Below are 60,948 nucleotides of genomic sequence, written 5' to 3' on the forward strand. Positions count from 1 at the left end.
ACACAGGAACATGAAGATGCTCACTCTCTCCACTTCTGATCCCTCTATGAGGATTGGTTTGTGTTTCCTCATTTTACCCTTTCTGAAATCCTGAATCAGCAGCTCTTTGGTCTCACTGATGTACTGACACGAGATTAATGAGATTACTCAAATATTATTGAAATATTAACTATGCAACAACATGAATGACAGTAAAACTAATTTGAATGAGAGGGTAGATTGAATTTAAGAGTAGGTTAAAAGGTCAGTACAATATCATAGGGTTGACAAGCGTGTACTGTGCTATAGTGTTCTATGAATCTGAATCTAAATTATAACATGCATGTTAGCCACAACATCTCTGAACACAGGATACTGGAGATGCTGGAATCTGGAACAACAAGCAAGCTGCTGAAAGCTCTCTACATCTGTGTGGGGAAATGAATTGGTGACATTTTGGGTCAAATTTGACCATAAATTTTGACTCTGGTTTTCTCTTCAAAGATGCTGTCTGATCTTCTGAATATTTCTCACCCATCTCAGTTTTATTTCATGATCATGAAAATGATTCTAGGATTGAAAGGCTTATGAAATGAGGAGCGTTTGATGGCTCTGGGCCCCTACTCACTGGAATTCAGAAGAATGAGGGGAGGATCTCATGGAAAAGTATCAAATGCTGAAAGATCTCCATAGAGTGGATGTGGAGAGGATGTTTCCTATTGTGGGGGAGTTTCAGACAAGGGGACACAACCTCAGAATATAGGAACATTGTTTTAGATAGATGAGAAGGAATTTCTTTAGTCAGTGAGGTCAATCTGAAATTCCTTGCCACAGGTGGTTGTGGAGTCCAAGTCATTGGAAATACTTAAGGCAGAGTTCAATAGATTCTTGATCGGTCAGGGCATGAGGGGATACGGGGATAAGACAGAAGTTTGGGCTGAGAGAGAAAATGGATCAACCACAATGAAATGGTGGAGCAGGCACAATGGTCCTAAAGGCCTAATTCTGCTCCTATCTCTTATAGTCTTATTACATCATCATCATCATTATGTGCCGTATCATATGACATGGGCGATCATGGTCTTTTCCTGACCATGATTGTTCTTGGCAAATTTTTCTACAGAAGTGGTTTGCCATTGCTTTCTTCTGGACAATGTCTTTACAAGATGGATGACTGCAGCCATTATCAATACTCTTCAGAGATTGTCTGCCTGGCGTCATTGGTCGCATAAGCAGGACTTGTGATATGCATCAGTTGCTCAGACGACCATCCATCACCTGCTCCCATGGCTTCATGTGACCCTGACTGGGGGGACCTAAGCAGGTGTTACACCTTGCCCAAGGGTGACCTGTAGGCTCGCAGAGAGAAGGAGTGCCTTACACCTGCTTTGGTGGAGATGTAGCTCCAACACGCCACACACTCATGATTACAGGGTGTGCAAATCTTTTCATTTTCATTTTTGATTTTGACCTCTGGAATGGGGTTTAAAGCAGGAGTTTATACTTCCAGTTTAAGATGGCGCTACTGAAAATGGGTGGCAACTTGCTGGTGGCTTATAAAGCAAGAAGTACAACTAAATCATTTAAAAAACACTTTTTCTATGGAAAATTGTGGTAAACGATCACCGCAAACAATGAAGAAGTGAGTGAAAGTGAGGCTGACTTGAGGGCCGAGACGTGCAGGTGCGATGCAAGGTCAGAGCGAGGTAGAGGCATGTTTGAGGAGAAGTGGTCAGAGCAGGGTCAAGGCATGGTTGAGACGGAGTCTGGGAGTGCGAAGTGGATAAAAGTCGGAGCGGAGGAGATTGAAGCCCATCCACCTAAACCATGGATGAGTTCTGATCAATCCAAACAGCGGGCTGATTTTGAAAGGTCAAGTACGGGCCAGAATTGGGTGGTGGGGTCCAGGCCCAGAGTGCATCGATCCAGCAGGGCCTGGGTCCTAGAGTAAGGGACAACCCGGTGTTTGGACAAGCTAAATGCCAGGCTGAATGGATTGAAAAGACCAAGTGTCAGGACTGGAGGAGAGAGATGGGCCAGTTCTGTTTGCTCTGCTCTTCATTGCACTGTGGCTGAGGCTGTGGCCTGCTCCAGGCTGTGGTCTGCTGTTCTAAATGCTGTTTATTATCAAAGAATATATAATTCTACAACTTTGAGATTTGTTTGCTTAACAGGCGGTCACAAAGCAAGGAACCCAAAAGAACTGAATTGGAAAAAAAGTAAAACCAATCCCCAGTGCCCACGGAGACAGAAAGAGAAAAAAATTCAAAACAAATCGTGTGATCAATATAAGTGAGCAACAAGACAGCATTCCAAACTGAACGGAGTCCTTAGATCCAAATCCCTGAGCAGCCCAAAGCCTGGGTATTCAGTTCATCATATTAGTGGGGCAAGACACTGCAAAGTTGGCAGACAGGAAGCACAGCAGCCAGGGGCAGTCTCACAGCCTTCGCATTGTGGAGAGAGGAGCCCCCAGACTCTGGGCTGGATTTTAAATTGTCCGAACCTCGCACGAGCACCCGGGCATCATTGTGGCAAATTGCTCTAGGCCTAGGATGTGCATTCCAGCGATTCGCTTTGGACCTAGATTTCTGTGGTTGGAGAAGCCACTCTCAAACTCTGCAAATTGGCATGGTGCTTAGCGTGATCCAAACTCGCCTGACTCTTGACACCCGGCTTTTCTAGTCTATCTTGGCAGGCGTTTAGACTACTTGAATGGCATATTGTACCTCGCATTAGGACCCGGGCCTTGCTGCAGCGAATCACACTGGGCCTAGAACATGCCACCCAGCTTCAAACCTGGATTTTGCTGCTGAAGAAGCCGTTCTTAACCTTTTCGTCTCAGCTTGGTGCTTAGAGCAATCCACCCTCACATCCAGGTGAGTTGGCTGGCATGGGAACTCTTCCATTTCATCTTCTCCCCTCCAAATCATCCGCTACAACCATCATGGCTCCAACTCCAAGTGCGTTGATTTTGCAGCACATAGGCAGGGCAAGTCCTTTGAGTTTTCTTTGCCCTCCCTCACCTCTTCATTGTTTGTAGTGATAGTTTACCACAACTTACTTCAAAAGAAGCATTATTATTAATGTTTTTAATTGCATTCCTTTGCTTTTCAACCAGCAGTAAGTTGTCGCACATCTTCAGTAGCATCAACTTAAACCAAAAACTAAGCTGCTGCTTGCTGTTATTGTTTATAGTGTTACGGATTCAGGCAACAATAAATATATGAGTTAGGCAAGGGTTTTTATAACAAATAACACGTTTATTAAACACTGAAAACAAACCCCCCCAAAAGTAAACAAATCACTAACGTAACCGGAAATCAGCTGCTGCGCGGCAGCTTAAACAGTTCTTAAAGCAATGAAGCTTACAGTCCTTAAAGCGATGTTGCAAGAAAAGTTCTTTAAAGTAGTATTGCCAAAAGTTCAAAATGCTCACAGTCCATTTAAAAGGAGAGACTTTTTTAAGACGATTTAAATTCTCTTTCACGTCATTTTGCTTCAGTTCCCAAAGTCGAACTTTTCCCACGAAGAATTTACGAAACGAAACGGCTTAAAGGCACTGACCTTTCCTTTACCACACTGTCCTCAATCTTTTCTGCTATTTCGCAGAGATTAACATGAGAACAGTCAACGAATTCCTTCCGAATAAGGATCAAATAAGGTCGAACCTGTTTCACCGTCGAAATCGATTCTCCTCGATCTTTAACTCCCAAACTCCTATCTTCACTCTCCACTGATTCTTAACTAGCAGTATTGTAAAGAAACTGCTGGCAATGACCTTTTAAACTTTAGGCATTAGATAAAACTTCATCTTTCAACTAAACTGCATCACCACATTAAATCACGCAGTGGCATGAAGTCAACATGGCAAATCCAGTCACGAACTGCCCCTCCTCACAGGGAGGGGTCCTCCTTTTATACTCTGTAAAAAAAACCTGTCATATGATCTCTACTGGCGGCAAAATGACGTCACTCCACCATCACAAGACCATTACCTCAAGTCCAGTATAACTTCAACCCCAATCACGTGACAAGGGTACCACTGTCACGTGTCACGAGTACGTAACAATAGATTTGTGTTTTGTGTTCTGCACATTGGGTGTTTGCTAGTCTTTTTTTAATGGGTTCTTTTGGGTTTCTTGCTCTGTGGCTACCTATAAGGAGATGAATCTTAGGTGTTTATAATGTATTCATACTTTTATAATAAATCCATTTTGATCTTTGAGAACTTATGTGGAGCAGCATGACACATCAAGAGCAAAAGAAAGCATAAAATATGCATTACCTGGCTAAAAGAGAGAGTGCAAAAAAAACAGGAAAAAACAGTGGTAGTACCTTTCTAACAAACTGTGAATATCACATTGTTTTGTAGATAAATACATCCATTAGAGGACACATGGAAAAGACCAACTCTGTATTAGGATGATTTGGCAGATAAATGCATGGCTGAGAAGCTGGTGTAGGGAGCAGGGCTTCAGGTTCTTGGATCATTAGGATTTCTTCTGGAGGAGGTATGACCTGTTCACAAGTGATGGTTTGCACCTGAACCCATGGGGGGGCCAATGTTCTCGCAGTCAGGTTTGTTAGACCTGTTGAGGAAGGTTAAAACTAATTTGGCAGGGGGGTGGGAACCAGAGTGAAGGGACTCAGGATAGGACAGATGGTAAAAAAAATCAGAGACAGAGTGCAGTCAGACTGTCAGGAAGGACAGGCAGGTGACAGGACAAAATTGCAGCCAGCAGGGTGAGTATCAGTGCATTAGGGATGCAGAATCAAAAAGGATAGCAAATACAGTACTCAGTGTTATATCTCAATGCATGGAGTATAAGATGATCTTGTTGCACTATTGCAGATTGTCAGGTATGATGTTGTGGTCATCTCTGAACGTGGCTGATGGATGGTTTTAGTTGGGAACTGAATGTCCAAGAAAACACTTTGAATCAGTGGGCTAGGAAGGTAGGCAGAGAGGGTGACGTGGTTCTGCTAGAAAGAATGGCATCAAATCAGTAGAAAGAGGTGACGTAGGATTGGAAGATGTTGAATCCTTGTGGGTTGAGTTAAGAAACCACAAAGGACTCTGACGGCAACTATGTACAGGCCTCCCAACAGGCCACCCTTGGGCAAGGTGTAGCACCTGCTTAGTCCCCTGATCAGGGTCACATGAAGCCATGGGAGCAGGTGGTGGATGGTCATATGAGCAGCTGGTGCATATCACAAGTCGTGGTTATGCGACCACTGACACCAGTCTGACAATCTCTGAAGAGGATTGATAATGAAAGGAGTCACCCAACTCCCTTTGTAAAGACACTGCCCAGAAGCAGGCAATGGCAAACTATTTCAGTAGAGAATTTTGCCAAGAACAATCAGGGTCATGAGACCATGTTCACCTATATCATACGACATGGTACATAAGGAGAAAAAACAAACCGATGTATAAGCAATTGTTCAGGGTGTTTTGTAATGATCATAGTTGCTTTTGTAACAGCTTGGTTGCAGTTGTAAGTATTGCTGTACTCGAATGGGGCAACCTTATTGATTAATTCAAACAGCAGAACTTGGATGGAATTATCAAACACCTTGGCTCTTCCTCCTTTTTCTTTGTTTTGTTTCATCACCTTCTCTCACTGCTAAGCTCTGCTTTCGCAACTCTCCTTTCCCAACCTCTCTGTTCTCTTAGCGCTTAATAAACTATCATAAGCAACAAGTTTTATGCCTCGTTCCTGTCTTCCGAGGAACATCGGATCAAAAATGTCAGCATCCAACAGCAGGTAGACAGCAACATGCAAGGTCACAATGGGAGAGATTGTGAGGTCAAAAGTCCACTTTATCAAACAAGGGAACCATTCAAGAGTAGGATTGAAGCTGTCCTTGAGCCTGATAGAACATGCTTTCAGACTTCTGTAGTTTCTATCCATTCAGAGAAGGGACAAGAAAGAATGCTCAAAGCTCATAGTTCGAAGTACTGCACATATATGTAAACATATGTAACGCTAAGATTCATTTCATTGTGGCATGCTCAATAAAACTTTGTAATAGCATCAATGAAAGACTGCACCAAATTCAGTGTTCAACCAATGTGCAAAAGACAAAAAAAATGTGGAAATACAAATAGAAAGAAATAATAATCAATAAATAAGCAAGAAAATGAATGTCAGGGTTGGGAGGAACAAAAAGATATGGTCAGGAGAGGCAGAGGGACTCTTACAGGACTGTTTTGAGCCAGTGAGCTGCACAATATTCAGGGATCCATCTTCAAGTCCGATTGAGTACACCACAGTTGTCATCGACTTCATCAAAACCTGTATGGATGCCTTCAAAAACATATTGTACATGCACAAATCAAAAGCCATGGATAAATGAGGAATATCATCATCTGCTGAGGGCTAGATCTGTGGCATTTAAGGCTGGTAATCCAGAGTTATACAAGAAATCCAGATTTGACCCATAGAAGGCCATTTTAAGAGCAATACAAAAAATCAGTTCTGATTGAGGTTAGAGACGGAAATGGATGTATATCAGCTCTGGCAGTGTTTGCTTCCTACAACGTGCAAGATGAGTTCAATGCCTTTTACACACACTCGCATGGCTTCAAGTCCTGAAAGTATTCCTGGTAGGCATTGAAAACTGACTGGCAGGACTGTTCAAGAACATCTTCAATCTCTCACTTGATACAACTATTGTTGGAAGAAGTTCAGATGGTGATGAGGAGGCATACAGGAGTCAGATAGATCAGCTGGTTGAGTGGTGTCACAACAATAACCTTGCACTCAACATCAGTAAGACTAATGAATTGATTGTGGACTTCAGGAAGGAAAAGGAGATGTCGAGGGAACACTCACCAGTCCTCGCTCACTGATCAGCAGTGGAAATAGTGAGCAGTTTCATCTTTCTAGCGTAAACATCTCTGAACATCTATCTCAGTCCAACATATTGATGCAATTACAAAGAATACGTGGCAGGGAATTTGAGAAGACTTGGTGTGTCACCAAAGACGCTCTCAGATTTCTACTGGTATGTTACAGAGAGCATTGCCACACACTCTCATATGGAGGGGCCACTGTGCAGGATCAGAAAAAGCTGCAGGATGTCGTAAACTCAGCCAGCTCCATTATGGGCACTAGCCACATTGAAAGGTGATGCCTCAAAAAGTGGCATTCACTATTAAAAGTCCCCATCATCCAGAACATTACTTCTTCTTATTACTACCATGAAGGGGGAGGTATAGGAGCCTATAGACACACACTCAACACTTCAGGAGCAGCTTCTTCCCTTCTGCCATCAAATTTTTGAATGGACAATGAACCCACGAATGCTATTTCAGTATGCTTTCCCCTCTTATTGCACTACTTATTTAATTATATATATATATATATATTTATAATTTATAGTTTTTATTATTTTGTATTGCAATGTACTGCTGCCTCAAAACAACAAATTTCATGACATGTGCCAGTGAATTAAATCTGATTCTATTGATTTAATCCACAGGAGGAATTCAGGTTCTAGTGCAGCATTTCAAACTAAAACATTCACAATTCCTTTCCTCCACAGATGGTTCTCAACCCACTAAGGTCCTCCAAGAGATTGTTTGTTTCTTCAGATTCCTGCAACTGCAGTCTCTTGTGTCTTCAGGGTCAGAAACTGCTGGAGGAACTTTGTGAGGTAAGTATCATCCATGGAGACAGAGTAATGGTCACCTTTTTCGGAAATAGTCCTGTATTTGGAGATGGTGATTGTGGAGACGTTGTTGCCAATCATTCTGATTTGTCTGCAACAGGGAGCTATTGAGACCTTGGTCTTGGTGCTTTGTGATGAGTTTCAAGGGGGTGATAGCATTGAATGCTAAGCTGTAGTTAATGAAGAGTGTCTTAATGTAATCATCCTTGTTGTTAAGATGTTTTAGAGCTGAGTGAAGAGCCAATGAAATTGCATCTGCTGTTGAACTGTTGTGACGGGAAAATTGGAATGGATCCATGTCACTCTTCAGGCAGAAGTTGATATACTTTATGAGCAACTTCCCAAAGCACTTCATCACAGTGTCTGCAGAAAGACAGATTAGGAGAATGGACAAAGAAGTGGTAGATAGAATACTGTACAGAGAAGAGTATGCTCAAGCACTTTGGTAGAAGGCATAAACGGGTAGATTATTTTCTAAATGGGGAAAAAATTCAGAAATCAGAAGTGCAACAGAGCTTGGCATACCTCATGCAGGATTCTATTATGAGCAACTTTGGGCCCCTTATCTAATGAAGGATGTGCTGGCATTGAAGAGAGTTCAGAGAAGGTTCACAACAATGATTTTGGGAATGAAAGGGTTAACCTATGAGGAGTGTTGAATTGCTTTGGGCCTTTGCTTGCAGGAGTTTCGAAGAATGAGGAGGGATTTCACTGAAATCTATCAAATATTGAAAGGCCTAGATAGTGTGGACATGGAGAGGATGCTTTCGTTGGTGGGGAGGTCTAGCACTAGATGGCACAGCCTCAGAAAAGGACATCCATTTAGAAAAGAGATAAGAAGCAATATACTTAGCCAGTGGGTAATGAATCTGTTTGCATTCATTTCTACAACTAGGTATACCTAAAGTGGAGGTTGATAGATTCTTGATTAGTGAACACACCAAAGGTTATGGGGAGAAGGCAGGAGAATGGGCTTGAGAAGGATAATAATCATCCATGTCAGCACAGATTTGACAGGGGAAATGGCCTAATTCTGCTCCTGTGTGTTGCGGTCTTATGATCAGTGATGTAAGTGCTACTGGATGAGAACAGGTTTGAACTTTGAACTTTGACAGTGTTACCATATGAAACGTCAGCCATTTCTTTCCACCCCCATAGATGCTGCTCAACCTGAAGACTTCCTACAACAGTTCAGGTTTGCTCCGGTTTCCACCCCCTGCACTCTCTGTAAGCCTCCAAGCTGTTTTAGAAATATGCTTTAAACTTCAATTCCACAGCAGCCCCCTTGAGTACAGAGGAAAGTAAAGCAATGTCAAATCTTAAATGAGCACAATGAAAATGTACTGCTGATTGGATGTCACATTTCAAGCTGTTTCGGTTTAATTTTCTATTAAAAGACGTTGAGCACTTAAGTTAATTTTGAATACTAAGCTTCTAAACTACATAACATTAGAAGAGACACTGAAATTCCTGACAGCTGCAATGATAACAAGCCAACTCTGATGTTGATTGCCGTTGGACCATAAATATCAGGCAAATTGTTAGTCTGTGTAACGGGGGATTATTAGTGCACACACACTGCGTCAGCTCTCTGAAGCAAGCAGAAGAGGAGAAAACGAAAATAGAAATTAAAAAAAATACTGCAGATGCTGCAAGTCTGAAACAAAAACAAGATACGGGAACCACACAGCAATTTAGATAACGACTCTGGAAAGAGAAATAGAATTTGGATTGGAGACCTTTAATCAGAAATCGAACTGAGCTAGATGCAGCAGGATAGAATGGAATGGAAGGAAAATGATGTAGTCAGAGGTTTTCTGCAAGGGATTAAAGCAAAATGATTATGGCCTCAGAATCAAGAAATTTCAACAGCGCCTCTATTTCCTCAAGAGGCTAAAACATTCGACATAGCAGACTGCCATGGTAGCGTAGCGGTTAGCGTGACTGCATGATATCATTACTGTAATGTATGGATCCATTCCTTTTAGAGAAATGACTCCCCATTAGCACTACATATTGATCTGTTGTCTATGCATGTGTATTGATATGCCGTCTACACATGCACATTGATTTGTTGTCTATGCATGCGCATTGCTCTCTCATTGTAATGTGTGTATACCAATTAAAGCCATCGCCCACGTGCGTACCTTTATTTAATTGATACGTAGTTGTGCACAGACACAACAAATTGGTGACAAGTACGAATCTGAATGTCAGAAAATATCATTAACTACGTCAACGGCAAGGTAGTTCATGACATTTTCAATGAGAGGAAAGAGTTAAACAGTATGGGGCTAACAAACAGACGGGTGAGTAACAATGCATAGGACACAGTGAAAGATGCAACTAGCAGATTTAAAGTGAAAATAATGTGGCAATAGCTTTTATAGGGAAAGCTGATGAATCTCATAGTGCTAATGAAGGCTGGCAGTCATATATCAAAAGGGTAACGTGGACAACATGGAGGAGCAAAAGACAGTCCTTACACTTCTTAGCTTAATGGGTCCTAGGACATATAATCTCTTTCACAACCTAGTAACTCCTGAAATACCAGCAAGCAAAATGTTCAACAAATTTGTTATAATTTGGCAAAATCACCTGAACCCTAAACCTTTGGTAATAGCTGAGACATGTAGATTTTACAAAAGGAACCAGTAAAAAGATGAAAGCATTTTTGAAGACATTGCAGAATTGTGCAAACTTTTCCAGGACTGTGATTTTAGAGATACATTCTGATGCATTAAGGAACAGGCTTGTATCTAGCATGCATAATCAAAACACTCAGAAGAACCTACTGTCAGAAAGAGACCTAACCTTAGAACAGGCATTGACCATTGACCATCACTAGAGACTGCAGCAATGGATGCAGCAGAACTACAGGAAAGGGGGTCAGAATATGAAGTATACAAAATATCCCTGAATTGTACAAAAAGCCAAAAATGTTATCAATGGGACAAATCCGCCCATGATGCAAATGACTGTTGGTTCAAAGAAAAAAATTGCAGAAAATGTCACGGAGAAGGTCACATAGAGAGAATGTGCAAGTCAACCATAAAGTACAACCGAAGAGAAAAACCACACCGAGTGAAAAGTTTCAGACAAAAATTAAGCAAATGCATAAAGTGACTGAATGTGAAACCAACAACACGAAGTCTGACAAAAGTGGGCTGTCATGCCTAGAACTGCATAGTGCCAAAAAATTGCATGGATCACAATAGATGTTTCTCTTGTAAAACTGAAAATGGAGCTGGATACAGGGTCAGCTTTGTCCATAATTTCAGAGGCTGACTACAACAGGTTGTTTTCAAAGCTACCATTCGAGAAGACCTCAGTGATGCTAAAAACCTACACAGATGAAAATGTATCTCCCAAAGGCAAACTAAAAGTGAATGTGACATTTGGAGGCCAAACACAACAGTCAGAGCTATATGTGTTGAAAAGTGGAGGACCAGCACTTTTCAGACATGAATGGTTGAGAAAAATCCAACTAGACTGGCGCTCAATCAAAGCTCTCAGTGTGACATCAACAGGCAATGGCAGCCCAAATGCAAGCACTAACCACAGATTTTCACAGCTGCTTAATGCTAATTAGAAGGTGTTTGAGAAGGAGATTGGTTTCCAGGAGAAAAAAATTCCTTTTCATGCATTGGAACGGTGTTCATGCGATGACAAATCTAACACCTGCAATGCTGTTCATGAACAGGAATCTGAGATCTCGCATCAACCTCCTGGAACCAGATCTACGGAGGGAAGTGCAGAATAAACAGTTCAGCCAGTTGCCATTGAATCAGCAAAGCGCTTTGAGATAAGACGGGATGTCCTAACGTGTGAATACTGAGAAACCACGTGGACACCTAGTAGGATAGCTTCAAGAACTGGACCACTGATGTACACAGTGGATGTTGGAGGTCAGAGGTGGAGACGTCATGTGGACTGGATACTGGACGCTCAACCGAAGAACACATCTGAGTTGATTGCATCCAACAAGATGCAAACTTACCTCTCAATGACGGTCAGGTCACTGATGGAAATGGCACACCAGAAGCCAAGAACGTTGTCTTAGACGAGACAACTACCAAACTTGAAGTCACTCCACAGTTCTAGAGGCACTACCCTGAAAGAAACAGAGCATCATGCTAAAGACTGAATCTTGAGCATAGTGAAATTAGTTATGGACTGGTATTCTGAAAGCATGTTTATTTGGAATATCATTTATGAAGGGGAAATTGAATGTTTTGTACATATACAGTTTTATGTTGCATTAATCTAAAGGGGGAGGAAGTGTAATGTAGGTGTAATGCCCTAGTTAAGATTTTACTTCTAATGTTGTAGGGTAGTTCATTTAGTGGCTTTCTGTAGAAGAAGTGTGTGCTGCTGGTAGTGTTTGGGTTACCATTAAAGATAAGGGGATGTGATGTTCAGCTTAGAGACGTCAAGTCAGCCAATAAGGATGGTGGAACTGGGAGAAGGTTCTAGAGAAAGCTGGGCGGAGAGGTGTTGTGATGGAAACTGGGGTGGGCCAAGGTCTTTTCGGCGGGAGATGGAGAGAGAAGAATATCAAGAGAACTGATTAATATTTGATCCAGCTGGAAGAGCACGATCCAATGGAGTCCAAGTTGGGAAATTCTGCTGGTGATTGGTGAATAGGAGTTGGTGCATTGAGTAAAAGGACACATCCAGTTTTTGGAAGATCTGAGCTCCAACCTAGTGAATATTTGACTGTTTTAATTATAATGGGCCCTTTTACTGTTTTTTCTTTGTTTTTCTTTCTTCTTTAATACTTTATGATTAAGTTGACATTCATAAATACACCTTTATAATTGCATGCAGTGTACGATCTGTTATTTCTTGCCAATGGATAATTGCATGTGGGCAGTATTTACACAATATTCACTCAGATCAGGGTTGTGGGTGGTTGAAACATCCCAACTTCCTGTTTTGATGAGACCCAAGTCATACCAACTCTAGATGAATGTAGTTTGAGAAATGTGGTTTTCTCAACACTGAGTCCAATGACTGTGGGGGAGAGCCTAACAAACTGTGTTTCTATAGACACCTGGTAAAAAGGGATTTCATATGGATCTATTTCTTTTAGAGCAATGACTTCTCATTAGCACTACATATTTATCTGTTTTCTATGCATGTGTATTGATCTCTCACTCACTTCAATGTGAATACACCAGTTATAGTCATCTCCCACATGCGTGCCTTTATTTAATCGATATGTAGTTGGGTGCAGAAACAACAATTACAGCTCGGGGAGTACTAGACTCCAGAGTTCAATTCCAGCACCATTCTGTAAGGAGTTTCTGTAAGATCTCCCTGTGGAATAGGGCAAGTGAAGTTATCCCCTTTGGTTCAAGAGCCTGATGGTTGAGAGGTAGTAACTGCTCCTGACCCTGGTGTTGTGAGTCCTGAGGCACCTGTACCTTCTTTCTGATGACAGCAGTGAGAAGAAACTACGACTTGGGTGGTAGGGTTCTCTGTATTCCTGCAAAAACGCTCCATGTAGATGTGCTCAGTGGTGGGGAGAATTTTATCCATAATGGACTGGGCCATTATCATTACTTTTTGAAGGATTTTCCATTCCAGGACATTGGTGTTTCCAACCAGGCTTTGATGCAGCCAGTCAATGTACTCTCCACCACACATCTATAAAAGTTTGTCAAAGTTTTAGATGTCTTGCAAACTCTTAAGAAAATAGGGATACTGCTATGCTTTCTCTGTAATTGCACTTATGTGCTGGGCACAGGACTGGACCCCTGCAATGATAATACCAAGGAATTTAAAGTTACTGATCTTCTCCACCTCTAATACCCCATTGTGGACTGGCTCATGGACCTCTGGGTTCCTCTTCCAGATGTCAATTATCTGCTGACATTGAGTAAAGCACAGTGATGATTTGCTGGCAGCAAACACAAAAAGTGTTACTCACATTTTTTCTCAAAGTTGATCGCTGTAATCAATAGCTTGTAATTTCCCTTTTGGAGTTGAGCTTTGGAACCAACTGTACAACCTGGCATTTTTGTGGCGCGAACAGAACACTTGAAGGTGTAGGACAGTTGAATCATGGCATGTGTCGATGTGATGGGGCCCGGGCCTGAGATAGGGAACAAGCCGATGATTGACCGATTTAACCGCCAGGTCTGAACCAGGGCAGTGGGTTCTGGGCCTGAGAACGTATCAGAGCGATGGGGCTCAGGTCTGAGAGTGAAAAATGAACTGCTGCTTGGTCAATTTAAGCACCCGGACAGGTTGAAAAGGTCAAGGTGCTGGGGTAGAGGCAGGCAACAAGCCCATGTTCAGCTCTCTGCTCCATGAAGTTTACTCATTTCTGCCATGAAGTGACAGCTCCTGGACCAGCTGGGGTGATGACTGGCTTTGTGGCTGTGGATTCACTTTCGTGAACTCCAGTCCTGGATGTTATTTGCTACCTTTTATTGTTTGCATGATTTGGTATTTGTTCTGCACAAATGGGTTCTATTGGGTTTCTTTGTTTTGTGACTGACTGTAAGTAGACAAATCTCAAGTTTGCATATAATATATATACTTTGAACTTTGAATTTTTTGAACTTTGTTGATTTAGCACCACTCAGTCAGATTTGCAATCTCCCTCCTACATGCTGATTCGTCATCACCGTTGTTTTCAGCCTATGACATCAGCAAGCTTGAATATTGCATTGGAGCTATGTTTAGGCACACAGTCATTACTGTAAATCTGGTAGAGTGGGAGGGGTGGGGCTAGCACACAGCCTTGTGGTGCACCTGAGCTGGTGAAGACTGTGGAGGAGATGTTGTTGCCAATCCCAACTGGCTGGGGTCCGCAAGCGAGGAAATCAAGGATCCAATTACACAAAAAAAGTATTGAAGCCAAGGTCTTGAAGCTTATTCATTAGTTTTGAGGTGATGATAGTATTGAATACCGAACTGCAGTCAATAATGAGCATCCTGATGTACATTGAGTCAGCGGAAGGAAAGCAAATGCAATATTAGCTTTCATTTTGAGAGGACCAGAATATAAAGGCAAGGAAATAAGCATGTAATGCTGAAACTTTGTAAGCCATTGGCCAGAATATACTTGGGGTATTGGGCCTAATCTATCACCCTATCCACCTACATGACCACTTTAGTGAGCTGTGAATTTGACGTTAGAAGGAATGGGGTCCAATGAGGAATGCAACAGGGATGCAACAGATAGAAGGAGATGAGTTATTAACTTCAAACTTTCTGCATTATCACTCAAAGAGTTGAACTGCGTGTGCATGTAACGAGAGCTGTATAACTCATCTCCTTCTACCTTAGGCCACGAACTTATCAATCACCCCTGCTGTGGACGCTCTCTGGAGGTCCAAGATCCGTATGCTCCACGACCGCTGGACTAAGTGTGTAAATGGAGGAGGGAACTATGTTGAAAAATAAATGTGCTAGGTTTTCTAAAATTGACTCCTTCTACCTTTGGCCGTGAACTTATCAATCACCCATTGTACTTTGAATCCTTTGAATAATGGATATTGCATCCTAGCTGTCTATGTATACTCAAGCCAGGGCAACACGAAATGGAGATCTAGCTATTGCCCATGTGCCAGGCTCCCCCTCACCACGCAGCTGAAAAATCCAACGGAACAGTCTGAGCAACATAAGCCTGTTTGATGTTTCAACACTTCCTTATTTTCTCTAACATGAGAGAATCTGCAGACGCTGGAAATCCAAGCAACGCACTCAAAATGCTGGACGAACTCAGCAGGCCAGGCAGCGTCTATGGAAAAAAGTAGAGTCAATGTTTCAGGCCAAAGGGTCTCAGCCTGAAATGTTGATTGTACTTTTTTCCCAGAGATGCTGCCTGGCCTGCTGAGTTCCTCCAGCATTTTGTGTGTGTTCCTTATTTTCCCTTCCACTTATCAATGATCTGGTCCTTTGTCTTGTAATTACTGCAGTTTATTTCCTAAGTAACCTTCATACAGACTAGTCGTCTCATTCCGAGTACAATTATAAGCAGGGAACAGGGGTTTCACGCCAGCGACTTTTATCTTTCGTCTCCAGGGTTCCTAACATATTTAAGAGGGTCCTGTTAAACCTCTTGACAGGGCTTTCTCTGGGATATGGTGTAGTTCTGACTTTCTGAATTCCAGACATCTAAAACAATTCTTTAATCAAGTGGGATTCAAAGTCAGGCCCTCTATCATTGTGTAGGTACTCGGGATAACCAAAATGTGAGATGAAATGCTCCCATAAGCACTTCACAACTGTCTTGGCTTTTTGGTTAGGTGTAGGAACAGCCAAAGTGTATTTAGTGTCATGATCAATTATCACTAACACATCATTTGATCAGGTTCTAATGTATGAAAGTCTGGTTTGCATTGACTTCCTTTCATTAGAACCCAATCAAAATCCATGCAGACCAGTTTCAAGGGTTCAGTAATCACAATGTTCACTAACGGAGCAGCTTTCTCAGGCAAGGCCTTTCTTCTTGCTCATCAACCACGTTTTAATCTTGTGTTCCAGTTCAGCAGCCATCCTGGGCCAACAGAATCAGCTTCTGACTGAATCCAGGGTGTGATCAATACCCTTGTGACCAAAGTCATTGTGAAGACTCTTTAGTACTTCAGATTGAAACTTTTCAGGTAAAACAAGCTGGTATCTTGTATTATTTGTGGTTAATCTTTTCTTGTAGAGAATTCTGTCTTTTAGCTCTAGACAGTCCCATTCTCTGAGAAGGTAGGGTAGTCTGGGGATTGTATTTCTCACTGAAGGGGATGGTTGTTCTTCAGTTTACAGCTGCTTGATGACTTACCTTATACAAGGATCTGCTAACTGGGAGTCTATAATCTCAGCATCAGAGAGCTGAGAAATGACTGGTAATCCCCAACACTGATCTTCTTTAGCATAACTGTCAGGTATAGCACCTGAATACGTCATAAAGGATCGAGCATATGCAAAGGCAACATCCGTAGCAGGTTCTGTTTGTTGGATATGTTGACTCTCACATACAGCTTACACAATGGTAGTAATGACTTTCAATAAACTTCAAGATGCATTCCCGCTCTTCCTGGGACTTCATTTCACTGAGCAAATCTTGGAGCTTTTGAGACATGCTTTGCCAACATCAGACCCCGTTTGTCCAACAACAGGAACCGCATCTGGTTTAAAATGACGTGACTCACACTCGTTCCGTCTCTTTTCAAGCTGTCTTCTTTTTTTCTCCTACGAATGTCGGATTGAGTTCACAACAGCAAGAGCTGGCTTTGTGCCAATTTTCACAGCATTTAAAACAGTATCAAAATTTTGGTTTTACACTTGGCCGTTAGTGGTTGTGGATTCTTGTTTATCCTTTGTGTCCGCCTTTCCTTTTGATGGCAAATCACTTGCTAACTTAGAGCTCATTTTTACTTTCTGCTGTTTCATAGCTTGTAGAGTAGCTAGTTGACTACTAGCGATCCACTTATTCCTTTGAGAAGTAACTCAAATTAATTGTGCTACATTATCTTCTTTACAGGCACCTGCAGTCTGAAATTGTATAACAGCATGTTGTTTGACTGTTCCTACATGCTGCTTGGATGAGCTCAATCGCTCAGTTGGATGTCGCTAACTCATAGCCTCTGAGGAAAGGCACCGCTACAACTTGCAACCTGGCCATCTCTGAGGCTGAGGTACACAGATGTTTCCAACGAGTGGACAGCGCAAGGCTGCAGAACCAGACAGCATCCCGGGGTGAATACTCAGGATGTGCATGGCACACTGGCAGGTGTGTTTACAGACATTTTTAATCTCTCCCTCTCCCAGTGTAGAGTGCCCTCCTGCTTCAAAGCATCCACCATTGTTCCTGTACCAGAAAAGACCAAGGTAACATGCCTAAATTACTGGTGTCTTGTCACACTCGCCTCAATAATAAGCAAATGATTTGAGAGGTTGGTCAAGGATAACATCTGCAGCTTGCTACCACCCAAAATGGAACCCCTACAATTCACCTGCTGACACAACCAATCGACAGATGACACAATTGAGGGCATCCTGACTGGCTGCATCACTGCCTGGTATGGAAACTGTACCTCCCATAGAGGCTAGAGGTAACAAAAGAAATTGATGAGGGTAGGGCAGTGGATGTGGTCTACATGGACTCCAGCAAGGCACTTGACAAGGTTCCTCATGAGAGACTCATCCAGAAAGTCATGAGGCATGGGATAAGTGGAACCTTGGCTGTTTGGATAAAAATTTGGCTTAAAGGAAGAAAGCAGAGGGTAGTTGTGGAAGGAAAGTATTGTGCCTGGAGGTCGGTGACTAGTGGAGTGCCGCAGGGATCTGTCCTGGGACCCCTGCTATTTGTGATTTTTATAAATGACCTGAATGTAGAGGCAGAAGGATGAGTGAGAAAGTTTGGGGATGACACAAAGATTGGAGGAGTTGTGTATGAAGCTGTAGGTTGTCGAAGGTTACAAGAGGATATAGACAGGCTGCAGAGTTGGACAGAAAAATGGCAGATGGAGTTCAATCCAGACAAGTGTGAGGTGATGCATTTTGGAAGGGCAAACCAGAAGACTGAGTACAGGATTAATGGTCAGTTACTTAAGAGTGTGGATGAACAAAGGGACCTTGGGGTTCAAATCCATACATCCCTCAAGGTCGCTGCACAGGTTAATAGGGTAGTTAAGAAGGCCTATGCGTTGCTAGGCTTCATTAACAAGGGGATTGAGTTCAAGAGTAGAGAGGTCATGTTGCAACTCTACAAATCTCTGGTGAGACCGCACTTAGAGTATTGTGTTCAATTCTGGTCACCTCATTATAGGAAGGATGTGGAAGCTATGGCGAGGGTGCAGAGGAGACTTACCAGGATGTTGCCTGGTTTGGAGAACAAGTCAATTCAATTCTTCATGTGTGCGGTTCTAGCAACATGCTTGTCTTACTCAGTGTGTAGGAATGTCAATAGTTTGATAAACAATGGTGGGTTTAGTTTTTTCCGTTCCAGTTGCAGCTCTAACACTGGGGAGTGGTCCCAACATCCCCTACAAAACTGCTTTAAGAGATGCTTGTTAGCGTCAGTTTTGGCAACTCCACTTCACTTTACAGTCAGTGTCAACGCTACTTGTAGCTGCTGTAGGTAAGCAGGCGGTTTTTTACCCATGTTCTGTCCTGCGTTCGTGAATTTGACAAATAATTCATCACTATCTTCCATGGTGGCAATAGCTGAATCTAGGAGTTGTACATAAATAGCAGGTGAAGCTCCAGGGCTTAGTAACTTGATAATGTCAGAAACTGGTGGAAGAATACTTCACATACTTTCTATGTTCTATGAAGATCAGACACATTTAGGTCTTGCAAGAGAAATTCAACACTGCCATGTCAAGCCTCATAATCCGTTTCATTAGGTAAACGAGGGGTTCTACCAAAAGAGGTTTGGAGGTAAGCCTGAGTGGTGTCTTTTCCAACTTTCTGAGTGTAAACACCAGCTAAAGTAACTGCATGGTAGGAAACTTTTTGCTCTGTTGAATGTCCAGTAGCAAGGGCGAGAGAGTTTGTACTGCAGTGCCAAAATTGTACTATGAAGATTCTGCACCAGGGTCAGTTAGAGGAATAACTGGCAAGTGAACCATATTATTTTAGAAAGTCTAGTATCTCCTCAGCTTTTTCTGTTCCTGTTATGCCACTGACTAAAACAGCATTTTGCATTTTGACACCCTTTTCCTCTAGGACTTCCATTTTCTTTCACTGTATATCTTAATTGAACAAATGAGTTTGAACAAAAATAATCTTTCAGTGCTTTGTATACTAAACAGTGTGTTACTAGCTGTCTAATACACTGCCTCCTGGCTGGCTCCCCAAGTTTTACCTAACTCCTGTGCAATAGTTGTCTTATCTCGTGTTACTGGTCACCTCACTCTAAAAGAGAAAATCAAATTATATTATACTACACCAGGTGCTAGTAGGCCATCAGAAGCTCTAGGGAGTAGTTGGAGGCAGTAAATAGAAAACACACACTTCTGGAGGTAAGTTTGTTTATAAGAAAAGCAATATATGCAAAATATTTCATGATTAAGAAAACTTCAAAACTCCAAAATTCTGTTTAGGTCCCAAATATCAGATATCGAACAAAAACCAAATTCCTTTTAGTTAGAATCTGTGAGATTCATTAGAATAACCATTATTACTCCAATTTCTCTAACTAATTAGATCTAGTGTTATTCCCTATTTAAAGGTTTACAGACTAACTTTTCCTTTTTATTTATCCCTAGATAGTTAGAAAGCTAATTGAATTCCTATTCTTAAGTATTATGGTTAGTTTCAACTTCAGTCAGCATGTCTACAAATTCAAATTCAACCCCCCCAAAAAACAGCTTAATTCCTTTCACAACAATTCTCCAATCTCACAACTTTTAAACAAAGTAAATCTCATTCAGTAACTTAGCAAAGTCTTTGCAAAAATCATCAGTTCTTGCAGAAAATCAGATTCAAATCCTTTAAATGAAAATAAACTTGTACATTCAACCATATTAAATCCTCCCTGTCATTAAGCATTAAGTTCTTTGATCTTGGGTAGCTCGCCCATTTTGTTTCTTGTTTCATTCTGTTGCAATGAGCAACTGAAGTGAACCCAAGTGCAGGAAACAAGCATGGAGATTGAGTTGGGACTCTCACGTTTATTTGAACGTTGCATGGCAAACAGGAGGGATCCTGACATGGAGCCTTGACACGGAACTTCATAGGTAAACCTAGAAACTGGAGCAAAAACTTAGGACAAATGGTTCTAAGTGGTTGGGAATCGTGGTTATCACACAGGAAAAGAGCAATGAACTGGCAACTAGTGGATGTGATGTTGGGGTTCTTATACTGAGTTCTTGATGGAAACCAAATCAAACCATTATCCCAAACAGCTGTAGCCCACGCTAAGGCACTTCCCCGCAACAACCACATGATATAAGCTACCTTTGACTTGTCCATGGAGTACGTGGATGATTGTTGATCGAACACCAAGGAGCATTGCAGAAGGAAGGCCCGGCACTTCCCCAAATCCCCAGCGTAGAGTTCAGGTTCGAGTACATGTGGCTCTCTTGGCGGGGTTGTTGCTGACTTGTAGGGGGCTGCCACTACAGAATGTCTGGACTGGTTTGACAGAGTTCCAGGAGAGGATGGGGTAAGGTTAGTGGATACACAGTCCACCTGGTCACCGAGCTTCATTATGTTAGCAGACATGAAATGGAGGTTGTCCACGACATCCCAGAGAAGTTGATCGTGCAGACCCAGTAGGGAGCTCTGGCTGGCAAGGGCTTGTTGCAGGGTCTTCATGTCCACTGGGTCCATAGTGGCCAGTTCGTTCTGTTGCAATGAGCAACTGAAGCAAAACCAAGTGCAGGACACAGGCTTGGAGATTGAGTTAAGATTCTTATGCGAACTTGAACATTGCACAGCAAACAGGCGGGATCTTGACACAGAGCCTTGACACAGAACTTCATAGGTAAACCTAGCAACTGGAGTAAAACTTAGAACAAACAGCTCTAAGCGGTCAGAAATCGTAGGTATCATACAGGAAAAGACCAACGAACTGGTGACTAGTGGTTGTGATGTCAGGGTTCTTATACTGAGTTCTTGATGGAAGCCAGGTGTACCATCATCAAAGAGAATTAGAAGCATTTAGGAAATTAACGATCAGGACCATGGCATAATCAAAGAAAATTAGAAGCAAGCTAGGGAATAAACAATCAGGACCATAACAGTTGGATGAAATAGTCGATCATCCATGGAAAGTCCATTCACAAACTTATACAAAGGAAAACCTGACCCTTGGTATGATTTAACAGAACTAATTCCCGGTTACATAGTAGAGATCTTGGACACTGGTCACTGCCGATATTATCTTGTTATAGCGGCTGCTTGTTATAGACATAGCTTCAATAGATCTTTTATTGCTATCATTTTTTTCCTCGAGAGGTTTCACCCTGAGGTTTTAAGGTAAGTAGGTTAGAGATATTCTCCACTAATTCCACTTTTAACAGTTTATATCTTTAGATTCTAACAGTTTGCCGTGTTCTCTCATTTTGCTGCTCCTGATCAGCAATACCTCATACTCGCATAGCCTTTTTTCCCCAAGTTCTCTTTTTTTTTTAGGTAAACCTCATTTTCATCCCTCCACAGGTGGAGCTTTCTAACATTACATATCTTGGGTTTAATTAACCTGGGTTTCATTTGCCATTGCCTTCTTCTGGGCAGTGTCTTTACAAGATGGGTAATCCCACCATTATCAATACCCTTCAGAGATTGTCTGCCTGGCATCACTGGGATAACCAGGGTGTGATCTGCACCAGCTGCTTATACGACCATCTGCCACCTGCTCCCATGGCTTCACGTGTCCCTGATCGGAGGGAGGGTGGCTAAGCAGGTGCTACACCTTGCCGAAGGGTGACCTGCAGGCTAGTGGAGGGAAGGAGCAACTTACACCTCCTTTGGTGGAGATGTATCTCCACTGAGGGCCATGGATCATATGCAGATAGAAGACATCCGTTTAGCATAGTCTTTGTAGGCTGAATTGCCTGATCCTGTGTTGTTCCTGTGTAAAATTTGGTAACGTTAAATTCTGCTTCTGATCTGAATTATGGAAGCAGAGATCAGTGTGCTTACAGGACTGCATATAACAAAGGGTTAATTTTTCTTGGCAATGCAAGTCCTTAGTAAGCACTCTCCTACTAGAACTTTGAAACAGAAGATAATATAAGCCACATCTTTGTTAAGTGCAGCAGTTAAGATTCAACTTACTGGAAATCCATTTTCAGTTTCACTTTACTGTTTTCACTTTGTGGATTTTCTATCAGCTATTACATGCCAGTAAATTCCTGATATCTGTTTATTCAGTCACAATTTCGAAGACAAGTGGAACATTTTGTTTTGTGGCAGCTGTATAGCCAAAGAGATAAAATTACTATAAATAACACAAAACTTAAACAGTTCATTAAGACCATAAGATATAGCAGCAGAATTATGCTAATTATAGACCAGTGAGATTTGCGTCTGTGGTGGGAAAGCTGTTGGAAAAGATTCTTAGAGATAGAATCTATGGGCATTTAGAGAATCATGGTCTGATCAGGGACAGTCAGCATCGCTCTGTGAAAGGCAGATCGTGTCTAACAAGCCTGATAGAGTTCTTTGAGGAAGTGACCAGGCATATAGATGAGGGTAATGCAGTCGATGTGATCTACATGGATTTTAGTAAGAAAGTCAGAAGGCATGGGATCCAGGGAAGTTTGGCCAGGTGGATTCAGAATTGGTTTGCCTGCAGAAAGCAGAGGGTCATGGTGGAGGGAGTACATTCGGATTGGAGGGTTGTGACTAGTGGTGTCCCACAAGGATCGGTTCTGGGACCTCTACTTTTCGTGAATTTTATTAATGACCTGGATGTGGGGGTAGAAGGGTGGGTTAGCAAGTTTGCAGAGGACACAAAGGTTGGTGGTGTTGTGGATAGTGTAGAGGATTGTCGAAGATTGCAGAGAAACATTGATAGGATGCAGAAGTGGGCTGAGAAGTGGCAGATAGAGTTCAATGCAGAGGAATGTGAGGTGGTACACTTTGGAAGGACAAACTCTAAGGCAGAATACAAAGTAAATGGCAGGATACTTGGTAATGTGAAGGAGCAGAAGAATTTGGGGGCACAGTCCACAGATCCCTGAAAGTTGCCTCACAGGTAGATAGAGTAGTTAAGAAAGCTTATGGGGTGTTAGATTTCATAAGACGAGGGATAGAGTTTAAGAGTTGCAAGGTAATGATGCAGCTCTATAAAACTTTGGTTAGGCCACACTTGGAGTACTGTGTCCAGCTCTGGTCGCCTCACTGTAGGAAGGATGTGGAAGCATTGGAAAGGGTACAGAGGAGATTTACCGGGATGCTGCCTGGTTTAGAGAGTATGGATTATGATCAGAGATTAAGGGAACTAGGGCTTTACTCTTTGGAGAGAAGGAGGATGAGAGGAGACATGATAGAGTTGTACAAGATATTAAGAGGAATTGATAGAGCGGACAGCCAGCGCCTCTTCCCCAGGGCGCCACTGCTCAATACAAGAAGACACGGCTTTAAAGTAAGAGGTGGGAAGTTCAAGAGGGATATTAGAGGAAGTTTTTTTACTCAGAGGATGGTTGGAGGCAGATACACTAGTGAAATTTAAGAGACTACTAGACAGGTATATGGAGGAATTTAAGGTGGGGGTTATATAGGAGGCAGGGTTTAAGGGTCGGCACAACATTGTGGGCCAAAGGGCCTGTACTGTGCTGTACTATTCTATGTTCTATTTGGCCCATCAGGTCTGCTCCACCATTCCATCATGGTTGATTTATGATCCCTCTCAACCCAAATCTCTTGGCTTCTCCCTGTAACCTTTGATGCCTCCACTTTAAGTAAACCCAATGGCTTGACGTCCGCAGCTGTCTGTTGCAATGAATTCCATAGATTCACCACCCTGGCTAAAACTTCTCCTTCAAACAAAGAAAAGACAATGATCAAGCAAGCCTTAGTCATTTTATACTAAAAACATGCACAAACTAGAAATATGACAATACGGGCCATGATAACAAAGAGCCTATAAAATAACCCAATTCAAGTGGCATGACACATGCTGGAGAAAAACAAAGAAGCTTCCAGAAAACACAGAATCAGCTGAACTGTCTGGCATCCGTTAGTCTCGTGAGACTTCTCCAGGGTGCAGGCCTGGGAAAGGTTGTATGGAAGACCGGCAGTTGCCCAAGCAGCAAGTCTCCCCTCTCCACGCCACCGATGTTGTCCAAGGGAAGGGCAAGGGCCGATACAGCTTGGCACCAGTGTCGTCTCAGGAGTTGCCAGAACGAGGTTGAAGGCAACGTCGGACTGCCTTAACCATATAACCATATAACAATCACAGCACGGAAACAGGCCATTCCGGCCCTCCTAGTCCGTGCCGAACTCTTAATCTCACCTAGTCCCACCTACCCGCACTCAGCCCATAACCCTCCACTCCTTTCCTATCCATATACCTATCCAATTTTACCTTAAATGACACAACTGAACTGGCCTCTACTACTTCTACAGGAAGCTCATTCCACACAGCTATCACTCTCTGAGTAAAGAAATACCCCCTCGTGTTTCCCTTAAACTTTTGCCCCCTAACTCTCAAATCATGTCCTCTCGTTTGAATCTCCCCTACTCTCAATGGAAACAGCCTATTCACGTCAACTCTATCTATCCCTCTCAACATTTTAAATACCTCGATCAAATCCCCCCTCAACCTTCTACGCTCCAATGAATAGAGACCTAACTTGTTCAACCTTTCTCTGTAACTTAAGTGCTGAAACCCTGGTAACATCCTAGTAAATCGTCTCTGCACTCTCTCTAATTTATTGATATCTTTCCTATAATTCGGTGACCAGAACTGTACACAATAATTCGGTGACCAGAACTGTACACAGTCCTTAGGGACTCCAGCTCCGGATTTGTCCTCAGCTTTTACTCCCTAAGCCTTTCACATGAGTGGGTATGGTTGCAAGGTAGCGGAGGTTTGAGATCAGAGCTTTCCCTGTATTAAATAGACTGCCTTCCCAGCCTGACGAGCTCCATCTACCCAAAATCATCTGAACTACAATTATCAGAAAATGCACTAAACTATTGCTTTCACTTTACAGTAACAAGCCTTCCTTTCCCATTCTTAATCTTTAAACCTTTACCAAGAGTTTTGAAATGTAAGCAGCTGAGGGTGTATTTCTGATTGGCTAATTGCACAGTACATCAGCCAATAAAAGCAAGGCAGGGCAGCCTGTTTGCAATTGTGTTTGAGTGTGACTAGTAGATGTTGGGAGTTTGGCTTGCAAGGCTTTAACTCAAGGGGCAGAGGTACAGGTAAGATTATTTGGTCTTTTCTAACTTTAGAATGTAGGATGGGCTGCTGAAGGAAACAGTGGAAGCAAATATGATAGTGGTGTTTAAGAGGCTGTCAGATGCATGAGTCTGATTATAGGAAGAGGATTGCATATACAGGCAGAAGAGAGTTGGTTTATTTTAGTGTTGTTCAGAGCAGATATTGTGAACTTTCTGGTTCTGTACTGTTCTATAATTAACTTTACTCTTTGGGTGGTGTTGTGTTTGGAGTGCCTGTGATCACCAATTGGAATGTGATTCTAGCTGTGTTTGTAAGGAGTTAGTACATTCCCCCTGTAATTGGCTTTCCACCAGATACTCTAGCTTCTTCCACATTCCAAAGGGGGGTGTGGGTGTGTGTGTGTTAGATTGACTGAGTTGGTTCTGGAAACAGTGAGACTATCCTCAGCTCTAATGCAAATAATATACACTTTGGGGTATGTTTTGATAATTCAATGTACATATGATAAATAAAGCTAGCCTTTAAGAGATCTTTAGTGCAGTGGAAATGGCAGTAAAGACAATGGTGTGCTGTTCCTGCAGGATGTGGAAGATCAGGGGAACTCCCAGTGCCCATGGTCTGTGGCACTGTAACCAGTTTGAGGATCAGCAGCGAAGGGTGGGGCCACAGTGGCGGGGGCCCTGGGTAAACTGTGAGGAGGCATTTCCTGCTGCTGCAACGCTGACAGGATGACTGAATTTTTGTAAATCATCTCACAGCTGAGGGTGAGTAGCTAGAGGCTGTAGTGTCTTTCTTTGTAACTGCTGTTGGGCATCTTGTTTTGCATAGATGAGTTGGGCTGAAGGTTCTTTCTCCTGGCTCCATGATAGACCAGGCTGCTTAGTTGGGATTTGTGCTCTAGAACACCCAAATGCCTTTGAACTGTATTCCTTTTTCAGAACAGAGAATAAGAAACAACTCTATCATCACTCAGAATGAGGGCCGTCACAAAGTGAAAAAGTGTATTCCTGCAGAGTCATAGACTACTACAGCACAAAATCAGATTCTTCAGCCCATCTAGTCTGTGCTGAACTATTATCTGCCTAGTCCTATTGACCTGCACCTGGACCATAGCTCCTCATATGAGGCCCATCTATCTACTTATCCAAACTTCTCTTAAATGTTGAAATCAAACCCACATCCAACACTTCTGCTGGCAGTTTTTTCCTCATTCTCATTGCCCTCTGAGTGAAGATGTTTCCTCTCATGTTCCCCTAAATATTTAACCTTTCACCCTTAAGCCCTGGCTTTTAGTTCTAGTCTCGCTCAACCTCAGTGGAAAAGTCTGCTTGCATTTACACTATAATCTTTTTTAATACCTCTAGCTGAGTAGGCTACGGTCAATTATGGATAACTCTGAACATCCTCTACATAGCACCATCCAGAGACAGAGAAGCAGTTTCAGCGACAGGTTACTATCGATGCAATGCTCCTCAGACAGGATGAAGAGGTCAATACTCCCCAATGCCATTAGGCTTTACAATTCTACCGCCAGGACTTAAGAACTTTTTAAAAGCTATTATTAATGCTTTTTGAGATAGTGATTTAGATGCATATCATATTTTTTACTGAGTTAAGTATTGTATGTAATTAGTTTTGCTACAACAAGTGTATGGGACATTGGAAAAAAAGTTGAATTTCCCCATGGGGATGAATAAAGTATCTATCTATCTATCGATCTAAATCTCACCTCAATCTTCTATGTTCTAGGGAATAAAGTCCTAGCCCATTCATCCTTTCCTATAGCTTAGGCCCTTGAGCTGACAGCATGTAAAATTTTCTCTGTACTCTTTCAATTTTCCATATTATAGAACTGATATTTTCTCCAGAGTAGTTAGTTATTAACTAAAAAAATTAAAATGTAGTATCTGCAAGGTCACTGGATCAGAAGCTGTTCATTGCAAACCTTTGAAAGTACTAAAGAGGATGGTTACCAACATTTGACGAAATGGGCTTATCAAAGTTTTACATTTGGCAGCAGAGATAATTTTATTATCACGTATATAACTTGTTACCATGTTCTTGTCATTTATATTAGATATAATTACCCCACGCATCTGTGTGAGCTCGTAAAGGCGTCGTCATCCTACATTTTATCAGAACTCCATTCAACCTTCTGTAGCTACCAGCAACAACACTATGTCAAGTAAGCTTCTATTTCTATGATTTTTTTTTTGTTTTTATTTTGAGTTGCAGCATAGAACAGGCCTATTTGGCTGAACTGCACAACAACCCACCTACTTAACCCTAGTCTAATCACATGACAATTTACAATGAATAATTAACCTACTAACAGGTACATCTTGGATTATGGGAGGAAACAGGGGCAGCCAGAGGAAGCCCACGTGCTTATGGAAAGAACATATAAACTTCTTGCAGGTGGCGCTGGAATTGAACCCGGAACTCCAACGCCCCAAACTGTAATGGCATTGTTATGCTACCATGCTGCTCCTATTTTCTATCTTGGTATCATAAATTGAAACAGGTGTAGAGAACTAGTTTGTTAGATGCAGGGAAATAGGAGGAGGTGTGCTTGGAATGTAAAGCATTTAAGCTTGATTTTGTGCAACGCACCACAGAAGTGGTGGAGAAACACAGCCGGTCAGGCAGCAGCTATGGAGGGAAATAAACCTGCAAGGGTCTTGGCCAGAAACATTGACAGTTTATTCCTCTCCCTAGATGCCATTTGATCTGTTCAGTTCCTCCAGCACTTCATTTTTATTTTATTTGTAAATGTGGAATGGCGATGAGAAGGAATTTCTTCGGCCAGAGTAAATCTGCTGATTTATTGACACAGGCAGCTGTGGGGGGTGGGGGGGGGGGCTAAGTCATTGGGTATATTTAAAGCAGGGGTTGACAGGTTCTTGACAAGATGGGGTGTGACGTGATATGGGGAGAAGGTAGGAGATTGGGGCTGAGTGGGAAATGGATCAGACATGATGAATTGGTGGAGCAGACTCGATGGGCCAAATGGCCTAATTCTGCTCCTATACCTGTGACCTTGTACAGCACAAAATGAGTCCTTCTGGCCCACTGAGCCGCATGCCCAGCCACCCATCAATTAACCCTAGCCTAATCGCAGAATGACTTGCAATGACCAATTAACCTACTAACGAGTACGCCTTTGCACTGTGAAGAAACCCACACGGTCACGGGGAGGATGTACAGACTGCTTACAGACAGTGCTGGGATTGAGCCTTGGCTGTTGGTGCTGTCAAAGCTTTGCATGAACCGCTATGCTACTGTGGTGTCCCTCTCTGGATTTCCAGCAACTGTAGAATCCCTTCTGTTTAAACCTGATTCTGCTGTACACTTCATAATTTCATGAATTTAATTTTGTTACATTGTTTATATAGGCTGCTGTTATAGTGCTCGTGTTCTAAATCAGACAGATTAGTAGATGTCCCAATTTTTTTTCTTTTTTGGCAATCCTGTACAATCACTTGGTAACCCAACACAAGCACTTGTTTCTTCCTCAGCTCCACAGCACCTCGGTCTTCTGCCAATCCTGATACTCCCTTTCTGAGTTAAAGCACTGTAATCCATCTGGTTCCCTTCTTAAAAATTGAGAAAGGGCTGTGGAATTTGGTACAGCAGTGGTTGGCATAATACTATTACAGAGCCAGTACAGGCAACTCGAGTTCAATTCCTGCCACTGCCTGTTAGGGGTTTGTCTGTTATTCCCATGAATGTGAGTTTCTTCTGGGTGCTCCTGTTTCCTCCCACAGTTGAAAAGTGTACCAGCTGATAGGTATGGAGAGGGTGCAGAGGAGATTTACCAGGATGTTGCCTGGATTGGAGAACAAGTCTTGTGCGGCAAGGTTAGCAGAGCTGGGACTTTTCTCTTTGGAGCGTAAAAGGATGAGAGTGGACTTGATAGAGGTCTACAAGATTGAGAGGCATAGATAGGGTGGACAGCCAGTACCTGTTTCCCAGGACACGAATAGCAAACACCAGAGGGCATATGTACAAAGTTAAGGGAGGGAAGTTTAGGGGAGACATCAGGGTAATTTTCTTTTTTACGCAGAGGGTTGTGGGTGCCTGGAACGACTTGCCAGGTATGGTGGTGGAGGCTAAAACATTAGGGGTATTTAAGAGCCTCTTGGACATGGATGAAAGAAAAATAGAGGGTTACGGGATAGTGTGAGTTTAGTACTTTTTTAAGGAATATATGGGTCAGCACAACATCGAGAGCCGAAGGGCCTGTACTGTGCCGTAGTATTCTAGTGGTCATTGTAAATTATCCCGTGAAGAGTTTAGGATTAAGTTGGGGGATGGGTGGGCAGTCTAGCTTGAAAGGCTAGAAGAGTCTATTCTGTGCTGTATCTCAATAAATAACTAAAATTATTCCTTTGTTTTTAACAAGTCTTAACCCTGACGTATTAATCCTCAATAATGATCAGTTAGGCACAGAGGATCTGTATTTACTGACAAGTACCTTCATTCGCTCAGTTCACGAGCATGTGAACTTACACAACTCAATGCCTGTGTGCAGACTCACTAGGTTTCTCTGACCCTCCATGAATAGTCAAAGAATAGAAAAGGTAAAACCTAGGAAGAAAGCCCATGCTGGTCATGTTTCTTGTGGTCTCGATGTATATTCTGGGACTGTCCTCTGGTCTTGGACTCTCCCACCATAGTAAACGTCCTCTCCACATCCACTCTGTCGACCTTTCACCATTCGATAGAGTTCGGTGAGATCACACCCTCTTCTGAATTCAAATGAGTACAAGGCTTTTCTATATGGCAAACTATTCAATCCTGGAATCAATTTTGTGAACCTGGTTTGAACTCTTTCCAGTTTGACCACATTCTTTCTAAGAAAAGGGGCTCAAAACTATGTAGTATATAGTGACAATTCTACACAAGCAGTCACAAAGTAACCCAGTGATGTTGATTAATTCCTCCTGCCTTCCCCTTTCCAATTGTTGGCAAAACCATGTTTTTTAATTTCCTATGAATCATGAGGTACATCTATGCCATCTCTTTAAAACTAAACCTAACCAGAAAATGGCTCCATAATATCGAGTACAATCTGGTTTGTGTCACCTGACCCCAGATGGGGTCAAACTCTTTCTACATCGTTTTTTTGAGTAACTTGCTGTGTTTTAACAGGTTTTAGTAGGTACGGAGATATTACAAGTATTGACACAACAGGAGCTTCCCTAGAAACTGCAAACCAGGACAGACTGGGGTACAGTGGTAAGTGACGGGAGTAAGCCTTGGTAAATTGTCATGCCATTTGTTCATCTGCAAACTCTTGTGGTGGTATATATGTGAGAATGTTCTAAAGCAGTCTCCTAAAGCTTCAGGTCTCAAGCAATGACATTAAATTGACAGACTATTTGTCCATATCCCTGGCAAATTCAAACTCCAGGCAGGACAGAATTTAGAAACAGAAAACCCACAGCACAATACAGGCCCTTCGGCCCACAAAGCTGTGCCAAACATGTCCTTACCTTAGAACTACCTAGGCTTTACCCATAGCCCTCTATTTTTCTAAGCTCCATGTAGCCATCCAGGAGTCTCTTAAAAGACCCTATTGTTTCTGCCTGCACCACCGCCGCTGGCAGCCCATTCTATGCACTCACCACTCTCTGCGTTTATATATATTTTTTAAAAAAACTTACCCCTGATATCTCCTCTGTACCTACTTCCAAGCACCTTAAAACTATGCCCTCTCATGCTAGCCACTTCAGCCCTGGGGAAAAGCCTCTGACTATCCACATGATCAATGCCTCTCATTATCTTGTACACCTCTACCAGATCATGTCTCATCCTCCATCGCTCCAAGGAGAAAAGGCCGAGTTCATTCAACCTATTCTCATAAGGCATGCTCCCCAAGCCAGGCAACATCCTTGTAAATCTCCTCTGCACCCTTTCTTTGGTTCCCACATCCTTCCTGTAGTGAGGCAACCAGAACTGAGCACAATTTGGGCAAGTGAAATCAAACAATTAAAATATAACAGGAAAAAGTCAGAATCAGTAATGGCAACACAAAGCAGACTGGTTCATTTGTATCCTTCAACTTCTATGTCTATCAATGGCAGAGCTTCAAACATGACCCTTTTGACTTCTCAACATGGTAGGATGTAGCCACACTGTAGTTGTGGTGTGATAGTAACCCACTTCCCACTCTGTGTGAGGGAACAGGGGCTCCTCCATGCCTATTCTCCAGATCTGGACAAATATAAAAGGAAGATCTCTGGACAAAGTTTGGATATTGAAGGGGGTAGCTGGACCAGGCAAGATCAAACTAAACCAGGGATCAAACTAAAGAATTTCAAGCAACATCCACATAGAGTATATACAGTGAAATACTGGGGACTTCCAAACGTGAAATTACAGAATGAGAAGATGCATTTTATAAAACTTCTGAGTAACAGAAGGTTCTCAAAGTTGATAAATTACTAATGCTGAAGTCCTGATATAAAAGCTGGACATGTGGAACAGACTCAATGGGCTGAATGGCCTAATTCTGCTCCTGTGCCTGTCGTCTAAGTTGGGCAGAATTTGTTTGCACTTTCTGCAGACACTTTCTTGCTTGCTAATTTGTTCTGCTTTATTCCATTGCTACAACTTGGAGACATCAAGTAAAATAAACTTGGTTTGCTTTTGTCTGCAGGCATTGCAGCTTCTCAAGCGCTGATGGCGACGGATCTTGGCAGAGCAAATCATTACAGACCTTTGATATACCAAGTTGCCCATGCCCATCAAATCGATCCAGCTCTCATTGGTGCTATAGCATCCCGTGAATCTCGAGTAGGCGCTGCCTTGGTAAATGGCTGGGGTGACAATGGGAATGCATTTGGTCTCATGCAGGTAGGATCAAGTTTCCTACTACAACAGAAATCTTTCCCCATGGTGCAGACTAGAACAATAACAGGGAAGTAGTGGTACAACTAGTAGAGCTGTTGACACACAGAATCATAACTGGATTTAATATCACTGACATGCAGTACTGCACTAGAGCCTTGGCCACATCCTGTATGTGGCTTGGGTGCCTAAGACTTTTGTACAATACTGTATTTGTCAACATGGAGCAGAGCAAATTTGTAAATCTCGTGGGAGCAAAGGATATTGGGAATAGTGATACTTGAGCACCACAGGAGGGGCGTGGTATAGGTGGCAGAGGAGGGCTGGGGGAGGGAAATGATGTAGACACACCCAGCCCTGAGTCACCAGGCAAAGTCATTTGATTCCAAATAATTGGTTTATTGATCATTACAGAATGTCTCTTTGGTGTTTCCCACTCACTTCACTCTTTCCCCTTTTCCCAACCATGATTCCTCTCTCCCTGTCCCCTTCCCACTGCCAGTCCACAGTAGAGACCCATAACAGAATTGGGTTTATCATTACTCATGTATGTCATGAAATTTGTTTTATTTTGTGGAGGCAGCACAATGCAATACATAAAATTAATACAATACTGTGCAAAAGTCTTGGGCACCAGAGCTATATATGTGTGCCTAAAATTTCACATTATGAAAGACATTTCAAATTTGGAGAGAAGGAAATCAGAGGATCAGAACAGGAGAACGGCGGGAGCCATTTTGATTTTTTTTCTTTTCATCGGAGTTAAGAGAGGTGGGACTGCGCAGGTGTGTGACGTTGGGCAGAGAAGCAGGGAAGATTTCAAAAGGACACAGCCTTATACAGTGGGCAGTGTTGTTTGCGGGTAGCGGTGTGAGCCGGGAGCAGAGTGAAGGCTTAAGGGCTTTGGTTCAACAGGCTTAGGGGGAAACAGGTGAGGCAAGGTAGGTTTAGTTTTCAGTTTTCCCTGTTATTTCAGGAAAGGGGGAATTATGAGTGAGGGCAGCTTGTTGTTCTCGGTGTCAGATGTGGGAGGTCCTGGAGTCTCCTAGCCTCCCGGATGTTCACATCTGCGCCAGGTGTGCTGAGCTGCAGCTCCTAAGGAACTGTGTTAGGGAACTGGAGCTGCAGCTTGATGTCTTTTATCTGGTCAGGGAGAGTGAGGAGTTGACAGAGAGGAGTTACAGGCAGGTGGTCGCACTGGGGCCACGGGAGGCAGACAGGTGGGTCACAGTTAGGATGGGGAAGGGGAAGAATCGGGTACTAGAGAGTACCCCAATGGCTGTACCCCTTGACAATAAGTACTCCTGTTTGAGTACTGTTGGTGGGGGGGGGGGGGGGTAGACAGCCTATCTGGGGGAAGTGACAGTGGCCGTGCCTCTGGCACAGAGTCCGGCCCTGTAGCTCAGAAGGGTAGGGAAAGGAAGAGGAAGGCAATAGTAATAGGGGACTCGATAGTTAGGGGGTCAGATAGGCGATTCTGTGGACGCAGTCAGGAGACCCGGATGGTAGTTTGCCTCCCTGGTGCCAGGGTCTGGGATGTTTCTGATCGCATCCAAGATATCCTGAAATGGGAGGATGAGGAGCCAGAGGTCGTGGTACATATAGGTACCAATGACATAGGTAGGAAAAGGGAAGAGGTCCTGAAAGGAGAATACAGGGAGTTAGGAAGGAAGTTGAGAAGAAGGACCGCAAAGGTAGTAATCTCGGGATTACTGCTTGTGCCACGCGACAGTGAGTAGGAAAGGAATGAAGTGGAGGATAAATGCGTGGCTGAGGGATTGGAGCAGGGGGCAGGTGTGACCTGTACAAAAAGCATGGGTTACTCTTGAATCCTAGGGGGTCCAATATCCTGGTGGGGAGATATGCGAAGGCTACTGGGGAGACTTTAAACTAGAAAGGTTGAGGGTAGGAATCAATTTGAAGAGTCTAGGGGAGAGGAGGTTAGTTCACAAATAGAGAAAGCTAGTAGACAGTGTGAGGGAGTATAAGCAGCTGATATAGAAGGGGAGCACTCGGACCGAAGAAGATAATAAAGTTGTTTGCACCATTAGGGATAAACAGAGGAAGAGGTGGAGAGTTTCTTAAATGCATCTATTTTAATGCTAGGAGCATTGTAAGAAAGGTGGATGAGCTTAGAGCATGGATTGATACCTGGAAATATGATGTTATAGCTATTAGTGAAACATGGTTGCAGGAGGGGTGTGATTGGCAACTAAATATTCCTGGATTTCGTTGCTTCAGGTGTGATAGAATTGGAGGGACAAGAGGGGGAGGTGTTGCGTTGCTTGTCAGAGAAAATATTACAGCGGTGCTCTGGGAGGATAGATTAGAGGGCTTGTCTAGGGAGATTATTTGGGTGGAATTGAGGAATGGGAAAGGTGTAGTAACACTTGCAGGGGTGTATTATAGACCACCTAATGGGGAGCGAGAATTGGAGGAGCAAATTTGTAAGGAGATAGCAGATATTTGTAGTAAGCACAGGGTTGTGATTGTGGGAGATTTTAATTTTCCACAAATAGACTGGGAAGCCCATTCTGTAAAAGAGCTGGGTGGTTTGGAGTTTGTAAAATGTGTGCAGGATCGTTTTTTGCAGCAATACATAGAGGTACTGACTAGAGAAGAGGCAGTGTTGGATCTCCTGTTAGGGAATGAGATAGGTTAGGTGATGGAGGTATGTGTTGGGGAGCACTTTGGGTCCAGTGATCACAATACCATTAGCTTCAATATAATTATGGAGAAGAATAGGACTGGACCCAGGGTTGAGATTTTTGATTGGAGAAAGGCTAACTTTGAGGAGATGTGAAAGGATTTAGAAGGAGTGGATTGGGACAATTTGTTTTATGGGAAGGATGTAATAGAGAAATGGAGGTCATTTAAAGGTGAAATTTTGAGGGTACAGAATCTTTATGTTCCTGTTAGGTTGAAAGGAAAGGTTAAAAGTTTGAGAGAGCCATGGTTTTCAAGGGATATTGGAAACTTGGTTAGGAAAAAGAGAGAGGTCTACAATAAATATAGGCAGCATGGAGTAAATGAGGTGCTCGAGGAATATAAAGAATGTAAAAGGAATCTTAAGAAAGAAATTAGAAGATGAGGTTTTTTTGGCAAGTAAGGTGAAAATAAATCCAAAGGGTTTCTACAGTTATATTAATAGCAAAAGGATAGTGAGGGATAAAATTGGTCCCTTAGAGAATCAGAGTGGACAGCTATGTGTGGAACCAAAAGAGATGGGGGAGATTTTGAACAATTTCTTTTCTTCAGTATTCGCTAAGGAGAAGGATATTGAATTGTGTAAGGTAAGGGAAACAAGTAGGGTAGTTATGGAAACTATGATGATTAAAGAAGAGGAAGTACTAGAGCTTTTAAAGAATATAAAAGTGGATAAGTCTCCAGATCCTGACAGGATATTCCCTAGGACCTTGAGGGAAGTTAGTGTAGAAATAGCAGGGGCTCTGACAGAAATATTTCAAATGTCATTAGAAACGGGGATGGTACTGGAGGATTGGTGTATTGCTCATGTGGTTCCATTGTTTAAAAAGGGTTCCAAGAGTAAATCAAGCAATTATCAGCCTGTAAGTTTGACATCAGTGGTGGTAAATTAATGGAAAGTATTCTTAGAGATGGTATATATAATTATCTGGATAGACAGGGTCTGATTAGGAGCAGTCAACATGGATTTGTATGTGGAAGGTCATGTTTGACAAATCTTATTGAATTTTTTGAAGAGGTTACTAGGAAAGTTGATGAGGGTAAAGCAGTGGATGTTTTCCATATGGACTTCAGTAAGGCCTTTGACAAGGTTCCACATGGAAGGTTAGTTAGGAAGGTTCAATCGTTGGGTATTAATATCGAAGTAGTAAAATGGATTCAACAGTGGCTGGATGGGAGATGCCAGAGAGTAGTGGTGGATAACTGTTCGTCAGGTTGAAGGCCAGTGACTACTAGTGGTGTGCCTCAGGGATCTGTACTGGGCCCAATGTTGTTTGTCATATACTTTAATGATCTGGATGATGGGGTGGTAAATTGGGTTAGTAAGTATGCAGGTGATACTAAGATAGGTGGCGTTGTGAATAATAAAGTAGGTTTTTAAAGCTTGCAGAGAGATTTAGGCCAGTTAGAAGAGTGGGCTGAAAGATGGCAGATGGAGTTTAATGCTGTTAAGTGTGAGGTGCTACATTTTGGTAGGAATAATCCAAATAGGACATACATGGTAAATGGTAGGGCATTGAGGAATGCAGTAGAACAGAGTGACTTAGGAATAATGGTGCACAGTTCCCTGAAGGTGGAATCTCATGTGGATAGGGTGGTGAAGAAAGCTTTTGGTATGCTAGCCTTTATAAATCAGAGCATTGAGTATAGCAGTTGGGATGTAATATTGAAATTGTGCAAGGCATTGGTGAGGCCAAATTTGGATGATTGTGTACAGTTCTGGTCACCAAATTATAGGAAAGATGTCAACAAATTAGAGTACAGGGGACATTTACCAGAATGTTACCTGGATTTCAGCACCTAAGGGAAAGGTTGAGCAAGTTAGGTCTTTATTCTTTGGAGCATAGAAGGTTGGGGGGGGGGGGGATCTTGATAGTTGTATTTAAAACTGAGGGGGATAGATAGAGTTGATGTGGATAGGCTTTTTCCATTGAGAGTAGAGGAGATTCAAACAAGAGGACATGAATTGATAGATAGATAGATGATAGATAGATACTTTATTCATCCCCATGGGGAAATTCAACTTTTTTTTCCAATGTCCCATACACTTGTTGTAGCAAAACTAATTACATACAATACTTAACTCAGTAAAAAATATGATATGCATCTAAATCACTATCTCAAAAAGCATTAATAATAGCTTTTAAAAAGTTCTTAAGTCCTGGCAGTAGAATTGTAAAGCCTAATGGCATTGGGGAGTATTGACCTCTTCATCCTGTCTGAGGAGCATTGCATCGATAGTAACCTGTCGCTGAAACTGCTTCTCTGTCTCTGGATGGTGCTATGTAGAGGATGTTCAGAGTTATCCATAATTGACCGTAGCCTACTCAGCGCCCTTCGCTCAGCTACCGATGTTAAACCCTCCAGTACTTTGCCCACGACAGAGCCCGCCTTCCTTACCAGCTTACCAGCTTAAGGGGCAAAAGTTTAGGGGTAACACAAGGGAGAACTTTACTCAGTGGTAGCTATGTGGAATGAGCTTCTAGTAGAAGTGGTAGAGGCAGGTTTGATTTTGTCATTTAAAAAAAAAAAAAAAAAAAAAAAATTGGATAGGTATATGGGCTGAGTTAATGTAGGTGAGATTAGGTGAGAGTAAGTTTTCAGCACGGACTGGAAGGGCCGAGATGGCCTGTTTCTGGGCTGTAATTATTATATGGTTATTATGGTACTGTGCAAAAGTCTTAAAAACAAGAAATTCTGCAGAAGCTGGAAATCTAGGGCAACTCATACAAATTCCTAGAGAAACTCAGTGGGTCAACAAGCAGTCAACACTTTAGTCTGAGACCCTTTTCAGGACAGGAAAAGGAAATGGGAGGATACCAAAATAAAAAGGTGGGAGGGAGTGAAGGGATGAAGGATAGCTAGAAGGTGATGGGTGAAGTCTGGTGGGTGGGAAAGATAAAAGGCTGTTTTGCAGCAACAGTATAATGCATTACATAAACTATAAATTACAACAAAATTGTGCAGTGTGGTCACGGGTTGTTCCTGAAACATTGTGTGTTCAGGTTCCTTTACCACTTCCCTGATGGTAGCAATGAGAAGAGGGCATGTCCTGGGTGATGGGGTCCTTAATGATGGAAAGCACATTTGTGAGGCATCTTCTTTTGAAGATGTCCTCAATGCTGACGAGGCTAGAATCCATGACGGAGCTGGCTGAGTTTGCAACCAACTGCAGCTTTTCCAATTCTGTGCAGTGTCCCCTCCATACCTGACAGATCTAACTAGTTAGAATGCTCTCTATGGTACAATTGAAGAAATTGCTAGCACCTATGGCAGGGGTGTCAAACTCATTTTAGGTCACGGGCCGGATTGAGCAAAATGCAGCTTCATGCGGGCCGGATCAGTCGGACGCGTGCGAATGCAGCTTTCGTTGCCTCCATTTTTTCAGCCTGCTCTCATGTGTCTCAGTCTCTGCTATAACTACAAAGTGTTTCACTTTACAAATTCCGTTTCTTATGAAGAAGACTGCCAAGCAAGACTGCCAAATAAACACTAAAAACCCTGAAAACCTGGTACCTGAATAAACTCAGAATTAGCCATATCATACGCCATAGGCGCTTCGATTACTGGGGCCAGCTTTAATAGTAATTATATATTATCTTGCAGGCCAAAGATAATTCCACCACGGGCCAGATTTGGCCCGCGGGCCTTGAGTTTGACATATATGACCTATGGTGATACACAAAGTCTCCTCAAACTCCTAATGAAATATAGCTGCTGATGTTCGTAATTGCATCAATATGTTGGGCTCATTATAGATCTTCAGAGATGTTGACACCCAGGAACTTGAAACTGCTCACTGCTGATTCCCTCAGTGAGGGCTGGTGTGTGTTTCCTCAAGTTCACCTTCCTGAAACCCACAATCATTCCTTGTCCTATATCGGCAAGACCAAGGTCCAGTCCTGGCTTTAGGTTCTGGTCATATTACAATGTGGGTTACCCCTGTGTGGTGCAGTTTCAGTTCAAAGTAAATTTATTATCAAAGTGCATGTATGCCACCATGTACGAGGTTCATTTTCTTGCAGGCATACACCATAATTTCATAATAGAACAACCATAATAAAATCAATGTAAGATTGCACCAACTTGGGCATTCAATCTGTGCGCAAAAACGACAAACTGTGCAAATACCGGAAGAAAAGTAATAAATAAATAAACAATAAATGTTGAGAACAAGATGGAATCCTTGAAAGCAAGTCTTTAGGTTGTGGGAGCATTTTAATCATGGGGCAAGTGAAGTTATCCCCTTAGTTCAAGAGTCTGAGTTTGAGAGGTAATAGCTGCTTCTGTATCACCTTCCTGATGGCAGCAGTGAGAAGAACATGTCCTGGGGGGGGGGGGGGGGGGGGGTGTCCTTGATGGTGGACGCTGCCTTCCTATGACAACATTTCATGCAGGTGTGCTCAATGGTGGGGAGGGCTATTCCCATGATGAATGGACCGTGTCCACTATTTATAGGATTTTTTTTTATTCAAGGGCACTGCTGTTGCCATGCCAGGCCGTGATGCAGACAGTCAGGATACTTTTTTGCCACACTTCTACAGGTTTGTCGAAGTTTTGGATGTCACGCCAAATCTTTGCAAACTCCTAAGAAAGTAGAGCTGCTGCCATACTTGCTTCATATTTGTACTTGCGCGCTGCTCCCAGGACAGGTCCTCCGAAATAATAACCGAGGAATTTAAATTTGCTGACCCTCTCCACACCCGATCCTGAGTGTTGCTTCCTGGATCTGTTTTCCTCCTGGAGTCAATAATCAGCTGACATTAAGGGATTGTTGTTCTGGTACCACTCAGAGCTTTTCAAGCTCCCTCCTATATGCTGATTCTTCAACACCTTGATTTGGCCGACAACAGTGGTGTCATCAGAAAACTCAAGTATGGCTTCGTAGCTGTAATTAGCCACACAGTCATAAGTAGAGCACACAGCCTTGTGATGCACCTGAGCTGATGAAGATTGTGGAGATGTTGTTACGAACCCAAACTCTCTGGGGTCTGTAAGTGAAGAAATTGAGGATCCAATTGCGCAAGAGGTATTGAGGCCAAGGTCCTGAAGCTTAATGATTCATTTTGAGGGGATAATGGTATTGAATGCCAAGCCTGATTATGTCCTAATATGTGTATCTTTGCTGCCCAGATATTTCCTCCCATGTCCCATAGTCATCCAGGTCAGTGGGTTAATAGGCAGCTGTAAATTGCCCTGGTTTGTACATAATATAGCTTCACCATGGATGGTCCCCTAACTGGCTGTGAAAGGGAGGTTTGGGCATGAGGCTAGCAACCCTATCCTGTCTTTTAAAAACCTGGAGCTACAGAAGTTCCAGGTGGCATCCCTGGGAGAGGAAGAATGTTTGAAGATGGGCTACACCTGGAGGCAATTTGAAAGACTGGCCCAGGACAGGATTCTGGTCAGCTGCACTCTGTGATGTATGCTGCAGTAGGGGTGATGAGCTGAAAAATACATAATTGGTTAAATCTGCTGATTAATGGGAATAAGGGGGTATTTTAAAAAATGTGGTTAACACTGGATTCATGAAAATGTTGTGGGGGGGGTGGTGGCGCTCAACACAGACTGGGGCTTGATTCTGTGCAGTTCAACTTGACCCTAAAAGCAAGGATGTAATGCCGAGGGTTTGTATCAGGCACTGGAGCATACTGTGAGCAGTTTTAGGGCCCCTTGTCTAATGAAGAATGTGCTGATATTGGAGGGGCTTCAAAGGAGGCTCACAAAAGTGATTCTAGGATTGAATGGCTTATCATATGAGAAATGTTTGGACCTGGAGATGTACTCACTGGAATTCAGAAGAATGAGGGGTGACCTGATTGAAACCTATTGAATGGTGACAGGCTTTGATAGAGCAGATGCGGAGAGGATGTTTCCTGTGGTGCCAGTGTCTAAGATCAGAGGACAGCCTCAGAATGGAGGGATGTCCATTCAGAACAGATGGGGAATTTCTTCTGCTAGAGAGTGGTGAATCTGTGGAATTTGTTGCCACAGTTGGCTGTGGAGGCCAAGCCATTGGATACACTAAGGCAGAGGTTGATAGATTCTTGACTAGTCAGGGTATGAAGGGATATGGGGAGAAGGCAGGAGATTGAGGCAGAGGAAAAATGGATCAACCGTGACAAAATGGTGGAGCAGACCAGATGGGCCAAAAAGCCGCCTTGTGCTCCTATATCTTGTGGTCTAAAAGGAAAACAATATCAATTGTAATTAGGAATAGAACAGGCAGACAAATTCAAGTTTACTTGTCATAGGTATGTGCAATTAATGTCATAGGGTAGATAAGCCATGAGAATTGACTTTGCAGCAACAGCAGTACATTGCAAGACCAACAAGTTGATATAAATCATGCTAATTTGTATATTCCCTATTATAACGTAGTAATTTTTTCTGTTGGACTGTACTGCTGCCACAAAACAAATTTCACAGCATGCCATTGATAATAAACTGATTCTGACATTAATGAATTGTACATAATTTGCATGTGTGCAAAATCAGCAGTGTGGGACAGAAATATTGGATGATTATTATTGACTTGTGTTACTAGACACCATGGACAGCTTGTCTTTCATACTGTTCATACCAATCAAATCATTAGTGTATTGAGGTGGAAGAATAACAATACAGAATGAAGTGTAAAAGCTACAGAAAGCACAGTACAGGCAAAATGCAAGATTATGATGAGGTAGATTTTATTTGGCGACACAGTATGGTAACTGATCCTTCTGGTCCAATGAGTCCAGGCTACCCAATTATACCCATGTTACCTGTTAGGAGATCTAGGCCTCATATGGAGCCAGTGATCATTAATGGAGAATGTGTGGAGCAGGTTAAGACCTACAAGTATCTGGGAGTACAGTTAGACGAGAAGCTAGACTGGACTGCCAACACAGATGCCTTGTGCAGGAAGGCACAGAGTCGACTGTACTTCCTTAGAAGGTTGGCATCATTCAATGTCTGTAGTGAGATGCTGAAGATGTTCTATAGGTCAGTTGTGGAGAGCGCCCTCTTCTTTGTGGTGGCGTGTTGGGGAGGCAGCATTAAGAAGAGGGACGCCTCACGTCTTAATAAGCTGGTAAGGAAGGCGGGCTCTGTCGTGGGCAAAGTACTGGAGAGTATAACATCGGTAGCAGAGCGAAGGGCGCTGAGTAGGCTACGGTCAATTTTGGAAAACCCTGAACATCCTCTACATAGCACCATCCAGAGACAGAGAAGCAGTTTCAGCGACAGGTTGCTATCGATGCAATGCTCCTCAGACAGGATGAAGAGATCAATACTCCCCAATGCCATTCGGCTTTACAATTCAACCGCCAGGAGTAAGATATGTTAAAGTGCCGGGGTTAGGACTCAATGTATTTAAGTAAACTACTTAAGAACTTTTTAAAAGCTATTATTAATGCTTTTTGAGAGAGTGATTTAGATGCATATCATATTTTTACTGAGTTAAGTATTGGTTGTAATTAGTTTTGCTACAATAAGTGTATGGGACATTGGAAAAAAAAAGTTGAATTTCCCCATGGGGATGAATAAAGTATCTATCTATCTATCTATTAACCTGTGTATCTTTGGAATGCGGATGGAAACAGGAGCACCCAAAGGAAATCCATGCGATCACAGGGGGAATGTACAAATTCTTTACAGACAGTGGTGGAATTAAACCCAGGTTGCTGGCACTATAATAACATTATATTAAATGCTATATTACTATTGCCCCTATTTTGTGGTCAAGTCCACTTTATTGGATAAGACACCCATTGAGTCTGGTGACAATGGGATAGAAGCTGTTCTCGAGCCTTTTGGGCTTTTTCTTCTGCCCAACAGGTGGGTGGCGTCTTTGATTATGCTGGTTGCTTTACTGAGGCAGCAGAGTCCATTGAGGGGAGGCTGGTTCCACAATCCTTTGCAGTTTCCAGCAGTTAAGTGCAGAGCAGTTGCCTTGCCAAGCTGCTATGCATCCAGGCAGCTCTTGTAACTCTGTTTCACGACATGTCCTGGATGGTGGTGTACTTGAGGGATGAATGCCACTTTCCTCAATAGTGGAAAGCCCTGTATCTGTGGTGAAAGTCCACCACTCTCCTCCATAGCATCTTCATCCAATAAAAGGAGATGAAACTCCATTCTGTTCTCCCATCCTTTCTCAACATCCTGGGTCCAACCAATCATTCCTGATAAAGCAGCAATTCATTTGCCATGTTAATATGGTCTATAGAATTTGGTGTTCAAGGTGGTATCTACATGCTAGTCAGAGTAGAAATAGGAGGATATTTCAGATGAATACGTGGCTTGAAAAATGGTGCAAGGGGGAGGGATTCAAATTTCTGGGGCATTGGAACCAGTTCTGGGGGAGGTGGGACCAGTATAAACAAGACGGTCTGCACCTGGGCTGGACTAGAACCAATGTCCTAGGGGGAGTGTTTGCTACTGCTGTTCAGGAGGATTTAAACTAATGTGGCAGAGGGATGGGAACAAGTGCAGAGAGACAGGGGTGTAAAATGAGGGTAGAAGCAAAAAGTAGTAAGGTGAAAAGTAAAAGTGGCAGGCAGGCAAATCCAGGGCAAAAATCAAAAAGGGCCTCTTTTCAACACAATTGTATAAAGGCTAAGAGTGTTGTAAAAACAAGCCTGAAGGCTTTGTGTGTCAATGCGAGGAGCATTCGTAACAAGGTGGATGAATTGGATGTGCAGATAGTTATTAATGAATATGATACAGTTGGGATCACAGAGACATGGCTCCAGGGTAACCAAGGATGGGAGCTCAACATCCAGGGATATTCAATATTCAGGAGGAATAGACAGGAAAGTAAAGGTGGGGTAGCATTGCTGGTTAGAGAGGAGATTAACGCAATAGAAAGGAAGGACGTTGGCCTGGAGGATGTGGAATCGATATGGGTAGATCTGCATAACACTAAGGGGCAAAAAACGCTGGTGGGAGTTGTGTGCAGGCCACCTAACAGTAGTAGTGAGGTTGGGGATGGCATTAAACAGGAAATTAGAAATGCGTACAATGAAGGAACAGTAGTTATAATGGGTGACTTCAATCTACATATAGCTTGGGTGAACCAAATTGGTAAGGGTGCTGAGGAAGAGGTTTTCTTGGAATGTATGCGGGATGGTTTTCTGAACCAACATGTCGAGGAACCAACTAGAGAGCAGGCCATTCTAGATTGGGCATTGAGCAATGAGGAAGGGTTAGTTAGCAATCTTGTTGTGCGAGGCCCCTTGGGTAAGAGTGACCATAATATGGTGGAATTCTTCATTAAGATGGAGAGTGACACAGTTAATTCAGAAACAAAGGTTCTGAACTTAAAGAAGGGTAACTTTGAAGGCATGAGACGTGAATTAGCTAAGACAGACTGGCAAATGATACTTAAAGGGTTGACGGTGGATATGCAATGGCAAGCATTTAAAGATAGCATGGATGACCGACAACAATTGTTCATCCCAGTTTGGCAAAAGAATAAACCAGGGGAGGTAGTGCACTGCTGGCTGACAAGGGAAATTAGGGATAGTATCAAGTCCAAAGAAGAAACATATAAATTAGCCAGAAAAAGCAGCACACCTGAGGACTGGGAGAAATTCAGAGACCAGCAGAGGAGGACAAAGGGCTTAATTAGGAAAGGGGAAAAAAGATTATGAGAGAAAGCGGGCAGGGAACATAAAAACTGACTGTAAAAGCTTTTATAGATGTGTGAGAAGAAAAAGATTGGTCAAGACAAATGTAGGTCCCTTACAGTCAGAAACAGGTGACTTGATCATAGGGAACAAGGACATGGCAGACCAATTGAATAACTACTTTGGTTTTGCCTTCACTAAGGAGGACATAAATAATCTTCTGGAAATAGTAGGGGACCGAGGGTCCAGTGAGATGGAGGAACTGAGGGAAATACATGTTAGTAGGGAAGTGGTGTTAGGTAAATTGAAGGGATTAAAGGCAGATAAATCCCCAGGGCCAGATGGTCTGCATCCCAGAGTGCTTAAGGAAGTAGCCCAGGAAATAGTGGATGCATTAGTGATAATTTTTCAAAACTCCTTAGATTCTGGATTAGTTCCTGAGGATTGGAGGGTGGCTAATGTAACCCCACTTTTTAAAAAAGGAGGGAGAGAGAAACCGGGGAATTATAGACCGGTTAGTCTGACATCGGTGGTGGGGAAAATGCTAGAGTCGGTTATCAAAGATGTGATAACAGCACATTTGGAAAGAGGTGAAATCATCGGACAAAGTCAGCATGGATTTGTGAAAGGAAAATCATGTCTGACGAATCTTATAGAATTTTTTGAAGATGTAACTAGTAGAGTGGATAGGGGAGAGCCAGTGGATGTGGTATATTTAGATTTTCAAAAGGCTTTTGACAAGGTCCCACACAGGAGATCAGTGTGCAAACATAAAGCACACGGTATTGGGGGTATGGTATTGATGTGGATAGAGAATTGGTTGGCAGACAGGAAGCAAAGAGTGGGAGTAAACGGGACGTTTTCAGAATTGCAGGCAGTGACTAGTGGGGTACCGCAAGGCTCAGTGCTGGGACCCCAGTTGTTTACAATATATATTAATGATTTAGACGAGGGAATTAAATGCAGCATCTCCAAGTTTGCAGATGACACAAAGCTGGGCGGCGGTGTTAACTGTGAGGAGGATGCTAAGAGGATGCAGGGTGACTTGGATAGGTTAGGTGAGTGGGCAAATTCATGGTAGATGCAATTTAATGTGGATAAATGTGAGGTTATCCACTTTGGTTGCAAGAACAGGAAAATAGATTATTATCTGAATGGTGGCCGATTAGGAAAAGGGGAGGTGCAACGAGACCTGGGTGTCATTGTACACCAGTCATTGAAGGTGGGCATGCAGGTACAGTAGGCGGTGAAAAAGGAAAATGGTATGTTGGCATTCATAGCAAAAGGATTTGAGTACCGGAGCAGGGAGGTTCTACTGCAGTTGTACAAGGCCTTGGTGAGTCCACACCTGGAGTATTGTGTGCAGTTTTTGTCCCCTAATCTGAGGAAAGACATTCTTGCCATAGAGGGAGTACAAAGAAGGTTCACCAGATTGATTCCTGGGATGGCAGGACTTTCATATAAAGAAAGACTGGATCGACTAGGCTTGTACTCACTGGAATTTAGAAGACTGAGGGGGGGGGGGGGATCTTATTGAAACGTATAAAATTCTAAAGGGATTGGACAGGCTGGATGCAGGAAGATTGTTTCTGATGTTGGGGAAGTCCAGAACGAGGGGTCACAGTTTAAGGATAAGGGGAAGCCTTTTAGGACAGAGATGAGGAAAAACTTCCTCACCCAGAGAGTGGTGAATCTGTGGAATTCTCTGCCACAGGAAACAGTTGAGGCCGGTTCATTGGCTATATTTAAGAGGAAGTTAGATATGGCCCTTGTGGCTAAAGGGATCGGGGGTATGGAGAGAAAGCAGGTGCAGGGTTCTAAGTTGGATAATCAGCCATGGTCATACTGAATGGCGGTGCAGGCTTGAAGGGCCAAATGGCCTACTCCTGCACCTATTTTCTATGTTTCTATGTTACATTGGAGAAACCAAACACAGATTAGGTGACTGTTTTGTGGCATGCTTGCACTCTGTTCACAGGGGGTGATTCTCAGCTTCCTGTTGCATGACACTTTAATTCTGAATGTTGCTCCTGATCCAGCCTGTCTGTCTGGTCTCTACTACCATTAGCAAGACCCAATATAAGCAAGAGGGACAACATCTCTGCTTCTGTCTGGCACTTGGTGACCAAAAATTAATACTGAATTCTCCTTCAGGTAGACTACTGTTTTCCATAATCATGCTAATGTTCCTTCTTTCTGTTCCTTTAAAATTGTCATAGAATGCTACTGCACAAAAACAGGCCCTTAAGCCCACCTAGTTCATACTACATTGTTGTTCTTCCTAGTCCCATCGACCTGCAATTTTGTGGCTCATATACCTCCCATCCACGTACTTATCCAAACTTCTCTTAAACGGTGCAATTGAAACCACATATACCACTTCCACTGGCAGCTCATTTTATATTCTCACTGCCCTCTGAGTGAAGAAGTTCCCCGTCATGCTCACCTCAAGCAGCCTCCTTTCACTGAGATTGATTGAAACTGGAACTAGAGGTCATAGGTTAAGGACAAAAGGTGAAACATTTGACTTTATCCTATCTATACCCATCATAATTTTGAATACCTCTAAGATGACTCTTCATTTTCCAATGCTCTGGGAATAAATTCCTAACCTATTCAACCATTCCATATAACTCGGTCCCTGAAGTCCTGGTAATATACTTGTAAATTCTCTCTGTACTCTCATTGATATCTTTCCTGTAGCTGGGTGACCAGAACTGCGCACAATACTCCAAATTTATCCTCGTCAGCGTCTTGTGCTACTTCAGCATAAGATCCCTACTACTGTACTCAGTAAGCTGATTTATGAAGGCCCATGTACCAAATCTCTTTATGACCTTGCCTACCTACAATGATACTTCCAAAGAATTTAGCGATTATCCAAATCCCTAAAAAGCCTTCCTGAAGGTTGATGCCTGTGCTCCTCCTCACCTGAACTGTTTCAACTTTACCTGATAATTTTGTCTTTCACCGCATCTCCCAGCAGCATTGTATCCAGTAAGTTGAGGTTTCTGCTATAGGCAGACAAGTTTCAGAAACAGAACTGCTGTGTATTGCATTCAGCTTCACCCACCAGACTTCCAGTCACAGAAATGCATACATGTGGATCAACATTGTCATCTATTGCCAAAGATCAGTACTGCAACTGCAGATTAACCCACAGGTTGAGTCAATGGTGAGGAAGGCAAATGCATTCTTGGCATTCAAGAGGACTAGAATATAAAGGCAAGGATGTGATACTGAGGCTTTATAAAGCAATAATCAGACCTCACTTTATGAGCAGTTTTGGGCCCCTTTCCTAAGAAAGGATGTGCTGGCATTAGACAGTGTCCAGAGGAGGTTCATGAGAATGATTCTGGGAATGAAAGGGTTAATGTATGAGGAGCATTTGATGGCTCTGGGCCTGTACTTGCTGAATGAAGGGGGATCTTGTTGAAACATTGTTCCAGTCCTGCTGAACATGGTGGGTATGCTGTTTTCGCCAGAATGAGTGGTGACTCTTGTGGGCTGTCCCTCCGCACATCCAAGTTTCTGTTAGTAGTTAAAGCAAACAACCCATTTCATAGCTTCAATATGTATGTGATGAATCTAAAGCTGATATTCAAATCTTTAACAGTGATAGAATTCCTCTTTTCCTTGCCTACCACCCCATCAGCCTCCACATTATTCCCTGCAACCTTCGCCATCTCCGAAGGCATCCTATCATCCCTCTACATTTTCCACAGGGATTGTTCCCTCCATGATTTCCTTGTCCATCTCTCTCCTCAATCCTCCCTCCTAGCACTTACCACTGCAGCAGCCTAAGTGCTACACCTAAGACCATAAGATGTAGGAGCAGAAGTAGGCCATTCAGCCTATCAAGTCTGCTCCACCATTCAATCATGGGCTGATCCAATTCTTCCAGTCATCCCCATTCCCCTACCTTCTCCACTAATCAAGAACCTATCTATCTCTGCCTTAAGTACACCCAATGACTCGACCTCCACAGCCACTCGTGGAAACAAATTCCACAGATTTACCACCCTCTGACTAAAGTAATTTCTCCGCATCTCAGTTCTAAATGGATGTCCTTCAATCCTGAAGTCGTGCCCTTTTGTCCTAGACTCCCCTACCATGGGAAATAACTGACATATCTAATCTGTCGGGTCTTTCAACATTCAGAATGTTTCTGTGAGATCCCCCCCATCATTCTCCTGAAATCCAGGGAATACAGCCCAAGAGCTGCCAGACATTCCTCATATGGTATACCTTTCATTCCTGGAATCATTCTCGTGAATCTTCTCTGAACCCTCTCCAATGTCAGTATTTCCCTTCTAAAATAAGGAACCCAAAACTGCACACAATACTCCAAGTGTGGTCTCATGAGTGCCTTACAGAGCCTCAACATCACATTTTTGCTCTTGTATTCTATACCTCCAGAAATGAAGGCCAACATTGCATTCACCTTCACAAGTGACTCAACCTGGAGGTTAACCTTTAGCATATCTTGCACAAGAACTATTTGGGGGACTGCTTTTAGCAACTCCACACCATCCGCTACAAGTGAGACTTCCTGGTAGCCAATCATTTTAATTTTGGTTCCCAATCCAATATGTTGGTCCATGGCCTCCTCTTGTGTCAAGATGAGGTCACCCTCCGGGTGAAGGAGCAACACCTTGTATTCCGTCGGGGTAGCCTCCAACTTGATGGCATAATTATCGATTTCTCCTTCTGGATAATGAATATCCCTTCCCCCTCACCTCTTTCTCTGTTCCCCACTCTGACTTGTCTCTTCTTTCCTGCATATTAGTTCCCCTTGGGTTCCCTCCTTCCCTTTCTCCTGTGGTCCACTTTCCTGTCCTATAAGATGCCTCCTTCTCCAGCCCTTGAACTTTTCCCACCTACCCGTCTTCATCTTTCACCTTCCAGCTAGCCTCTTTCCCCTCCTTTTTTATTCGGACATCTTTCCCCCTTCCTTCTCAGTCCTGATGAAGGGTCTCAGCCTGAAACATTTACTATCTATTCACTTCCACAGATACTGCCCGGCCTGCTGAATTTTGTTTGTGTGTTGATATACAATCTTTAAACAGCCAGATCAAAAAATGGAAGATGAGAAATACTACTTATCCAGCTTCACTTTGAAGTTTTTTTCACTTTTTCCTGTTTCAATTTTCTATACCATAGTTTATATTTGAGTAGCTTCAGTTTGGGGAAACTTCAAAGGCCAGAAACCTCACTTTTAATGGGGGGGAAATTAACTGATCACTAATAACCTTGCCTCCTTGTCTGGTCTGTGTGGCTGCCCTCTGTCAATATGGCTGTCTCTTTAAATGTTCTCTGTAATTGTCTAATAGCCAGGCAGGATGTAGAGGCTTTAAAGGTGCAGTAGAGTTTTACCAGGATGCTGCCTGGATTAATGTTGAGCTATGAGAGATGTTGGGCAAATTTAGTTTGTGTCCTCTGGAATGGTGGAGGCTGGGGAAAGATCTGATAAGTCCATAAAACTGAGAGGTGTTGATAAGGGTAGACAGTTAATCTTTTTCCCAGGGTTGAAATCTCAAACACTGGAGAATGTGCATTTTAAAGTCTGAGGACGATGTTTTTTTTTGTTGTTGGGTGTGTGGAACGGGCTGCTGGGGGTAGTGGTGGAGCAGATGTGAAAGTGGTGCTGAGGTTCTTTTGACACAGCTGGGAGTGATGTGGTCAGTTTGGCACCAACATAATGGGCTGAAAGGCCTTTTCCTCTTCTGTTCCAATAAAACATTCAGTTCATGGACAATTTAAGATGAGTAATAATTAGCTATACGACCTGAAAGCATTCCTATTCCACCATTTTAATAAACCCAGGCCTTCCTGATGCTAACTTTTCAACCCCAATCAACACAAAAGCATTTTATCCAAGCACCTTCAAAATATTTGTGGGAACTTAGTGTAAATCACCAGTGTGCACTCAACGGCCACTTCATTTAATAAACCTGCTCGTTAATGCAAATACCTAATCAGTCCGTCATGCAGCAGCAACTTGATACACAAAGCAAGCAGACATGGTCAAAAGGTTCAGTTGTTGTTCAGACCAAATATCAGAATGGGGGAAGAAATGTGCTTTAAGTGAAGGTGGAATAATCATTGGTGCCAGATGAGGTGTTTTGTGTATATCTGAAACTGCTGATCTCCAGGGGTTTTCATGCACAGCAGTCTCTAGAGTTTACAAAGAATGTGTGAGAATCAAAAAATCCCAATGAGAAAGGTCGGAGGAGAATGGCCATACTTGTTCAGGCTGACAGGAAGGCAACTATAACTCATACCCACATGTTACAACAGAAGAGCCTCTCTGAAAGCACAATACGTCAGACCTCGGAGTGGATGGTCTGCAGCAGCAGAAGACCACAAACATACACTCAGTGGCCAATTTATTAAATATAGGAGGTAGCTAATAAACTGACCACTGTCTGGGTGTATTGTTGTTTTAGTGAAGGGTGTGGATAAATACGAATCTTCCTTTAGTGTGCTCTACTAGGTAAGACCTGATATCACATGGAGAGTTATCTTGGGAAAGGGTTGTCAATAATGGCATCATTACAATCAACATTAAAATTTCCTATACTTTTATCTTATTTTAATGTAAGGCATGGCAATGAAGGACCTCCCAATCCCTGGTAAACAAAAATGTCATTTCCATTCCAGGTTGACAGACGCTGGCATTCACCTTGTGGATCTTACGACAGCAGAGAACATCTTATGCAAGCAACAGAGATACTGGTAGGAATGATTGGAGCTATTAAACAAAAGTTTCCAAGCTGGACTAAAGAGCAGCAGCTTAAAGGTTTGTCCTTTTATTCTTATTTTTTAATTTTTATTTAGCGATATGATGGTAGAATATAGTATTAGGTCAAATATGATGACAGAATATGGTATTAATGGTAAGACTCTTGGCAGTGTGGAGGATCTCAGGATCACAGTCCATAGGACATTCAAAGCTGCTGCGCAGGTTGACTCTGTGGTTAAGAAGGCATACAGTGCATTGGCCTTCATCAACCATGGATTGAGTTTAGGTGCCGAGAGGCAATGTTGCAGCTATATAGGACCCTGGTCAGACCCCACTTGGAGTACTGTGCTCAGTTCTGGTTGCCTCTCTACAGGAAGGATGTGGAAACCATAAAGAACATTCAGAGGAGATTTAAACAGATGTTGCCTGGATTGGGGAGCATGCCTTATGAGAATAGGTTGAGTGAACTCAGCCTTTCTCCTTGGAGCGATGGAGGCTGAGAGGTGATCTGATAGAGGTGTACAAGATGAGGAGAGGCATTGATCGTGTGGATAGTCAGAGGCTTTTTCCCAGGGCTGAAATGGCATGAGAGGGCACAGTTTTAAGGTGCTTGGAAGTAGGTACAGAGGAGATGTCAGGGGTAGGTTTTTTTTAAATGCAGAGAGTGGTGAGTGCATGGAACGGGCTGCCAGCAATGGTGGTGGAGGTGAATACGATAGGGTCTTTTAAGAGACTCCTGGATAGGTACATGGAGCTTAGAAAAATAGAGGGCTGTGGATAACCCTAGGTAATTTCTAAGGTAAGGACATATTCAGCACAGCCTTGTAGGCCTGTATTGTGCTGTAGGTTTTCTGTTTCTAGATGCAGTGCAGAACAGGTCTTCCCATTCCAACAGAACGTGCTGGCCAGCAACCTACCTATCTAACACTAGCCTAATCTCAAGGCAATTTATGATGACCACATCTTTGAACCATGGGAGGAAACCACAGCACCCAGAGGAAACCCATGTGACTCAAAATGTACTTGTGGATGAGCCTGGAATTGAAATCCAAACTTCAGAACATGCCAAGCTGTAATAGTGTTACATTACCATGTTGCCCTCTTTAATCTCTCACTGTTTAGTATGTTGAATACTGCAGAAACTGCAGCATTGCCCATCAGAATACCTTTGTAACATAAGACAGGAGCATTATTAGACCGTTTGGCCCTTTGAGTGTGCTCCACCATCCCATCATGGCTGATTTATTATCAATCTTAACCCCATTTTCTTGCCTCCTCCATTTGACTTCCTGACTAATCAAGAAGGTATCAAATTCTGCTTTAAATCTATCCAATGACTTGGCCTCCACAGTCAAAAATTGACTAAAGAATCTCTGTTCTATATGGACATTCCTCTATTCTGAGGCTGCTCCCTCTGGTCTTGGACTCACCAGCTATAGGAATCATCCTCACCCCACCCTTTCTATCTGAGCTTCTCAATATTTGATAGGTTTCAATGAGATTTCTCCCCCACCCCCACCGTTCAGTGAGTACAGGCTCAGAACCATCAAAAGCTCCTCATTAACCCTTTTATTCCTGGGATCATTCTCTTGAGCCTCCTCTGCACCCTTTCCAATGCCATTCCATCATTTTGTAGGTAAGAAACTCAAAACTGCTCAATACTCCCAGTGCAGTCTGACCAATTCTTTAAAGCCTCATCATCCCCTTGGCATTTTCACCTGCCATTAAACATGATGTGTGCACAATCCACTTGACAACGTATACTAATTAACTTATTGCCAAGATGGCACCAATGAACCATGGTGATGTTCTGCAGAGCAAACAGGCAAGGCATCTTTAAGCAGGTGAAGTTCATTGCCATGGCTGGAAGTGAAGCGGCGGACCCCAAGCCAGGCTGAAATGCAGAGGGATGAGGTCTCTTCTACCCACCATCTGTTAGTAAATATGCAGTTGCTGTAGAACAAAGATTCAAAGTACTGTACACTTTGATAACAAATGAACAGTATGTATGCTGTATAAAACCCTGAGATTTGTCCTCCCGCAGACAGCCATGAAAGCATTCCAATATACAAATCGTGCAAACAGAAAAAAATTGGGGGGAGGGGGGGGGGGGAGAACACAATATTGAACATCAAACTACAGAAACCCAGGAACAGTTTAGTTCATTTCAGTTGTTCATTGACCGTAGGCCTCAGAGCCAGTCCGTCTCACTCAAAGTTGTGCAAAATAGCAAAAAAAGAATGACCAGAATCGCGTATAACCTGAAGTGCAGAGTCCTCTAAAATGAGCCCAATCCCCAAACTGTGCCAATCAAACCTTGCCCAAGACCCAAGATTCCAGCACCTTCTCCACTGCTGCCAGAGGAAGAGATCAATCAAGTGCAGGAGGGGAGTGCTGAGCTTCTCTCATCCTTGATTTCAATCTTGCTTGACACTTTAGTCGGTGAGAAAAGGAGTCAATCGTGGGCTTGCATTCTTGGCTTCCAGACCGCACACTTTTTGTTCCAAATCTCAAACTCCCTCAGACAGCAAAACACCAGAACTACACAATCAAAATGTAAATCACAGGTTGCAAATACACCTGCTCTAGGATCTTAGTGCTAAGATTCAGGTTGGTACTAGAATCATATTTGAAAGAAGTACAAAGTATTTTCATGAACTGTCTGAAGAATGTCACTGTTGGTTGTATTTGCTGGTGTCATCCTCAGAATTGAGGACCTGAGAACAAGAATGCTGCATTGAAGGAAAATGAGAGATTGTATTCTATGTTTGAATGAGAGTTGGCTTTCTCCCAGATACTGGATACAGCAGTCCGACCTGAACACTACATGATTCACAGAAATGACCAAACTGCTGATTCAGAAAAGGCAAAAGGTGGAACTGTGTGTTTCATGATAAACTCTTGGTGGTGCTCTGTGACGGGTTTGTTACACTCTTGTTCCTGAAACCTTGAACACCTAAAGATCAAATGCAATCCTCTCCTAGAGAATTAACCTAGAGAATCTGCCATAATCCTGACTACAATTTGCATACCATCAGTGACGAACTACAGTCAAGCACATGAGATACCGCATGATGCAGTCTCCAATCCAACCGAATGCATTTTAAATCATAGTCCGGGACTTCAATCAGACTCGTTTGAAGAAAACCCTGCCCAATTACCATCAGCATACACCGTAACCTGTAGCACCAAAGGTCCTAACCTACTAGACCACTGTTGTACAAAGAAAAGGAACATCTACCATTCCACACAGACTGCGTTTTGGTAAATCTGATCACTTGGCTGTCCCTCTACCTGCGTTAAGGCAGACACTTTAATTTAAAAAAAAAGCTCCAAAGATTAGGACAAAGTGGTTGTGGGAGGCAGAGGATTGGCTACAGATTTGTTGCGAGTCAATGAACTAGTTCATGTTAAAGAACCTTTCTGTGGAACTGAATCCACATGGTGGTTGCCACAATCATTCCATCTTTTCCAATCAGAAGCCTTGGATGAATGATGTGATCCACAATCTGCTGAGGGCCAGATCAGAGACATTCAAATATGGTGACCAAGAAAGTTTAAAGAGGTCCAAGTGCAATCTCTGGAACACACATCTCATGGGCAAAGTAGCAACTCCAGACTAAAGGAATCAATGAAAGGTGCTTGACAATTGTGGCAGGGCTTGAGGGCTATCGTCTCTTTATAAAGTTATATCAGGTGATGTAAGTGACAATGGGACTTTGGTTCTGAATGAGCTCAATGCCTTCTATACTTTGAATGTTAAAACATGGAGGAACTATTATGAACTCCCACAGCCTTCGATAACCCTGTGATCTCAGATTCTGATGTTGATGTGTGAGCACTGTTCAGGAGGGTAAACCCACAAAAAGCATTTGGCCCAGATAGGATATCTTGTCAAGAACTAAAGACCTGCACTGGTCATTTGGCTGCATCGGTGTGGAATGAAAACGCCAATACTCTTGAATGGAAAATACCAGCCCAGTCCGCTCCTCCATTGAGCATATCTACATGAAATGCTGCCGCAGGAAAGCAGCATCCACCAGGGGACCCCACCACTCAGGATATGCTTTCTTCTCGCTGCTGCTGTCAGGAAGAAGGTACAGGAGCCTCAGGACTCGCACCACCAGGTTCAGCAACTATTATTACCCTTCAACCATCGGGCTCTTGAATCAAAGGGGAGAACTTCACTTGCCCCTTCATTGAGATGTTCCCCCAACCCATGGACTTGCTTTCAAGGTCTCTTCATCTCATGTTGTCCATACTTATTGCTTATTTATTCTTTTTGTCTTTTGCACACTGGTTGAATATCCAAGTTGGTACAGGCTTTCATTAATTCTATAAGGTTATTGGATTTATTGAGTACACCCACAAAAAAATCTCAGAGTTGTAAATGGCGACACTGTTTACTTTTTAACTCAGAAAATGCACCTTGTGCTAAATGTCAATCTCTTGGAATGCATTTCTTTGTGGGAACATTCCTGTGTTGTGCACCTTGGTCCAGAGAAATGCTGTTTTGTTTGGCAGTATATGTACGTACAGTTAATTGGGAGTGAACTAAAATAATGGAGTCTAAGATCAGAGGGCACAGCCTCAGAACAGAAAGACTTCCCTTTAGAACAGATGAGGAGGAATTTTCTTCAGTGGTGAATCTGTTCAGCATATCATTTGAAATCCTTGGCAAACTCCTATAGATGTGTTATGGAAAGTGTGCTGACGGGCTGGATTACGGCCTGGTATGGGAACACCAATGCCTTCGAGTGAAAAATCCTACAAAAGGTAGTAGATTTGGCCCAGTACATCATGGGGGAAAAACCCTCCCAACCATTGAGCACATCTACTTAAAAACATTGACAGAAAAGTAGCATTAATCAGAGATCTTCACCACCCAGGCTGTGTTCTTTTCTCACTGCTGCCATCAGGTAGAAGGTACTTGCAAGTCCTTGTTCAAGAACAGTTACTACGCTTCAACCATCAAACTCTTGAACAAAAGGGGATAGCCACATTTAAGGACTCTTGTTATTTCATGCTCATTATTTATTGCCATTTACTTGTATTGGCATTTACAGTTGCTGTTCTATAGATTTGCTAAGTATGTCTGCAGGAAAAAAATCTGAGTTGTATGTGGTGGCATTTAAGTACTTTGCTAAATTTTACTTTGAACTTAGTGGAATTGGTTGTCACAGATGGCTATTTTGGCTTGGAATTGCCTTTTTGAAGGTGTCCTGGACGCTGGGGAGGCTTGTACCCATGATGGAGCCAACAAAGCTTACAACTTCCTGCTGCTTCCTCTGATCATGAGCAATGGCCCCTCCCTTCCAGATGGTGATGCAACCAGTTAGAATGCTCTCCACAATATCTATAAAAATTTGTGAGCATCTTTGACATACTAATTCTCCTGTGCCCCTGCCTGATTGTAGCAGTGAGAAGCAAGCAAGGCCTGGATGTTTGGTGTACCTGGATCAAAATCTTATGGTTTAAGATGGCACTGGTGAAGCACAACAACTTTTTGTCAACAAAAATATTAACTACATTAATTGCACCGTTTCTCATACTGTTTGAGTGATTTAAGTGCCCGGCAGAATTGGAAAAGTCGGGTATAGGTGAGAGTATATGAAAGCTGCAGAGCTCAGGTCTAAGACCTTGGAATAACCAGTTTAAGCACCAGGCTAGATTGCAAAGGTTGTGTGTCAGGGCCAGTGTTCAGCTCACCGCATGAGCCTTATTTGTCTCTGCGCTGAACTGAGGCAGTGGCCTGTAACTAACAGGCTCCTGGATTGGCTGTGACTGGCTTTGTGGCTGTGGACCTACTTTCATGAACTTCACTTCTGAATGTTATTTACTTATTTTTATTGTTTGCACTTCTATTTTTCCTGCACATTGGATATTTGACAGTTTTTAATGGGTGCTATAGGGTTTCTTTGTTTTGTAGCTGCCTGCAAGAGAGAAATCTAAAGATTGTCTATGGTATACTTTAACTCTGAACTTTATTTTGCTACTTTGTCATCTGCCCTAATATCACCTTATTTGGCTAGTAATATTCTGTAAATACACCTTGGTAGTGTCCAGGCTAAAAATGCTGTATGAAAGGTGCTTGTTAATGGGTGTTATAACACTGTCTCTTTACAACAGGTGCACTTGCTGCTTACAACATGGGTCCAGATAAAGTCAATGGCTACCATAATGTGGATGCTAATACAACAGGCCACGACTACTCGAATGATGTGATTGCACGTGCCAAGTGGCTGAAGGAGAATGGCTTTTGATCCACTATTCTAATATCTGCGTTATGTCTCCAATAGCTAACCTTAAATCGCTGCAATTTGAGAAAAGTCAGTTCTGGTTTTTATTTCACGCATTCGGTTTTATCGCATTGCTGCCATGGAGACGTTTGACAAAATGCTTGCAAGAGAATAAAAGATTACATGGATATCTTGAAAGTTTCTTAATGTTGCGACAAAGTTAGAGGAGCTCAGTGGTTTGGCCAGCAATAGTAGAAGGAAGTGAACAGCTGACTAAAGCAGCCAGTAAGTGTAGGTTTGGAGTTGGGGAGAGAAACTGCAGGGAGAAAAAGAACAAGAGCCACAAAGATGGACTGGGAATTTACATTGAACTTTTAGTGTATCAAACAAATTAACATGGATTGTGCCAAAAGTTTAATGCAAAGATAGACTTTCAAGGTAAAAAAAAAATCCCGCTTACACGTTCATGAGGCTAACAAATCTGATTTCACACACTTTGGCTGTATTTATAGATCCTCGTTTTCAGTATTCGCCTGCCGCATCAACCCAGGGCTGATTTCCTGTTGGTTTTTATACAAACACAAATCAAAAGCTCTGCAGTTTGGGGAAAATAAGCCAAAGGGCTGTACCTATGCTCTACTGATTCTGTATGTTCAACTACATTTACTACATCTGCTTGTTTTCATAAAATCCCACTGATATATATTCAGTGGCCTCTTTATTGTGTACCTCCTGTGCCTAATAAAGTGCCAACAGAGTGTATGGCTGTGGTCTTCTACTGCTGTAGCACATCCACTTCAAGATGTGACATGTTGTGCTTTCAGAGATGCTCTTCTGCACACCACTGTTGTAACATGTAGCTATTTGAGTTACTGTCACCTTCCTGTCAACTTGATCCAGTTTGGCCATTCTCTTCTGATCTGTCTTATTAACAAGGTGTTTTTACCCACAGAACTGCCACTCATTGGGTTTGTTTTTGTTTGTTTGTTTTTCGCACCGATCTCTTTCAACTCCAGAGACTGCTGTGTGTGAAAATCCCAGATCAGCAGTTTCTAGGATATTAAATCACCTTGTTTTACATCAACAATCAACCCACAAAGTCACTTCGATCACATTTCTTCCCCATTCTAATGTTCTGTCTGCACAACTAAACCTTTTGACCATGTTTGCATGCTTTTATGATTGGCCAATTAGATATCTGCATTACCGAGGAAAGCGAAGCCAGTATGACGTGGAAGGAGAGGAAGGAGAACAAGCTGGTAGGTGATAGGTAAAACCAGATGGGGGGAATGTAGGTGAGTAGGTGATGGAGGATGAGTAAAGAAACTGGGAGCTGATAGGTGGAAGAGCTATAGGGCTGAAGAAGGAGGGATCTGATAGGAGAAGACAGGGCACCTTTATCTCTTCCACCTTGTGTTTATGCTGAGGCAAATCTTTCCTTTTTAAATGGTGAAAAGATTCTCCAAAACCAACCAATTATGTTGTCACCCATATGGAATTGTTTTAATAAGTTGCAAGGCCATGGACCACAAGACCTGAAGGGATGGTTAGAAACTGCTGGGAGGATCCCTACAGTTTCCCTCAGCCCTATTTGTGACATTTACCGGAAGCATTGTTGAGGATCCCTACCACCCATCCCACAATCTCTTTGACCCAGTAATGTCAGGAGGGAGATACAGGAGCATCAGGACTAGGACTGCCAGACCAGCTAACAGCTTCTTCCCTTAGGCTGTGAGACTAATGAATACCCTGCCACCACCGAGGTCTCGTCACTAGGACAGCGAGCTGTTCACTGTTTACCGTATACCTGTGCAATACACTACATGTATTTGTGTGAGCAAGGAGTCCTACAAACCTGACTCAGTTACACCAGTTCTGTCTGGAGGAGTGGAACACAATTCCAGTAACTTACTGTGAGAAGCTTGTGGAAGGCTATCCAAAACATTTGACCCAAGTTAAACAATTTAAAGGCAATGCTACCAAATACTAACAAAGTGTATGTAAACTTCTGACCCACTGGGAAAGTGATGAAAGCAATAAAAGCTGAAATAAATCATTCTCACTACTATTATTCTGACATTTTACATTCTTAAAATAGTGATCCTAACTGACCTAAGACAGGGAATGTTTTCTAGGATTAAATGTCAGGAATTGTGAAAAACTGAGTTTAAATATATTTGGCTAAGCTGTATGTAAACTTCTGACTTCAACTGTATTTATGGTAACATTTTATTTTACGTGCTGTTTGTGATGTATGTGTAATGCCCTACTGCTATGCTGAGAGGTATTTTATTTTAGCAGTTTTCTGTAAAAGCTGGGTGTCCTGCTTTGACTTTGGCTAAAGATAAGGAGGCTTGTTATACAACCTAGGAATGTTGTGTCAGCCAGTCAGAATTGTGGGATGTGAGTAAAGGTTTGAGAGAGGTGGCCAGGGAGAGTTTTCTGAAGGAAGGTAGCCTAGTTTGGGGTCTTTTGGTGTAGAGATGCACCAGGGAAAAGACCTGGAGGATCCCATCCAAAAGGAGATACACTATTGCAAGGAGTGCTTTGCGAGGCGGAGGATTCCAAGAAGGGAAGTTCTAGCTGTGGTTGGTGAGCAGAATTCAACGCCGTGAGTAAAGCAATTCACCCGGCTATTGCAGAAATGAGCTCCAACGTCTATGTGCACATTTAGTCTCGTTTAACTGTAATGGGCCCTTTTGCCTTTTGTTTTCTTTCTCTGTTAACTATTTGATAAAGTTGAAAATTGGTAAATATACTTACTTCATAATTTATGTATGACCTGTCATTTCTGGGCTACCGATAACTGTATGGGCAGTATTTACACAGCATTTGCTCAAATCGAGGTTCCTTTAATTGAACATCCTAACATTCCTGTTTGGTTGCAACCCAAATCATACTGTCCCTAGATATCTATCACTTATAAAAGGTAGCCTTCTCACCATTTAGTCACAGGCTGTTAGCTTGTGCACTGTCGTGTCCATTCTGGGGCACTCATCAGCTCTCATCTGTGCCTCCCGCACAGGTTTCCTGTCATTCTCGGGACACAATGGAGAATCACCATTTATATAATCAGATGACAATAAATTTGAACGATAATTCCCATACCATGCAGAACAGACCTGATGGACCGAATGGCCTAAGTCGGCCATTTATGTATGTCACTTGGTTTGCACAGACTTCAAGGGCTGAACAGCCTGTTTCCCTCTTATATGACTATTTTGACATTAGAATATCAAGAGCAAAGCTTGCCAAAAAGAAAACATGTTAATTTTCCATCAAATTTAGTCACAGTAATTAATGCAAAACAGGACT

At 42.6% G+C, this 60,948-nt stretch overlaps 1 protein-coding gene across 4 annotated transcripts; it reads left to right on the top strand.

Annotated features, from left to right (window-relative positions):
- Window positions 1-25,422: 25,422 nt before the first annotated feature.
- LOC140734163 (lysozyme g-like) lies at window positions 25,423-60,407 on the top strand. 4 transcript variants are annotated; one of them, XM_073057787.1, is made up of 7 exons: window positions 25,423-25,497; window positions 26,059-26,241; window positions 27,555-27,662; window positions 30,632-30,718; window positions 32,142-32,338; window positions 51,313-51,451; window positions 57,524-60,407. In XM_073057787.1, the coding sequence occupies exons 3-7, from the start codon at window positions 27,656-27,658 to the stop codon at window positions 57,655-57,657; spliced, it is 564 nt and encodes a 187-aa protein (XP_072913888.1). In that variant the 5' UTR covers window positions 25,423-25,497; window positions 26,059-26,241; window positions 27,555-27,655; the 3' UTR covers window positions 57,658-60,407. The 4 variants fall into 4 exon arrangements, with proteins under 4 accessions (XP_072913888.1, XP_072913887.1, XP_072913890.1 ...); XM_073057786.1 differs by lacking the exon at window positions 26,059-26,241; XM_073057789.1 differs by lacking the exon at window positions 26,059-26,241 and having other exon boundaries at window positions 32,142-32,293.
- The last annotated feature ends 541 nt before the right edge of the window (window positions 60,408-60,948 follow it).

Source organism: Hemitrygon akajei, chromosome 10 (genome assembly GCF_048418815.1).
Source record: "Hemitrygon akajei chromosome 10, sHemAka1.3, whole genome shotgun sequence".
NCBI classification, from domain to species: domain Eukaryota; kingdom Metazoa; phylum Chordata; class Chondrichthyes; order Myliobatiformes; family Dasyatidae; genus Hemitrygon; species Hemitrygon akajei.

Coding starts and splice junctions, on each gene's coding strand:
- LOC140734163 (XM_073057787.1), top strand. Junction 30,719..32,141: donor GGACAGACTGGGGTACAGTG/GTAAGTGACGGG, acceptor TTTTGTCTGCAG/GCATTGCAGCTTCTCAAGCG. Junction 51,452..57,523: donor TAAAGAGCAGCAGCTTAAAG/GTTTGTCCTTTT, acceptor TCTTTACAACAG/GTGCACTTGCTGCTTACAAC.